Source organism: Poecile atricapillus, chromosome 2 (genome assembly GCF_030490865.1).
Source record: "Poecile atricapillus isolate bPoeAtr1 chromosome 2, bPoeAtr1.hap1, whole genome shotgun sequence".
In the NCBI taxonomy this organism is placed as follows: domain Eukaryota; kingdom Metazoa; phylum Chordata; class Aves; order Passeriformes; family Paridae; genus Poecile; species Poecile atricapillus.
The window spans coordinates 66700345-66772433 of record NC_081250.1 but is presented as its reverse complement, the minus strand read 5'-3'; the positions used below and the strand labels follow the sequence as shown (position 1 = coordinate 66772433).

The following is a 72089-nucleotide window of genomic DNA, read 5'->3' as shown; positions in this document are numbered from 1 at the left end:
TGTGCATGGGGTGAGGGGTGTCAGCCTGCAAAGCTGTGGAAAATTGATCATGGTATGGAGAGTCTTGAGGAAGTTTTGTTTCTGAAAGGGGTACAAAGATGCTTGGGAGTCTTTCTGGTGCCTTACAGAGGCAGTACGGATTGTGTAAAACACTTGCTCAAACTCTCGGAAAAAATCATGGAACCACAGGATAACAAGCACAAAAGAACCTTTGATGGTCATCTAGTCCCACTTCCAAAGATGAGATATCACAGTTTTTCTTAACTTCTTCCAGCGTTTGGCCATGCTACCTGTGAAAATTTTCTTCCTTACATCCAACTGTAATTTCTCATGCTGCGATTTGTGCCTGTTGCCTGTTGTCCTTCCTCTGCTACACCGAAATCCAAACTATATTGGATGGTTCTCACAGTCCAAGCTTCCTGAAGAGATGGACAAGCAAAGACATCAGCTGGCAGAACATACAGTAACCATGTCTGGTGACAAAAGTGACTAATGGGTGACACAGAGAGGTGCAGCATCTACTTTTTAAGTAAAAAAGTGAAATCTGCTATATTTACTCTTTCATGCAAAGTCTGAACTTACTTAACTCATGGCTGAAGTACTGTAAAATCATAGTGTGAAATACTGGGAAATGTCAGCTATGCTGCTGAGAAAACCTTCCCTGAACCAAAATTTAGACATTGCCTTAAATAGAAGTTTCCATTGTAATTGCCCTCCCTTCACCAAGTTGCTCTAGAATGGCAAATCTTCTTTGTTCTCCTAGATCCTAATACAAGTTCATTAATTTGCTCTCCACTTTGGAAACTAACCAAGTGTTACTAAAAATGACCATTCAGGTACAATTTCTATCACTTGCATTTGTAGCAAGTCATGTTTTGCCCTATGACTATTCCTGTTTATTTCTGGGTTGACAGAAGTGGCAAATTCTGGCCCATAATAACTGTGTGCCTCAAAAATAGAGAATGGAAGAGAGACAGTGAGAAGAGATTAGAGTACCATGTATGCTCAGTAACCACCCACACATGCCTGCACCCCCACAGAAACAAAGTCTCCCTCTACAAAAAGTTATTAACTCTATTTTAAAGATCGACAGGTTAATTGAGCTGTTTTGGAAAAACTGACTACAGAATCAGTTTCATTCTGTCATTACATTTTGTCAAATCAAAAATCCAAGTATATTCTTTTAAAATCTACTAGGAAGCCTAATAAAGACTATGATGGAGTCTAGGACACCCTCACATTCTTTTCCACACTGCCTGCTTTCATTGCATATCATGAATATTGGCATTGAGCTCCCATACATCTAACTTCCAGACATTATCCTCTTTTTACAAGCTGGCTTTCACTAAGTACGTTGTATTGAAGGGTAGGAGCCTGAAAAAAACATGAAGAGATAAGTCAAGTTTAAAGAGAATAAAACACAAACAAAAAACCTTCCAAAACATACTCATAAAAAGTAGAAATGAAGCACAAAGGAGTTTAAAGGAGTCAAAAAGATTTATTTTCCCAGACATATTAGTGAAGTGCCTGGCAGAATGGTGATTAAAGTTTGCAGTCACAAAAAGTACATCCCACCTAACCCTATTTTTTCAGCAAATGCCTTCACTGTGTTTGGGCCCTTTTGAGGGGGAAGGAACCGAAGGACAACTATGACATTGTACCTAGGAGAACCAGACATCTCTGGGGGTTCTTCCAAAACATGCAATAATAGAAGGCATACTGTATATGTATACCTACACAGGCAGATATGAATAGCACAGTGGTGGGTTGTCCCTGCTCTACAGACTTCCAATCTCTACAGACTTCACAAAATCTTAAAAAGAAAAGATAAAAAAAATTAAAGCAAAAGTCCTACAGATCATTAAAATTAAAGCTAGTTCTAGGTAGTTTGGTGCTGTGGGCTAGTTTATATACCAAGAGTACATAGTACACAGACCTCTTTGAATAGACAGTGTCACCAGCAGAAAACTTGCTCTGTCTCAAAAATTTCCCACCTCTGTTCTGCACAGTGTATGGCAAGAGCTTCACACAAAGCAGAGCACTCAGGTTTGCAGGACCTGGCTGCTGGAGCACAGCATTGGGTGGCCTGTTGCATAGGCACTGTGCCAGGCAAGCTGCAATATTGACATATTAACATCAATATTGATATATTAAGATTGACAAGCTGACATGAAAGAGTGAAAAGATGAGGAGTCAATCTCATTTTTCACTCAGAGGAATTTTGGAGCTTGGTTCCAAACTACCAACTTTTCTCCTCTGCATATGTCAAGATGACCTCCTACTTCCCACACAGCTACCAAATTTTGTCTATTCACAACTTCTCTCCTTCACTCTAGCTCAGGAGCAGCAGGAAACTATCCAGCATTAAATAAAGAGCAGGAAGATTTTGCGGCCCATCCCTGGGGTCTGGGCACCAGAGAGCGGTTTCTGAGTGTAAAGGGACGGAGACAGCTTTCGGGTACACATGGCCTCCTTTCCCCCGCTGTATCTGACATGGTCACAACAACCTTTGTTCCTTCAGGCCCCAGAGTTCCCACCAACAGCACCAAAGGAAAGGGCTGAAGAAGCATGGATTAGTTACAGGGTCCTGTTGACTGGATTATTTTCTCACTAGTGAAACACAGTGCTCCACAACCCTGGTTATCAGTGTGAGACTCCAATCACCGTGAAAGCCACACTGTCCAGAAAATCCAGGAGTGCAATACTGTTTGACACTGGTGTAAGCACCACCATTACAGAGGACGCCTTCCCACTGGTTTTTCCTCAGTCAGCAGGTGAGGAGGGAGGCAGTGCCACTAGCACATCTGTATCATGCAGCTGGGACATTCTGCTGCCACTCCACCATCAACAGAGCAACATCTTCCCTCTCAGCTGCAGGGTAAACTACCTTTACAGACCTCATTGTCAGCCTTGGTACTCTATCCCAGACTCTCATTTTTTCAGTTGGTTCAGCAATGAAACACCTAATGATGCCGGTGCCTGAATCGTCATTGGTCTCTGAGACAAATAGCTGGGGTATCCCTCTGCAGAACGATTGCTCCAGTCTCTTTGCAGTCTCAAGCAGGCATTAACACGGGCATGTGTCCCCTGCACACTATGCCCTGCTTCCATTGGAATGTTTTGCAGCAAGATAAATTGGTCTCACCACCTCCTCTGCTGCAAGTGCCTGCTCTTAAGAGGGAATCTCTGATTCCAGCAGAGCCTCCCTCCCGGAGGTGTGGCACTGCGGGAAGGAAAGGAAGACTGGGTATTGCACTTACAGTGAATGGGATTAGATGGCTGCTCTTGCTATTTCATCAAAAGACCCCCTTCCCCAGGCAACACCGATTCCACAGATATTTAAGTAGAATCAAGGTGAGATAAAGAGTATTGTATTAATACATATATGTATTCCTCCTTCTTCCAAACGTCAGCAGTTAGCGTGCCTGATGAGAGATGCTGCAAAGAAATGATTTCAGGTTGAGTGCATCACGTACAGACTCACTGCCATGAAGCTCTACACCAACAGAATTCCTGGTGAACGACGATGAAATATTCATCAGTTCATATTTGTAAATGGCCCAGCAGCATACTGAGTAAATGACCTCCGACGAAGCGCCTCACATTAAAATGGAACAGCAACCAGCTGAAATGAGTGAACTACAAACTATGCATGTGTTTTGTCAGCACAAACAAGCAGCAAACACAAACAGAAAGAAATCTAGTTGGACTCATCATCCTGACAGCAAGAAACAAATGAGAAGCCAGCCTGTTTGCTTCAGCAAGACCCACTGGTGGTACTGCCTGTGGCAGGAGTGAGTAGGGCGACCTGGGCTAAGCATTACTTCCTGCCCTCTGTCACAAGCAGAAAGTGAACCAGGCAAGACAGGAGATTGAGCTGCTTGCTCTCCCCATGTGCTGGCCCAGATCGTTCATCACCTCAAGCACTGCTAGTCCTTAGGTGCAGGTCTTGGTCCCCAAAATGAAAAACACAAGCCTACACCCTCCAGAGGAACTGGGGAGCCTGCCCCCCCAAACAGATGGGCGGGAGCATCCCCACAGTTAGCATTTCTTGCCTTGCCTGTGTGCTTTGATGGAAGCCTCTGTCGAGAACAAGCCAGGTTTGCCAGGGGGGCAGGCTGTGGGAATGGGGATGCTACCCAGCACTGCTCTTTGTCTGAGGTGCTGGTCAGCAGTGCTGATTTAAGGAGCAGACGGGTGGATTTTCTGTCCTGCTTTCAGCAGTCATCATTATTCAGGATGCGTGTTTTCCAGGGAGGTTGCCAGAGCTGCACTGCACCGCTTGTGATGGTTAATCCTTGTACGGGAAAGCTCCACAATGGAAACTGTGAGGAGAATGCAAAATAAATTAGGAAAACCTAGCAAGCCATCATCAGTCTTTACAAAATGCAGAGACACCCAGGCCTGGCCTCCCCCAGACCTTTTCCAAGGTACTTTCTTGAAATTTAGTTTTAAAACCCATCTGTTGTTGCCCGAGGGAATCACAGAGAGGTGAGCTCCCACCGCCAGAGCCAAGTGGGCGATGTAGCCCTTTTTTTATCATTTATTTATTAATTAAACGCCCTGTGATAAGGCACATCTACATTCAGGTCCACACACAGCTCTGCAGGCTCGGAGGGGCCTCGGCGGCAGGGAACTTGAACAAACAGCACCATCAGGTGGTTCTTCGGGAAATAGATGTGTGGAAGCACCCAGGACATCTCCAGGCGGACCTGGCCATCCCTCTGCTCTCCTCTTCCAGCCCTCCCAGCAAGGAGGGCCCACAGCCCCTCCTGGCAAAATCCAAGTCCAAAATGGTTAGAGAAAGCTCCAATGGCAGCAAGAGATATCCAGAAGGTGTTAAGGGAAAACTTTCGATCTGCTTCCCTTCCCCCTGGCATGCAGGTCTTTTATGTCCTCTCCATTACTGTCAGCTGTGGGTATCCCAGCTCTAACTACATGGCTTAACTGACCCCTTAAGAGGCCACCAGGCATCTAGAGCACTCGTCTGAGCATAGTACAAGGCTTAATTCCCTCCCTTAGCCTCTTCAATTTTTGAGGGTGCTGGCAAATCTATGTTTTCATCTTGAAAATGATTCTTGGTGTTCAACCCCCCTTTGGAGCACTGCTGGCATCCATCTCCCCTCACCTGCATAGGGAAGGAGGAGGATGCCTCGTTCAGCCTCAGGCAGGCACCCTTTCACCAAAGACTGCCTTTGACATAACTTGGTGCCTTCTCCTGGTGCTCACATAATTGATCAGTGCAAAGTGGGAGCAGAATCTCTTTTCCACTAACTAACTAACCAGAGCAACTTCAATCCCCTGAGAGTCACAAAGCAGATATAACCCCAACACACATAAAGACAACAGATTCAGCTTCTAGAATCCAGACCTCAGCCATTTCACAAACTCTGCTCTCAGGCTCCTGCCTGTCACATTTACATGTCCCCCTAAAGGGAGGAGAGCACTGGATAAGACAATCTGAAGGAAAACAAAATGCTGTTGCAACCATGGTGCTGCAGTGATTGCAGCCATGCCCACTCTATTTCCATGATTAACAGAGGAGGGACCTATGACATCAGTCTCAGTTGTTTTTCTCATACCTGGATCTTAAAATATTTTTTTTCAGGTTGTTCTCCACCTCAGTGAATAACAAGATATTTCCAGTTGTCTCCTAGCAGAACTAAGGTAATTAAAATATAAATGCATATAAAGAATATGTTTAGTTGTCTGCATATTTATTTGCTTATACATACATGTCTTCTGTAAGTAAATATATGTATGCCTTACATTTATATAAGACGCAGAAAGCAATAGACACATCAACACATACACATTCCCAGTCATATTCACAAACCTAAAGGAAAATTATTCAAAAGTGTAGTTACTCAGTTCCTCAGTTCACAGTTAGTTTCACAGTTAGCCTTGAGTGCCCAGTTAGAGCTTACAGCAACAGCTCTGAAAATCAGGACCTCCCATTGTTATTTTTGTGCTTATGCATACAGAAGGACTGATTTACATATCTAATTTCAGGCTTCCAATTTTCAAAAATTTGTGGCCTGAAGAGACAATCCAGTGTTTCCAGTTATACTGCCCCCAGGGGCACTTCTGTGCAAAGCACATCATTCAGTCACCTTGAAGGGATGTCAAAGCATTGCAAGTTGTTGACAGCCCATCTCAAAAACCTCTGCCTTCTGTAATAAAGAGACTTCCCAATTCCCAAATATGCTCAATGCAATAAAATTTTTGAACATCCCATCTAAAGTTGATAATAGAGCACCTATCACAAAAGACAAAAAAAGAAGAGGAAATGAGATTATATTTCCCATCATGGCATCTGCATTAAGCTCAATAGCTGCTTATTTCTACTATAATTGTGCCAAAGTCATTTTGAATTTCATTTTCTTTATGCACCTTGCTCTGAAGCTGAGATATTTTGGGAAAAACAATGCACAAGACAGTACTTAAATGCAACAGCAACATCTCACCAGTTGCTACTAATGATGTCAGAGGAGGTCAGGTGGGCACAGAAGTATGAATTGTCCCTACATTTGTACACTTTTTGAGTAGCTAAATTGCACCCAGGAGAATGGAGGTCTTTCTAGGACAGCAGGAACATAGAACACTAAGACAAAGGAATGTCTTTTTTCCTGCCACCTTAATTCTCTTTGCTTTCAAGCTCTTCCTCAGCCCTTGCCTTTAATTTTTCTGTAAAAGGAGAGCGCAGTGCTAGGGAAAGTCAGCTTTCAGCAGCATTGGATCATGGGAGAGCCTGCACAAGCCACCTCCAGGCACTTCTATAAGTACCTCTTTTCTACACTGGGCTGTCAGTTGTGCTGCTCTATTCTTGTAGAGCCATGGAGCAAGATGCTTGGGGTGGATTTGTTGGCAGATCAGTAGGGAATCATAATATTCCTGCCAAATTCATTTTCTCATGTGACCTGAGCTTGACTTAGAACATGGATTTCCTACAGAGAAAAGTTTGAGCAGTGCCAGGAATTTGAAAGCCAGGTGGTCTGCAAAGCTTCTCCCCAGGCTCTGAGATCCTATTTCCTCGCGTCATTCTTTCCAGACAGCATGGAGTGCGGGCTGGGATGCTCACAGCAAACTGAGTCCTCAAAACCAATGCAATTGCTCCTTCCCACCACCATAATCCTCTGGAAGAGACTGTGACAGAAGTGGGAGGAAAGATGAGCACGTTTTCTGCTCAGAAACAGATTCAGACAGCCTTTGACCAAGAATGCTAGTGAAACTTTTCTCTGCCAGAGGAAACTCTAAAAAAAAATCTCCACTTTTTCATTTCGGCAGCATCCGAATCTGGCTTAGCTAGTCCAAACTGTCACGTCCTTGCTAACTCAGAAAGCCTATATTTGCCTAATTTGAAGAGAAAGCTATCACGCAAAGGCACATAGATTTTTCCAAAGAAAGCTATCCATAAGTTCACTGATCTCTTAGGACAAGAAGGTCCATATATTAATTTTAGATGTCTGGCAATCTGCATACTAGAAATACCATATGGCTCTGATCCATACTGACTTCTATTAAGGAAACAAAAGCTAGAATGAGCTGGAAAATCTCCCAGATGATGATCTCTGAAAACCCATTGAGAAAAAGCAGCCTACCCTAATATACTACTTGCTCCATCCCTAAGAAACTGTCATTAAAGAAAATACATTTGGCTCCCTGGACAGGCACAATATCAGTGTTAGCATTATAATGGGACATCAGACCAGGACCTGGACCAAATATCACAGTCACAGAATGGTCAAGGCTGGAAGGCACCACTGGAGGTCATCTAGTCCAACCTGCCTGGTCAAGCACAACTCCATACAGCACATTACTCAGGATTCTGTCCAGATAGCTTTTGAGTATCTACAGAGAAAGAGACTCCTCAGCTTCTCTGGCCAATCTGTTCTAGTGCCCAGTCACTCAAAAAGAAAAGAAGTTCTTACTCATGTTCAGGTGAAACTTCCTGTACATCAGTTTCTGCCCATTGCCTCTGTCCTACTGCTTGGCACCACAGAGAGAAGCTGCTTTTCTCACTGTTTTGTCTCAGCAGGAACCAGGAGTAATGCACAGATTACAGCTGTCTACTTCTGCACTTCTTAATCTTCTTGTAAAGATACAGAAGAATCCCTGACACAGACCAGGGAGTTGCAGCCTCATCCTAAAATGGCTCCTCTCATTCTCTCCAGAAACATGACAGAAGTGGCAGTGGTCCACCACACATATAATCCCATATCTATAATTGCTGCCTTGTTGGCAAATTCCCGTCACAGATTGCACTCAGTTCTATCCCACCCTCACATCAGATGCAATCCACACCAACCTGTGCCTGCTGGAGCGCCTGGCTGAGGTAGCAGGATGGAGAACAGCTCACTGCACTGGCACTCTTGGGAGACAGAGAACTGACTTCGGCAGGTCTGAACCATGCACCTCAAATTAAGCCACTCCTGTATCACCTCTGTTTCCTGAGGGCCAAGGAGAGGATGAATGTAGCATGTCCTTCTCCTCCACTCTCTCCCACTCCCCCACTCCTTTCCGTCCACCTTAGATGCAGTTGCAGCAGCCAAGCTCTCCACGCACAATTACAAAAATTCTCAGCATGGAGGGAGTGATGTCTTCCATGGAAGCAGCATTTGAAACAGCACAAGTCACTGAGAAAACAACCTCCCTGTTGGCATTGTGCTGATGGCTAGGGAACACTCAGAAAACCTGTTTCTAGTCAGAGAATAGTAGGATAAACTCAGGAATAGCTTTGCTGAGAGCAACTGCAAACTCCCTTAGCACACTTCTGGAAGAATGTAGCTGGGAGAGTGTCAGCAGCAGCTATGAAATTCATTTGCATCAGACTCGCAACTTTTTGGCAGTAGGCTGACCAGTCTGAAATTCACTCCTGAAATCCATGAGAATCCAGTTTAAACTTAGTCTTTCTTCAGCTGTAGTTCCTCTGCCTCCTTTTTTAGTGTAAATAGATCCAACATCCCCACCCATCAGTCAGAAAGGAAAGGAGAAACACAGGTTAGGGAACACTCAGGTACCAAAAGAGAACAAATGGCATAGTAGGTCAATGAAATCCCACAATATTGCCTAATTTAAACCCTGTTTTCTTGCCTGGAAGAGCTGAGCTGCTTGTTCACAATGCCTGTTCCTGGTAAAAGCATTCCACTTTCAATTGCTCTCTTTTATACAGTTCTCTCTCTGAACCAATGCTTCTTTACATACCTCCCAGCACATGATTATGAGACCATTTTTAAAGATTTCACATCAGGCCCCTGTGGAAATCAACTGGATCTTTTTAGGGAAGGAATATTATAAGTGCCAGGTGATCCAGAAGCACAAGGGCAGCTATTTTGGACATTTATCCCTGCTTGCAGATGACTGTTCAATCCAAAACCCTGCTGAGTTGCCAAGTTCCCCACATAATACTTGTGCAACTACAAAATTCTATACCATTGCACTGTGTGCATTGGCTGTAGATACTTGATACCCATAGATATCACTTCCTGCCCTGTTGAGTCACCTGCGAACGAAATTTGTCTGTAGAGCCAGGAACTCTGCTCCTTAGATCAAACATTAACTAGTCCTTGGCTGAGGTCCCATGGCATATTATGAAAGGAGTGTCTGAGCATTTCCTAGCAGGAAACTGATCTTATTATATGCAGTCACTTCCCCATGAACACAAAGGAAACTGCGTTAGCCAAGATAGAGAAACACTTCCACCAGGAACGGAGAAACATTTCCACCAGAGTTGCAAAAATGGACAGATACCACATGACTCAATGCAACTGTCCTGGTGTGCTGTTCCTTACTGCCCAATGTGCACTGATCTGCATTGATCCAAAATTACACTCCAGCACCTCAGTGTTGGCAAACAAATTCAGTCTGCCCAGGAGGGCCACTGGGTTTTGACAGAGGCCATTGATCCACTGTGATCCTGATTCAACACCAATTTAAACATATATTGCCTGGCTGAAGACCTGCTCACGAGCACTGTCATGAGGTAACACATGAGAGACTGACTTCTGACATAATGACACCTGCCAAATTTGTGCTAAACCAAAGGCTGTTTTCATACCTAATTGAAGGTGCCTCCCCAAAGCCATGCACTGAGAGGCAGTTCATGGAATGGAGAATACAGCAGTATGAAACACCTTTTCTCATTCCTTTGAAGTTGAGGTTTCAAAGCTTCTCCCATTCCCATTTCAAAGCTTCATCTGAACAGGATGCTACCTCCAAGCCAGGTCAGAGCTTTTAGCCCAGGAGAAGTCCCCATGTTTTGAGCTCCAGCTCTCAAGACCCTTAACCTATACAGGCTATTTTGGAAGTGGAGCTTTCTTCTCATTGCAGGGCCTGGTGCTGAGAAAATTCCTCTTCTGGTAAGGCACATTTCCACAACATTGTACCAGCATTTTCATAAGAAGCTTTTAATTCAGTGAAGTGGTATTTTCTAAGGAGAACAGTATCCACTAGAAAATTCCCACCCACCTCAAAACCTAACTGCCGCAGCAATAATTCTGCACAGCTACTGCGACTGGTTGGTGGAACTGAGGAGAGGAGAAAAGAGGCAGAAATAAATGAATACGCTTTTCTTTGCAGCAAAGCTGGTTTTGCCACATTTATCCTGATTATGATTTTGGAGCCCACATGACTCCAAGGCCAGAATTCCTTTTTGGCCTTAGACCACATACATTTGCATCATGAATATGCGATGTAAACCCCAAATACATGTATGCATGCATTATTGACTGCTCTGTGTTACTGAATCTGCTTTCCTCTTTCCCACTCCCTTATGTGAAGGTAGACACTGAGGACAAGTTGACAAACATGACAACACTAGCCCAAGAATAACATCCCAAACTCTTAGTCAATCTCACTTTTTGTGGACGTGTCACCTTAGGTGCATCACAAGCATGGCTGTCTTCTCCAGACAGTACCAGAACAAACTTCTCCTACATTTCCTCCTTGCATGCAAACAAATGGTAGAGGGATGGTATATCAGACTCACCTCCCTGCTCCAGGATCAGAGAAGGTTTGGGGAAAGTTTAAAGTCATCCAATCTAACCCCTTGCAATAACAGGTACATCTTCAACAGGATCAGGTTGCTCAGAGCCAGATCTAATCTGGCCTTGAATGTTTCCAGGCTCTTTGGGCAATCTGCTCCAGTGTTTCACCAACCTTATAATAAAAAACTTCTTCCTTATACTTAATCTAAATTTAGAGTTTCAAAGCAATAATTCTTATCTTATTCCTAGAGACATAATTAAAAACCCTGCCCCCATATTTCTTGTAAGCCCTCTTTCACTATTGAAAGGCTGCAATAAGATGTCCCTGGAACTTTTTCTTCTCCAGGCTGAACAATCCCAACTCTGTCAGCCTTTCCTTACAGGAGTTCTATCCCTCTGATCATTTCCGTGACCCCTCCCTCCTCTGAACACAAGGAACACAGCTGCTTCATGACAGCAGCCTAATTTCACCATTTTTCCCATGTCCCCCCACCAGTTTACTCCAGGAAAGACCAGTTTTTAACGAGGGGGAAAGGCTTTGCAGTGTACACATCTATTACAGATGCACAGCCTAAGGTGTGTATGTTGGTGCAAGCACACACCCTCTCCATTTGGCAGCAGATGAGCCAGGAAACTTTAGTCTGTCACACAGGCTGTAGACTCCAGATGGAGTCCTGAAAAGTTGTAACAACATACAAACTTAGTTTTCTGAACATTTAATATAAATGATAAAGAGAAGAAAGTCCTTTCCTTTTCTCCATACTACTCACTACTCCCTTTTCCTTAAAGCTTTAATTTTAAAATGAGCTGTTAAAATTAAAAAGGTAGTTAACAGAGTAGTCTGCTACTATATAAGGTGTCAAAGTGAAATTAAAACCTGACCCATATTAAACCATGTAGATTTATGCGATATATTCCAAACAGGACCAGTGTTCCATGAAGAGCAGACAGTTCTAAAAAGCAGTTCAGCCTCAAGCAGCCACTAAGGGCTTGTGCTGAGAGCATGCCAGGACTCAGCAAAGCTGTGCTTTACAGTGGTTACAAAAATCACAGAACATCAGCCCCATCTGCAAGTCCTGCTTGCATCAAATGTTGTCACTTTGCAACACTCTCCACCCCTTGGTTTGGTCTTGGAGCACTTGAAAAGAGAAGGGGTGATTGGAGTAGCTGGGTTCCCACCCCAGATGCTGGGTTGGCAGCTAAGGGCTGTGGATCCCAGAAACTTTCATTTTTGAATGGAAAATGGAATGGAAGGAAGAAGCCTCAGGCTCCACTGGTCTCTGCTCCTGGCAGGGCTTACAAGGTGCATGAGCCCCATCAGGCACACTGCTGAGGGCATAGCACCTCAAACATCCCTAGTGCTGGAAATGTCAGAAAACAAAACTCACCTTCTCTCAGGTACAGCTGGAAAGGGGGTAAGGGCGTGGCACATGAGCTTGTATTGCATTTCTGGGTCCTTTCTTTTTGAACTAGAATATTAAATACACTATTACAGGCACAGTAGGAAAAAATTACTTTTATGGAGAGAAAAGGTATCACCTTTGAAAAGTCTTGTCTGTTTGCTGAGAAATTTTCACTCATTGACTAGAAGAAGATCCATGCTGAGACACATGAGGCAGAAAGCTTTTGTTCGGAGTGAACTGCAAAAGAGAGGAAGATAAATCAGTGAAGCTTTTAATATAAAGTTTTCCCTTTGGCAACATTTCATTGTAAGATACAGGCATGTGAGGATGCCAAAGGCAGGAAAAAAGATTTGGGCTTGAAAGAAAGAACTTGGACTTTGGTTAGGACTCACCTGATACTGGACTTGCTCAATAGAGAAAAAAAAATCCTTAAATAAAACATGCATTTGAGAGGAAACCCCATTGCTTAGGTGAAGCACTATCCAGGTCTACATTTGATAAAGTTTTGCAAACACAAGTACTTGGCTGGGAGGACAGGAAATACAACACACCTATAAGTATCTTGGCAAAAGTCACAATGTAGGTGCAGCTGTATGAGTGCAAACAAGAGGCCCCTCTAGACCACCAAACCCCATGACTAGCTAAGCCTCTGTGGGGAACACAGAGAGTCATTAAACAATTCAAGGGCAAGGATGCTGTGTGAGCATAAACCATCCATCTGGAGGGGGGGGGGGGGGAGATTTGCTATATTACCGATCTTTTTTCAGACAACCCTTGTCTGAATCCCAATCCCAAGAAGTTACAGATGTTAATGTAATGTTATCTGCTTACCAGTGTACCTTGTATCTCTTTACTGTTCCCAATTACATTGCAGATAAAATCATCTTCTTGATAGGGAACAAGAGATTTTTTTTCACTCTTTAATATCTGATCAAGCTGAAGAGTCCTCTAGGTATATGAAGCCACTGCCCCTTTAGGTAAATAACTTTCTTTGCAGATATTTTTGAGCTGTTCATCTCCATGATCAAAACCTTCAGTCAGGCAGATAAATACACTTGTTGGCCAGATAAGCAATGTGCCAAAACAGAATTCCCTCTGCCAGAACTGATACCACTTCATTTCGATGTAGTTTCTCATCCCACAGGCTTCGGCTGTTTGAAGGGAAAGTAGTTCTCAGAACATATGGAGTTGGTAATAAAGCTCTTTCTAGGAGATACAAGGATTACACAGGGAATGAAATGGCGAAACAGTGTCTGCAGTACACGCTGTAAAACTTGAACCACTCCAAGTAAAATTCCCTTCCCACTGAGAAAGAACAACATGGTGGGACAAAGTGGAAGTGACAGCATGACTTTCCAAAACATTAGCTACATCATGGCTGTTTCCCCTCAGAACATTGGCTACCCAAAACCTGCTTGAGACACACATTCCAACCTCGCACTCATAAAAAAAAAAAAAATCTTGTGACTTGTCATTTTGAGTCAGTGTCAGGAACACTGCCAAAAAAAAAAAAAAAGGATGAAAGAGCTGTCTTAAAAGAGCAAGACAGAGTCTATGCACCAGACGGGGAAACAGTGCCTGTGTATATCAGAGCTCCCAAGCTGAGCTACAAAGTCATATTTGGTTTCTGCTAGATCTACCACTGGCATCCTACTTCCAGTGAAGCAGGAAGACTTGTATCCCACAAGTCCAGTGTTCCATGTTCCCAGGCTGTCTGCTTGTTCTTAGACCAAAATCTCTACAAGGCAAGGCAAACCTGACACTGAGACATCTGCAGAGAAGCTGCCTTCTGCCAAGAGGTCTGCTTGGAGTCAGACTTTGAAAGACACAACCAATGGCAACACTGTTCCAATAAGGTGGGGCAGGAAGAGGGAAAAGCTGGTAAAGAAAAGCCTATTGTCCAGAAAAACCATTCTAGTCCAGATCAAAGTTCTATATAACGCAGCAACTTGTTCCCAGTGGGGTGGACAAGCAGGCATGCAGAGAAGAGTAAAATCAAGCCAAGCAAGTTTGCTTTCTCCCATGTATTTTTGCAACTTCCAATGGTTTTCATCTCAGGAGAAGTCCTGATCCTGATTTGGTTTGTTTATTGAATGACCCCAGTGGGTCTCTCTTTGAAGCATTTATTGTATCTTTTCATTTCTTTGTTCATTGCTATTGAGCATTAGCCTAACATTTTAAGTGAAGGACCATGATGATGTCTTTCATAAAAAAAAAATATAAAAAAACCTGGAAGTCATGTTCTCAATGTCCTGATCTGAAGTGCTTTGTGTTTTGTAATATATTGCTATATACAATTTTCACTATCTTTGTAGAGCTTTGTGGGAAGAGACTTTTATTTTATGTGATTTTAGTTTAAATGTATTATAGTAGTCCTAGACATTATCCCTCCCTACTATTCCCTTTTCAATTGCTCTTGCTTCTGTCGACTATCTGCAGGGTACAACCCAAGTCCAGTCAAACCTGATCTGTAATTCAGATCTCATTATGTGACTCATATCTATTCCATGCCTAAGGACAGTTGCCTGGATTCTCACTTCTGGCCCTGGACATAAAATTTACCATTATGATAACATCCAAAAAACATGAACAAGCCCGAGCCTCATTATTTAAAGCAAGATCTCTTGGATTGCACTGAATTGACTTTTAAATTTAATACATTGTGGTTGAAATCTTGGCTGCCTCTTTAATCTGTGAGATTACTTTTACTACCTTCATTGAGGCCAAGATTTTGCCTGAAGAATAGCTCTACCATTTAGCATTATTTCATAATTGTCTTACTAGGTCCTTTCCTTTTTACTAAACAACATAAGTTTTCCCCTGTTCATCTTTACTCAGTGGCAGAGCAAATTATACTTGCAGCCTTCAGAGCAAGAAAGACTGAGATGGCCAAAGTGATCTTTTACCCAACTCTGTTATGCTACAGAGCCAATTTCTCCTTGCCTTGAGCTCAGAGAAGACTATTGCAGACATTTGCTCTGGGGTTGATTTCAGCTTGTAGCATTTTTCCAGTTGGTGCTCTGTCCAGAAAAAGACCTTTTTGGCAACTGCAGTTTGAAATTCTACTCCAGCCCTGGATCTTAAACTGAATCAGATAATTTTATTGGAGATGAATGAACACTCCTTCCTTCCCTTACTGATCAGTCCCTGCCATCTGCACCAGCAACTAATTTCTGCATAAAGCACAGCTTTAAAAGAGCTAGTACAAATAACAAATACACATTTTCACTAGAGGGCCATTAAGTAACCAGGAAGACAGGAGGAAAAAAATTAAATCTAGGTTTACCAGACTGGGTATACTGCTAAATTGCATATTCCAAAAAAAACCACTGTACAAAATCAATGTAAATGAAGGATTAAACATAGTCAAGCAGAAAGAATTCATTCCCAAAAGTTTCAAGACTTGCTTATGTGGTGTCAGCTTTATCAGATGCACCTCCTTTCCCTCCAGACGACAGATTTGTTACTAGGAAAAACATAGAGACCAAACTGTTCATCTTCCAAAATTTGGGCTGACTTTGTGTGATTAAGATGGGGCAATTTGGATTGCAACTTTTTTTCAGCCAGAAGGCTGCAAAATAAGCCTGTCTGAAGTCTTGTCCCAAATGCTTTGACTTCAAGAGCAGGAACTGGCAGCAACAGGAGAAATAAACACATTACTGCATTGTTCCAGCAGGCACCAAGGCAGGACTGTGCCGGGCAGTGAATAGTGTGATTAGCTCATTTGTCATTAGTTGAACACCAAGCAGAAAGCAGAAGTACAAGGAAATAGCACCCTCCAATTCTGATTAGCCTCTTGTTTATACCACATTGTGAGAAGCTGAGGCTGCACTGGCTCACTTACCCCTTTTGCAGGCACAAATGTTTTAAGTCCTGTGTCCCTTGGAGAAAGGAAGGAACACCTCCCTCCAGAGTGTTAGCAAGAGACAGAAGTGATCCTGCAAACTACCACCACCACCACCATGAAGACATCAAATGCTCTTCTTTTCATCTTAGTCCTGCTTTACATCAATGCCAGCACAGAATGGCCTACACACACAGTCTGCAAAGAGGACAACTTGGAAATACATTACAAAAGCTGTGGTGAGATTTTTTTACATTTCCATTTGCCTTGTACCTGCTCAACAGAGTTGTTCTTATGCAGTGAGTGATGCTTATAAGCCAGGCAGTGAAAGGAAGGGTTACACTCCCAAACCTGCACTGGGTTTCACATCTCAAATATTTTTCGCATTTCAAGTATAGCTGGTTTTGGTTCACACACACAAAAATCTAACTGTATTTAGAAGATAATAAAGAGGAAATAATATAACTAAATTCAGAATAATAAACCACTGTGAAAAAACCAGTTTAGCATGAAAGAGATGACTAAGATCTTGAAGTTATGATAAAAAAAAACAAATAGGAAGACTCTAGGTCTTTAACTGTTTTACCGCTGGGATGAAACAGGCTCTTCAATTCGCTGATCTGCTGCTTTCCTAATGTGCGATGAGGCTGTGGTGATGTGCTTTCTGTCCTCCCACTTGGAATGACAAGGGACCCAGTGTGACAGTGGGAAGGATTCGTGTTCTCTGCCATTGCCACTGTGCTTAGCGAGACTTCAGCAGCAGCCCTCACCAAAGGCATTTCCAAGGGATCACAGGGTACTGTTTGTTCTTTAAATCTGTAGAGAAGAAAAGGAGCAAGCGACACTGGAATTGACTGAAAATGAATTCACTGAATGGTGCCTGCTTTCCACCTCTTGCTTTGCTGGCCGTGTGCCTCGCCTATTGTGCTGATATGCTTTACAACTGGGACAAAGGGAATTAGATTCACAGACGCCTCATTCATTTTCCGCACGTGATTTGAAAAGAGATTCATGGCAAATGAGCACCCCAGAGTTTGTTTTTCCAATTCATCCAGTTACAAAGGGTTTTCCCGGGGGCTTTTCCTCGCCTGTAGCTTTCATGCGTTTTTGCACACCCATTAAAATAAAGCCAGTGAGGGACAAGAGAAGTAAATAAATATTTGTAATGCTATTCTTTACTGGCCTGCTCCCAGGGGACTAAAGTCAGGCTTCACATTCTATGAATGGGTATAACGCATTAAGAAAATATTTAATTAGATATTGAATACAGACTTTGGTATTGCCTTCATTCTTGTAAGATTTTATTGCATAAGTGAATTCTGTTCCCTTAACAGGTCTCAGTCAGCATGAGATGCCTTGACACAGAGGCACAGGCTACAGTCTGAGTGAATTCAAAATATGATGAATTTGTCTGCTGGCATGTGCCAGTTAAATGTTGCTTCTTACTGTGCACATCACTGGCCTAGCTAACAATATGCATTTGTTTAGAGTCATTTGTTTCTGTCACTTCCTTTGGTTGGCCATGAACAGAAAGTTAAGAGGTATATTCATTCAGGGAGAATTCACAGTTTGAGAAGCACGAGCCAGAGATCATAAAGGTCAGGTCCCACCACTTAGAGTGGTCTTCTGTTTTCTGAGGCACAGATATGGGAGATGAAAAGATTACACAGATGTGGAAACAATGAAAAAATTTAAAAAGATTCCTTGTTTGAAGTCAGGTTACTTTCTCCCTTATTGCTCTGTCAGATTAAAGTTGAGGCAACTCACAACTGCCATCACAATGTCCTGCCTTGCCTTTTTCCAGAGGCTACCATATGTGTAGCATCAGCCCAGGATACACCATCTGCATTGCTGCTGATGCAGTTCATAATCTGGCAGTTTGCTCAAAGGAGGAGAATAAAGAGCCCCAATATCCATAGGTCAGGAGGATCAATCCAAGTACACTAGTCCACATCTGCTTCAGAGAAGACACTGTCCTTACTGAACTCACTGGCAAGCTCACAGTGGTGCACAAGGTGCTGATCACCCTTTCAGGAGAAAGAGGAGCTTTGTCCCTACTGCATTTTACTGTAAACCACAACTAGATGGGCAGAACATGACTCCATTTTTCATCTGTGTCCTGCCAATTGTTCTCACCCAGGAGGACACAGACTTGTTAGCATTTGACAAGACCCTTTCCCAAAAAACCTTCTCATTACAAATTTATAATGGTAGCAAATGCAGAGTTTATACTAGGCAACTACCCATACCTTTCAGTTGTTTCAGAGGAATACTGCCCCATATATCCCTCCAGGCTGAGAAATCCCTTTGGTATTTTCTGCTCTACTGAAGATATGGGAGGATGTCCCATTTGGGTGACAACAGGAGCCACAGTGAGGTAACAAGTACAAAATCTTGGGTAAAGGATTGCCTGATGGTTTCAAGAGGGTGAGAATTTTACCTCTAATGTTATTACTATAGACTCTAGGATGTTACCAGTGAATTAGGATTGAATCAAGTAAAATATAAGGTTGTTAAAAGAATTTTAACCAAGTACTTCACAACTTGCTTCTGGAGCTTAATGTCTTCTCTCAACAAATTACTAGAATTCAGTTTGAGCATTTAAAGAGGAGCCAAGTACCCATTTTTGCTTTGCTGTTCATCAGATCATCTCCTATAATGCGGTAAAAATCTGACTAAAGTAAAAAATATGGGCTAATACAACTGTGATTATTGCAACAGTGAAATTTAGGTGGGTAACTGAGAAAGTGTAGCCGTCTCCTGTAACCAGGAGTAAGTTGCAATTCCTGGTCACAAGTAATTGTTCCAGCTGCATCCTGCACGTAAGATACAGGCATGCATCAGGCCCCCAGCCTCAGCCCATGCTCTGGATCCTATAAAAAGCATTTCCATTCCCACTTAGCCACATCAGACTAAATCTGTAACCAGGACTCCAAGTCATGCATCAAATGAAAGGGCTAGACAAGATCCTAGTGATCAGTATAATGTAACTGTAAAAAAGTAATCTAAAAGAAATCTGACAAAAATTCTCAGCAGCAAGTCCATGGTAAGAAAATGAAGCTGAGAGACAGGTGGCCTAAAAGTAGAGTAAATAGACACTGTGCTGCCTCCTCTATGTAACCGCAGGAGACATAACACGGAGACAGTCTATAAATAGCAAGACATTTCCTATTAGGGCCACTCTTTCTCCCAGAAACAAGTGACAAAAATGAAGGAAGATCTCAAATGACCACAAATCACTTTAGAAACCTGGGCAGAGATCCTGAGATAAAAGCAGCACAGGTTAATATCTCTGACTGAGAAAAGAGAACCGTAATTGGCAAGTCTATGCACAGACATGAAAAGAACCTGCTACGTAAATGGCCAGTTTCTACCCCTTTTAATTTCACTGTAATAATGCTTTTGATCTTTCCAGCTACATTTTAAAAGGTAATTGTCTGGGAAGGGAAGGGCAGGTAGGCAACGGTAACAAAGTGCCCTGGGCAGATTCCAGTGTTATTTGAGTAACAGGCATCCACTTGGAAGTGCAAAGTGCAATGCAGTCAGAGACTACAGAACAAAACGCCCAAACACATCTACCAGCACCTGCTTCTAGATCATTCATGTAAAGCCTAATTGTCTTAATTAGCCATGAGAACATTCTTATTATGTAGTGTTCAAATGGGACCCCCTTTGAAGGGGAAAGCAGCTGATTGCTCCTGCAGACACATGAAAAATATTTTCAAACTATTTTTACAGCTCTTTCTTGGAAAGTTAGGTGGGCCTGTATTAACACTTTAGTGCTTCAGAATGCCTGCTTTTGTTTCGACCAACAAATTTGGTGATTATTTAATTAAATTATTTAGATTAGGACATGGGAGATTTCAGAGCTGCCCACTGCCTTAAACTGTAAATTGCTTTACAGTGCAGAAACAACACTGATAAGGCAGAAGGTTCTAAAAAAAGGGGATGGACACCATCAGCCATTAAGGACTTAATTTTCTGTGCACAGGAGTAAATAATGGGGAATTTCAGGGAGATCTGCAGAAGAGTCAAAGTAGTAGTATTCAAAGATGACATCTTCAGAAATAATCCCAAGACTATATAAAACACTTCTTAGACCACATGAGATTTTTAAATATAGCCAAATATATTTTCCAAATTCATATCTGATTTTGGTTTTTTTCTTCTGTTTTTCATCTGAAGTAAGGTTAATAACCATTAAAGTTTCAGGAGAAGGAGCAAACAATCAGTATTCATTTCAGCCTTCTGAATTAAATATGAAATTGGCTGCACCCTTCTTAAGTTTTATGTCTGTATATCTACAAATTTTAAAATAATAAAACATATATAAAGATATGGGTAAACATTTGCTATAATTCATGTCTTCTGCTAGATGAAGAACCAGGGAAATCTGGCCATCTAGAAAATTATTTTTAGGTGACAATGCCTCTTCCAAAAGAGAGGAAAGTCATGCTGAACTTATGTCCAATGAGTTCCATGCTTGCTTGCGTAGTTCTATGTCACACTTGAAGCAGTGTCCTTTCTATAAACCTTTTTCCTGGCCTTCAGTGGCACAATGGGAGAGAGTAGCATGCCCACTTCAGTACACACTTGCATTAAATTGCATTCGTAGATAGAGAAACTCTCATTTGTATGGCTTTTCTTTAAATGTGTGAGCTCAGATTTGGATCTCTGTTAAAATGGCCCCTTGAACTCAACAGGGTGTAAAACCCACTCTGGTCAAATTGTGCACTCTAGACTCCTGTTAAACTCTGTATTGAGGGAACTCTAGTGCTTAACACAAGTGGAGACAGAGACCAATTAGATCACAATTTCCTGATGATTTGTCCGTCCTTTCTGAAGAGTTTCAGGCTTACTAGAGTCCCCATCACACACTCATTATACTTTCTCCTACATATTGATAGATGAAATATACTATTTTTCTTAAACTACATTTGTTCCTTTTTAAAAAATATACCTGTAACATGCAGCCCTGCTCAATCAGCAATACCAATTTCTAAACAGTACTGTTAAACTGGCATCACTGCAGCACTAATTTTACAACACTTCACCTTCTGTTCTCTATGTCAACCAATGTAACTAGTCCTTTTCCCTCCATGACCACACACTTATATTCTTCGCTTAAAGGATATAAGTAATGTGATAGCTTCAGCTGGGAAAGAAGGTCTGCAAAAAAGTTCTCACTCATGCCTCTTCAGGGCAAAAATTCTTCTCAACACTTGGTAAAAATAGGTTATTTTTCCATTATTCTTTTGGTTTTTGGCAGGCAGATTGAGCCAGATGCTTCTCCTGGACTTATTTATTTATTTCCCTCAAACAGTCTCCAGCAATTGCTTCTGCTTCTAAATTATTTAAAGCCACATGACACCAACTCCCCTCTGATCTTTTGTTGCATAGATTGCTAATGGGCAAACAATCAAAGAACTTAAGAATTCCACTTGAAAACTACTTTTTTTTGTTTGTTTACTCTGTTCAAGCCATCTTACTGTCATAGCTTTGCTGTTGTACTCATCTGGTATAACTTACTTATTCCAAGGGGAAGACCAGATGTGTACATGTATATTTCTGGCACCAGATCCTAACAAACTGAAACTATCATCAGAATCAAGGTACCATAGTTATGAGTGCACATGCAAATCTTCTTTTAAAATTTTGATCCCTCCATGAATTAAAACTATCCCATCTATTTTATTCTCCACATCTCATTAGAGGATTTGAATTTTCTTTTTTCTCTGTGAACTTTTGAGGTGATTCTGAACATCATTTTACCCTACTTTCTGCGGGGGGAGTACTTAGAAAGTTTTAAAATGTAAATGACATAGAGAAGCAGGAGACAATTTCATACCTCCAAGGTACTCTGGCAGAAACATTAGAATCAGTACCTAAACTTTAAATCTTTCAGTAAAATCAATATTAATGCTTTCAGTGAAATTAGTAGTGGAGAAAATTAACCTCAGCTGAACTTCCCCCACCAGGCTTTAAATTTTCCCCTCTAATTTAGTTCTCAGTGGTTTCCTCACAGAGCCAAATTCTTCTCCAAATCAATTAAGGTCCTGCATCATGGACTGCAAAAGAGGGTTGTTTATGTGTGACAGCCTCTCCTGCTTATCTCCAGCTGATAAATCTAAACTGTTTGGCATGTTTTTCACCTATTCACTTTTGCTACATCATTGGTTGCTGTAGCCACTGAGTCACTAAGGTAAATGTGAGGATGAGTGGTAACAGTTCATCTCATCTAGAGCTGCCATCAAGGCCTCAAAATATCTCTGGACCCTACTATGTTTACAGTTTAGCAAAGAAAGTAGAGGCAGGAGATCAGATGCTCACAGCAACTTAATATCCATCAGAAAAACATCCAAAGTATTCTAAGAAATATTAACACCTCAAAATGAAAAAACTACACCAGTATTATTGTGTGTTAGTGTCACTGAGCCAACTTTAAGGAGGCAACCTAAAACTAGGGAGAAACAGTGGCCATCAGGGACAAGATGTCTAAATGCCCCTTACAGATTCACCAGGTACCAAATCAAAACCCTTTGATCTACTCCAGATGCTGCTTTTAGACTCAGGAGAGCTTCTAGTTGCCAAAAGCTAGCATTTTGAAAACTACCACAAATTAATTCAATGCTTCAGTTTCCTCTTCACCTGAAGATGGATGGTTCCTGTCAAATGATCCAGCAGTGATCAGGCAGGTGGGAACCCAGCTGGTTTCCTCAGCAGAGGAACCATTCCAACTGTAGCTTACTGCCATGCTCCTGTAGTGGATCTAAACTCATCCTGGGAAAATGGGAACATTTAGCCCATTTATATGCCGCTGATTACTGTTCTGAATAATTAGTGGTATAGCTGCCATCCCAGAGCATGGCATGTGTCTGACAGCGGGGCAGTTTCCAGCAACATTTGATTCTATTTCTGACACAAGTGAAAGTGTCTTGTGAATCCCCAGTCATTCTGGTACACACCGATGTCCAGAGATCTCACTCAAGTAGAGCACTATGAAAAAATGATTAAAAAAAAACCCCAAACAACAACAACAACAAAAAACCCAAACACAAACCAAAAAAAAATAAAATAAATAAATAAATAAATAAATAATACACATTGAAGAGAGTAGAGACAGCTCTGATTAGGAATACAGGCAGATGCTGGAAGCACCTTATTCATCCAGTGCATGGTGTTTTCTTACCAACAGAAGAACAAAGACTTTCACTCTCTAATACAGTCCCTGCTGGGCCCAAATTAATGCAGTATTTTCTTGTTACACTGCTGTAGTTGAAGCCTGGGCTGTCTGCCCTTCTCTCTCAAGCTAACTGGGACAAATCAGGATTATCAAGTACAGATCTATATGCGCTGTGTCTCAAAGCCTGCTTCTTTCAGTCTAGTCCTCTTAAACAGGCTTGGATCAAGCTTTGTCATACCACACAAAGCACAGAAACCCCCCTTTTCAAAATACCACCTCTGGCAAAAGCAAGGAAAGACTCCAAGAGCCTTCAGATACTGAGCCTCCCTTCAAGCCTCAGCCAATAGCTCTAATAAGCCTGCTCTCAGAAAAGGTGGTTCAGGCAGGAAAAGGCAGGGAGACTCAGGGCATGTCTTTGACAAGGCTGCTTTATGCATGCTAGTGACACCCCCATCCCCAAATACAGCCCTGCAGCTGCAGAGAGCCCCTCACACCTTCTGTCTTCACAGGGGCTTCCCTCCCCCTCATCACATCAGCCTGGTGCCAGAAAATCTCTTCCTCTCTTCTCCACCTGACATTTGGAGAAGCCTTCTCTGCTACTGTTTCTTAATATTTGCACGTTTGGACATCCGTTATACTCTGCAATGAGTTTTATTTGAAATAGAAAGTGACAAAATCTTTGTCTTTTATTTAAACTAATTCTTTAAGACACTGAAATCACCTTGCCCCAAAACTAAGCACCAGCCAGTAATGCCTGTGCCTTAATCTAACCAAGAAATACATAACTGCTCTATGCATAACCAGTGTTCAGTATTCTTGGGAGAGGACTGGAAATTATTTAACTTGCATAAACCTTCTTTTTTGAAGTCACATTTTAAGTTTCTTTTGCTAGCATCCTGGGCTTTTTTAGTTTATAGATTACACTGAAACCAAACCTTCAGGCTTCTCTCTACAGCCATGTAAGTTTTATCAGAAAGGAAGCAGAGTTATTCACTCTATTGGGCATCTCCAAAAGCTTTGGAGGTTTGGGTTTAAGCAACCTCAGAGACCACAAGTTGATAGCACCATTTGCAGAGGGGAACTCCCACAGTCTGTAACCCCAGGGCATTAAGAATACATGAACTCTAATCTTCCCTATTCCTTCCCCTCTATGTTGCCTAAATAAGCCAGAAAAGTTCAGGTGATAAAACATGCAGTGACTTCTGCAAATGAGGCCAGAGCGACTGGACTGAACTGAACTAGGCCAGAGTTCCAGTCTGAATTAGGCAGAAGACTGGAGCTGGTCATGGCTAAGGCAAATGTCTTGGGATGAAGCATTCTCATGATAAAGTAGACACAGCCGGTGTCAGTCTCACAATTTATTCTGCTCTCCTCTGAGGAGAGGGTCACTCTGCCCCTCCCAGACACGTCTGGATGTGGCAGTGGCATGCAGTGAAGGCAGGCCCAAAGGGAACTTCATTAAACTGAAGGTGTTCAGGGAAATGCAGATGCATAACCAGAGAGCTGCTAATTCACCTGATGCTTCCTCCTCAGTAGCTTATAAGTAGATTCCAGTGTCAAATATAACCTTGAGCATTCCGGTTAATTTATTTAAATAGACATTAAAGGGAAATTGTTGAATGAATACATAAAGTCTGAAATCCCAAACAGTTCCTCATTCTTTGCCTCTCCTTTCATCACCTTGACTGTTGTAAAGACTAATGATTTAATTTTATTAAGAGCTTTGAAGGTGAGGAGTATTGGGTAATTGCTAAATGTTTCTTCCTTGTGCTAATTTCCATCTCCTCTAGCACCAGCTTGTCCTTATATGACCCTAGCCAAGTGCAGTTGTGCCATTTCATTCCATTCTGTGACTTAACTGCTTCGAAAAGTATTATTTTGAAACACCCAAAGCTTACCAGTTTGGAGGGTCTTCTTACCACTCCAGAGCTTACAGATGTGGACTTTTACTGGTGAAGCTCATCTGCTTGTTGCTGCTATTCATTCACACCATGGATTTTCATGCTCATATGGAAACAATGAGATTTTAGAGCGGATTCAGAAGAGAGGGAAGCCAGTACAGGGTAGTTAAAAATGGGGGGGTGTGAGGGAGAGGGAAAAATGAAAGACAGAGGCTGTTGTATACCAGCACAGCAAAATTCCTAGAACAGGTGCTTCCCATCTGTCCATGCAGTTTCTGTAATGCCCAGTTAGTCATCTATCAGCTCAGGCTCTGAGGGACATTGCCACAGTGGGTTAGCACATTATCATTCCCAGCTGTCCACTTCATCCTGTGCCCTGGAGATCCTCTCCCAGGAGGCTGTAAAGGCAGCCCCAGCTCACAGCCCTGTGCCTTTGTGCACACCCATGTTCAGCAGGGGCAGGAGCCACTGGCCCCACAACTGCAGCAACCAGGGCACAAAAGGGAGTTCCCATCTGTTATCCTTGTCACTGAGGTTACACTGCTGTAAGTATGTCTGAGCTAATTTACCTACAACCTTCTGCCAAGAACAAAAGCAGGGGAAAAAAAAACTCTAGAAAAGAAAGTTCAGGAACTCATCTGAGCTTCTAGGCTGTACTACACACACCTGTTCCGTCTTCTAAGAAGAACCCAGCCAAACCCATCACTGTGAGCACCTCAAAATAGTAAGTCAGGCTGAAATCTTGCACTGTGGTGCCAGTGCACAAGGAAAACCACATCCCAAGTCAATATAGGAACAATCTCCACCAAGAGTACTTGGTCATCTCCACCAAGGGTATTTGGGTAAGGGCAAAATGGGCAGTGGGATGCATGGGCTCAGCTGACACTAAGCCATGGTAAGGGGTGATCGGTAGCAAGATGTCAGGTACATCCCAAACTCACTTCTCACAAAGCAGGACTGTACTACAGAAGCCAGTCTTCAGCAAAAGCTGGACATTCTGTACTAAATACAATTGAGAGCTCAGCATCAGCTACAGCATCAGGTTCAAATAACAGGCTTGAAAGATCTTGGAGTGCATTGATTGTTTACAATCAATGTAAAGATAATTGTAAATACAATGTAAAGATAATGTAAATACAAAGACTTTACCATTTCCCAGAGCAGTTGCCCAAAATTTAGTACTGCCTAGAGAGAAACTTGAGTCAAAATTCTGCTTTCAGACACCTTTCCTGCTAGCTGTAAATATGTCGCAGCCCAAGTCCTTCTCACTAGATACACAAAAAATGCCCTTTTCCCCCTCAATAAGCAGATTTTCGCTGATAAACCTCAATGTGTTTGCAAAATTTCCAACAACATTATGAGTGTTATATGGTGATATATCAAATCTGAACTGGAAAAGCAAAATTCTGCAACCAGTTAAAGAGTTTCTAGCCTTAATTATGGGAGAAGGAGCAGATTGAAGGGAGTAGGTGGAGGGAAGTCTGGGAACATAGAGTACTGTGCACCATGAAATGTTGCAGGGAAGTGGAAGGCTGAAGGGCAGCCCCACATATTTTAGAGATCTAACAGTAAATGTTATTGCTCTGCACATGTGAAAGACATAACATGTATTTTTTTTTTCAGTCTAACCAGCTCACTTCAGATTGAGGCAAACAAGGAAGAATAAGTATTAAACCTCCATAGGAGACACACAGTGACTCACAGTTGTACATCTGAGATGGAAAACAAAAACGGCAATTGCCTCGAATTGCCTCAGCCACAGAAGGGTCTCCTCACTAAGTCAAAAGGGGTATGGCACAATCCCTTAGTGCATAAAGCCCAGCTGAATTTACAGACTCCTTCACTAATCATGTGGCTAAACCCCACCAGTTTCATTAATTTCATTAGAGTAGCAATGTTTCTCCCTACATGTTTGGGAATCCAGACTCCCTGGCACCACAGCTTTAACACAGCCATTCTTTCAATTTATTTCAGCAAGAGGCCTCATATATGCCGCAGTATCTAAGACTGCAAAGTTGGATTGCTAAATCTGAACAGGAATTTCCACAGGGAGGGTCAGAAAACTATTTGGGGTGCTTTTGGCAATGGAAAATTTTACATATTTCAGCAAGAGAATAACAACACAAAATCCAAGTGTTCCAATTCACATTTTCTGGAATTTCTCATGTGAGTGCTTCCACACTCTCTTCTCCTCTGAGACCAGATAACACCTCCTGGATATATCAGCAGCGTATGCTGCATCACTAGCAGTGCAGTAAAAGACATCCATGGCTACAATCCACTATGAAATGTGTCATCTGTCAAAGGAGCTCAACCCATAGAAATAAACAGACATCCAAACTAAAAGAACTAACCCTGAGATCAGGGTCACTGTAAGAAGCCCAAGCTTTCAAAAAAATCTTGGTTTAATTAACATACCCTTTCCAGGCAGTTACTGATGAAAATTTTAAAGTAAAAGTTCTAATCAGCCCTAACACCACAATTTAATTTGTTCATTAAAGTACAGCCTAGTCTCTTTGAAAAGAGAAGAGCTTCATGTATGTTCTACTGCCATGTTTGAGCATAACTCCCACTTGAAATTGCAGAACCAACAATTTTACTAACTTGACAACCAGCACTATTTGTAGGCATCAATGCCCAAATTGCTCTGAATCTGAGCAGCTGTTTCCTGAACCTTATCATCACACCACACACAAAACAGAAGCAAGAGGGGCTCTAGCAGAAGCCCAGAGGAAAGCGGAAACCAAGGCCTGAGAGATGGTAGAAACCAGAGGGGAAGCAGGAGCAACAGTCCTGGAGAAAAGAGAAGTTTGACATGCTTTCCAGCTGGAGCAGGAAACTGCTCTCCTAACCGATTCCAACAGCTTCTGAAGCTGCAAAAACAAAGCTGGAACTGACAGGAATAAGAAAAAAGAGGAAAGACAACCCTCTGACGGTGGTCACATTTGATAAACAACTCCAGGCACTAACTTCTTGTCCCAAGCAGATTATGCAACTGCAGACTGCTTCAGTGGTGTGGAGGACAAAATCCAGCACAGGGACACAGAGGTTTGAAAATACCACTGCTTTTTATCTCCCTCCTTTAAACAGTTATTTAAATTTACCAGAATTTAGGGCTTGGAAACTCCTGTTAGACCACACTGATAATCTGTGGGCTCACAAAGCCAGGCTTAGTTAAAGCCCTCCAGGTCTTCTTAACACTTTCATTCATTCTGTGACCTCCTCTAAGCAATCACGTTTTGGTCACACAGGCTTGATGATTGCCAGCTGCTGCAGCTGTGGGGCACTGCTACAAAAATAGGGTGAGACTATGCGGATGCTGGCTCAGCCTCACAGAGGACACTCATGACTCAAATTTCACCACAGCATCAAAGGAAAATTCTCCCAACCTGTTATTTTCAACTCAGTGAGAATATTAGCTCAAGCAACAATAACTTAGAAACAGAACTCAGTTCCCAATTCTATATTTGTCACTACCAGATTTGTGTAAACCAAGGAGCCTATGGCTGCTTCTGCACATGCCACAGTTGCCTGTCTTCTTCCCACAGAGAATGATGTTGGATGTACAGGCTGGCTGGAAAGCTGTAATGAGGGACAAAACTATGCCTAAAGCAAGTTTGAGGCTCAAGGTATTTTTCCAAATTGGCCAAATCTTTCCCCTCCTGCCGCAGCTTTGGAAAACAATTGCACATTCTATTGGTTGTGGCAGCTGAGCTGTTAGTGGTTGCCGCTGCCTGTCACCAGAGAGTGACATGTCAGCAAGCCTTCAGGCACAGCATTAAGTCTCATGGAGATTAGCAAGGAAGAAGGTGGAAATGGTAGGAAAACAATTACGTTTTTACAAGAGTTTTAGAGCTCTTTGAAGAGAAAGGGATACTTCAGGAACTGGAAATAATCACGTTCATGACAATTATCATTCAAAGGGCTCCCTTTGGCCCCACAGCTCTGCTAAAGTCTCCCAGAAAAAGAGAAATGTAGAATATTTTCTGGCTTAGAAATATCACTGGATGATGGACCCAGAAAAAAGTGCTACAGTATCTCAGTTAATACAATTTTATTTTCAGTTTTGGACTTTCCATCCCACTCCAGAATTCAGTTTCCTAATCAGCTTCACCAAGCCATCTTGTGATACAAATTAATTAATAAACATCTTCATAATCAATTGCTTATCAGTGCTGTGGAAGGAATGGCAATATGCAGAGTCTGGGAAGATTAGTTCTTCTGAAGTGCTGAGACTCCACCTTGAATAAGTATTGGCTACCCACCATTGTGGGGAACTTGCTTTCTTTGAACTTGGTTAATTTTCCTACACAGTAGATTCTAGCCTCACACAGGTTTTCACCTGAGTGTGCTTCAGACCAAAGGGGCAGGAAGGACAGAAGTAGTTATTGAATGCAGGGTATGGGAGCTCTGAGCACTTCTTGGAGAACTTCTAAGGAATATGCATTTTTTTTTTTTTTATAACACTTCTATATTTTATTTTCTCCTATGTGGTCGGTATCTCATTAAAGATACAACTTGTAACCCATTGCTTTGTGTCTTCAAACAGATCCCCAGCAAGATTTTGCTCTCAGCATTGACCATTGTGCTGATATTGCAACCCACACCTTTAACATCAGAGCTGCAATGGTCCTAAGTAAGTGAATTGCTGTTTTCTCACACCATACACAGGTAATTCATGTGTGAGTGCTGGTATTAAGCAAGGATAACAATCTCCTATAAAATATGAATGGGCTTTGTTTCTTAGAAATTTGAAATAACCTGTGCAGGCTTACAAAAATGTCAGTTTTGTTATCAACTCGGCTTCAGACTACCTGTGTCACCCCACACAGCTCGTATCAGCCTTCAGCCCCAATTCTGCTCCTACTCTTAATTTGTACACATGGAGAGTCAAGGGGGGGGCTGCTCTAGAGATCATTATCTTCATAGCTAAGTCTTCTGGGGAGAGTCTTGTTGAATGAGTCAGCTACAGCACCCACACCCTTGTGTCAGTACCTCACCAAATTTCCAAAGCTGTGACCATTGCTGGTAGGGGAACTGAATGGGGACAAAGCAACATGGGGACATCCCTCTGTCCCTCCTGGGCATACAGAGAAGTGTCCTGGGAAAGTGTTGGCCTGAGGCAACAGTCACGCCACCAGTATGCCACCTGTACTAGCTGAAATTTTATCCTTCAGCACTTGACTGATCAGCAATAAAAGGTTAAAACTGGATGCACAGTTTAATTTTAGGCATAGCTTGCTTCATGATTCTTTCACAAGAAAGCCACCTCTTGCAAACCTCAGCCCCAAGCTCATCTAGATCCTGTACTACCAGAGCATAAATATGAAAGTGCTGCTGTAATGCTCTTGGTGCTGAAAATAAATTTGTGTGCCAAGTGTCTTTTAGCACCTGGAAATGCTACCTTGCATGCAAAAGGTCTCCCTTCCTGTGAGACACACAGCCTATTTGTCCAGGAAGCATCGGTTTTCAGGTGCCTGCAAAGGTAAACAAGCCTGAAAAAAAATCACACTACAGACATTTGCAAATACTTTTCCCCCATGTCAGAGTACAGGACCGCTGTCTAAATCCAGCAGCCTCATTGGCTCTGCCTGTGTCAGCAAGCCAAGCATAAGCAGGCAATTTCCTAGCACTGCCAAGCTGCCATGCTGGTCCTGGGCACATGTTTGGCTGAGGCCAGTTACTGTTTTCCCAGGCAGCAGTTACAGGTCACAGGTTGCTCCCAGGGGCCCATTGGGTATGATCCCTCTGCTAAGAACACAAGAGAAGTCTAGATGTAAGGACATGAGATTTGCTATGCCATTTGACCTCAGAGTCAGAAAACAGTCATGGGCACAGTTTATTTAACATCAAGATAACTGCTATTATGTCCCCTGTCATATGCCTTGAAGGGCCTGGAGACCTGCTCCTGAAGCACAGATTTCTATGTAGCAGGAGTCCTTGGTGAAGCGAAAACCTCTGATGGCTCAAACAGCAGGGAGGAAAAAAGAGAATCTTCTTTAAAATAAAGTAATAAACCTGTTTACCCTTGCACTTTCTCTGAGCTCTCTTTCTGCTTTGTGTGTAGGACACAGCATCAAGGAACTCTATGTCAAGCTGGACATGATCATAAATGGAAAGACTGTCTTAACCTATTCGGAGACGCTTTGTGGGCCGGGTCATGCTAAGCTTATTTTCTGTGGAATGAAGAAAGGAGGTAATTTAGGTAGCACTCTAAGTGTTTGATGGCTACTGAATACTCCAAGCAGGATGCACCCGCTGTGCTGTTGACTGCACCAATACATTGTAATGTTCTGTTTACTTCACCAGCATGTTAATGGGTGACAGGAACACAGTAGGACAGAGACATTTTAATTTAAGGGCCTGCTTTCCCCCCCAACCTGTTTGTTTGCTTTACTTTTAATCACAGAACATTGCACTCACATGGGATTTCAAGTCCATTAAAAATAACTGTGGTTATGTGACCCCCATCCACCAGCAGAGAGGTTCATAAGCCCTGTTTAGAGGCATGTCTTGTCACATGGCAAGAAGTATGACAAAAATAAAGGCCAGTTCTGTAAAGAAATGGCTGAGCAAACAAACAGCCGCTCAGAACATGCTCTTCACTATTAAGCAAGTCACACCTCCTGTCCTTAAAGGCAATTCTTTAATCACTTTATGAGGAAATATGCTTGAATAAGGATATTTTGAACGAGATACTATTTGCTACCATCTATGGTCTGCATCTTGTTTCTGTTCAATATGTGCCTATGCAGCAATCAGATGATTTCAGCTCATGCCAACCACACTACCAGCTGGTGAAGACATGCTTTAGTTGGTTTAGAGCTCTATCACTTACCCCCAGAAAACAGGCATCTTTGGGCCCAGGTGAGCCTGGGCACCCCAAAGCCCCTGCTGCCACAGCCCAGGCCAGGTAATGCCAAGTTAGCTGTGCCATGTCTGGAAGAGCTATGGTCATGTTTCTGGACTGCAGTAGCCATGTATCCAGTAATTTTTAAATCCCTCTTACATCATGATAATCTATTTAGGCTGATTTTATTAAAAAATAGGTAGATCCACAGAGAAGTTTGAGTTGTCAGAGCACCAGTTAGTTACAGAAGCTCTGCTTTCCTTCCATTCACTTGCATCTTCAAGCTGATAACACTGCAATAACTCATGTGCAAGGGCCATGAGTTTAAAGACCATGCACAGCACTACTGCTAAGACAGTCACTGGAAAATTACTAAGGCATTTCACACTGCACAAAACTATCACAAAGAATAATAGAGAAATTCTGCATGAGCAACCAATTATGTAAATCCTGTAAGCCAGATAGACAAAAAAATTAAATTCAGAAGTTTCTTCAATTGTGTATTGAATTACAAGAGAAGAAAACCCACCCACAGACCTACTGAAAAACTATCTTATTCTGATGAAGTGCTTAATAACATCCTTTAGTGAATACATTAAGGAGAAGCAGAGTCAGTCCTGAGCTGGGCACAAACTGCTATTCACACACTAAGCTACAAAGCCAAAACCTCCTGAGGCTTCCAAGTCTCTAAATCTTAAATTGTCAGGCGATTGTTTCTGCTAATTGAAGTACATTACGACATAAACACATAGTTGGTTGTTTAAATAATACTATATATCTTCATTTAGAAGTATCCCTATTTTAGTGCAAAGACGTCTGCCATGTACTTTTTAATACACACCCTCTCATTCAGTAGCTGTTTTTATTTAGTAATTAAGTCACAGTGGGAAAGAAGTGAACTTTCTCATACAGGTTCAAACTGAAAATGGGGTATTTCTTAATTAGTTGACAGTTGAATCTACCTCATGTTTTAGGACGGAGAATGGAGCTGAAGACCAATTTAAGGCATTCAGGCATAATTTACCATATTAGCACAGGTGTAAATCTGACCTAATGCCTGTGCATGAAGGACAACTTGTGAATGGCCAAGTATGCAGACTACTAAGACCCAGGAGGGCAGAGAGCCCTTTCAACTGAAGCTTTTCATGGAGAGCCTCTTTTTCCCTGTTGTATGGGCAACATTTCCAACATCTGGCCAGACCTGACCTGAGTTTAAATATAGTTTCACACAGAATTTGCTTGCCTTTCAGAAGGAAGCCAAAAATTGCCTGCCCCTCCCTCTCCCAAAATTAGACAGAACATTATCCTTCTATGGGTTTTGTTGATCCACTTACTTGTGGGGAAAAGCAGGGCAGAAGTTACAAGAAAAAGAGACTTTTAAGAGCTGGATGTGGCAAAGTCTTAGTTATTTGAGGGAAGTTTTATTTTTTTCTTTATATTTGCTCTCCTATAATGCTGCATGTTTTTCATGACTGGAAATACTCTCTGTGCTGGAAAGACTTAATATAGCTGGAGATTTCATGTTCATCATAATCATATAGTATTTACTGTTTTAGTTAACCAAAGGTCACGTCTAGCACTGCTCACTTGGACTCATAAACAGGATTCCAAGATCTTTTTATTTGAGCTATATGTCTCTTGTGAAGTTTAGCTCAAAGTTTGCAAGGAAATTTGCCAATGTGTATTTAGGAACAATAGCAAAAAATTTGCTAAATTCTTTGTGGTATAACATGAAGTCAGGCCTTCCTCTTTTTTAGTAGAAAGTGCTGGTTATTCCCCATTTCCTCCAAATAAAACAGTTACATAAGATTTAACAGATTTCCCGATGCAATCACTAAAATCAGAGTGGAAGATCTACCAGGGTAATATTAAGCAATGTGCCAACCACAGCTTGCAGACTTAAGCAAAGCTACCTGACAAAAAAATAGCTGCATCCTCTGCAAGTTTTTTTTTGGGTTCAACTGACAGAGGAACCATCAGAGCACTTGCACAATTCCTTCTGCACCCTCCCCAAACCATAGAGAAACCGCCACCTTGCATCAGAGCTCCATTCTTTTACATTATTGCCCCTTTCAGTAGGTGTTACAATGAGCAAGTTTCTAAAATAATATTTGTGAATAAAAGTAGAGAACATACCATGAATTAAAAGACTGGCTATCACATTGAGAATATAGGTAGCTGTTTCTGAGAAAGCAGCTATACCACAAAGCTAGGTCTTTGGGCTGACACACAATGCCATCTTGCTTAGCCCCTTCATCTCACCTTTTCCTCATCAGTAAAAAGAGCAATTCTTTCTCACCTGGTCATGTATTTACATAAGTTTTTTTCCCACTCAACTATACATCTATAGCTGGCAGTTATTCACATTGTTCCTACATCCATAGCACCCACAGAAGCTGTATGTCAGTTGTATGGGTGCAAGATTGTGTCCTAGAAGAACTCCAACATGGAGCACTGAAGTTCTAAAAATATTTAAAACATAGAAAAAGGAAGAGGTGGGTGCAGATGTACAGGGCCTTTATATAGTACAAGAGTGTGAGAACACATAAAGATTTTCAGTGAAAGGAAGATTTGAGAAAGAGGAGTGAGAATTTCATTATAGGTGTTTAGTCAGGAAGGAGAGGCATCTTCATGACAAATGATAACTAGTAATTTGAAGTAATCCTCAGGAAGTTCTTACTAACACATTTGAAAGCTTTGCCTCAGACTCAGAAAAGCTACTAAAGGCATGCTCACTAGCAATGAAAAAGACTAAGTCACTTTTGGTAGAAACAACAGTGAATAGCTGCTACAAAAATACAGTAGTATCACCTTGATTCAGTGGTACCTTAGAAATATTTTCTAGGCAGCTCTACCAAAATCCCTTTTGTTTATCTTTATAGATAAATCTATAAGGAAAAGGGCTGAAAGCACATCACTGATGACAGGATGCTTGACAGGTACCATAAATTACCAGCAGACCAAAAAAGAAATAGGGGAATATTTCATTGGGAAAATGAATATGAGCATGGTTTATGCTCTTCCAAATGTGTGAGCATTTTCTGCAACCACATTTGGGCTTTTCTCTAGGAAGACCACAGAATTCTTTGAATGAGATTGGCTCAGTGTTTGTGACAGTTACACTTACTGCAGCAGATGTGTTCATCCTCTTTCAATGGAGGAATGTAAAAATGTATGAATATGTGGAGAAAAAAATCCATATTTAAAAATCCATAAGGATGCTGTGATAAACTGCAGTCCTTCAAGCTTTGGAGGATGTTTACACTTCTGGAATTATAGCAGAAATCCCCATGCAACTGGAACACTGAATGGTCTTTGAAAAGCCTGATCCACTGAGGAGGTTTCCATGGTCCAAAGTGAATAAGAATGATAAAATTCAGCAGATTTATGAATCCATAGTATTTCCTGACGGGTCTCAACAGGCTGAAAATGAAGGCTGCCCCTGCTTTCCTATAGGGACATGCTTTCAAAGCAGCATAGTTTCCCCCTCCCCATTGAAGCAAGGAAGGTCACAGGAGTTTTCTGAAGGACTGGTTACAGAACCACAGAATTGTTGAGGTTGGAAAGGGCATTTGAAGGTCCTTTAATCCAGTTCCACCTACTTCAAACAGGGACATCTGACAGCCAGTTGCCCAGGACCGTGTCCAGGGCAGGGTTTTTAGATATATCCAAGGATGGATGCTCTACAACCTCTCTGGGCAACCTCTGCCAGTGCTCAGTCACCCTCACAGTAAAAAAAAAAAAAATCTTTCCTGATGTTTCCTATGTTTTAGTTTGTGCCCACTGCCTCTTTGCCCTGCCACTAGGCAGCAGTAGAGAGAGCCTGGCTCCATCCTCTTTTACAACCCCACTTCAGGAATTTGTACATTTTGATGTGCTGTCCCCTAATGTTTTTGTTCTCTAGGCTGAACAGTCCCAGCTCCTTCAGTCTCCTCCTTGGAGAGATGTTCTAGTCCCTTAATTATATCAGTGGCCTTTCACTGGACTCTCTCCAGTAGCTCTATATGATTCAGCTGTGAACCACTGCAAGACTCCTGGTTATAAAGAGCGAAATATGGGTAAAGCTGAAGCATAAAGCAGTAAATGTGGACCTCAAACTGGACAAGTAGTGCCTGCTGCTCTGCATTTGAAGGCTCCCTAAAGGATAATATAGCCCATGAAAGTGATTTATTTGATAACTGAGCAAAGGCATAGCTACAACACATCAGAGCAATCAAGGAAAACTTCTCAGAGTGGGCTGAGGCAGAGCCCTGAGACTGCATTCATCTAGTTACTTTATCACAGTGAAGTGTGTGGGGAAAAATAGCTTCTACCTACACTAGATGAGAGATTAGCATTGCCATCATTTCAGAAGCAAATTTATGGCCTGATGACACCTACTTCATTTTAAAATACAGGCTTTGCAGAGTCTGAATGCTGCATCTATGTTTTTAGATTCTGGATGGCTTTCTGAGAGCCTAGATGAGATCCTAACAAGCCACATGATCCAAGAGAAGCTTCTGTGTCCCTGTGCAAAAGGACTTTGGGTGATAGTTCACAGCCCAGTTTCCTCTCCACTCTTCTCTGCTATCATCCAAGATTGGCTAGGCTGTGAGTTGACTGAAGAAAAGATAGTCCTACAAGGCTCTCCACCAAACAAAAGGACGTACAAAGCATGAGCCCCATACACTGCATGGCTCACACCACCCTGAGGGGCAGCTCCCAATGTGCCTTAGATCACATCGACACACACAGCTCAAGTCCCAGGGGAGTCACCCATCACCTAAGTTATGCAGTCTTCAGTGCCTTTAATTCCCATTTAGAGTCTATTAAAGCTGTGAACTGAGAGGTGGGCTGCACTGTATTTTTAAAATGTTTGAGTCACCACTCTCTGCAGTGGAGATGTGTCAGACTCCTGGGCTTTTGCTTCATGCACAGAAGCGAGCAGTGATGGTGACTGCTCTCGGAAAACAACAAGACTTCTTGCTGTCCACATGAATTAGCCAGGGATGCAGACAGGAATGAGTACAGTACAATTGCTGTAGCATAGTTGATCAGTTTGAGATTGACAAGCCAAGACATACTTATTCTGTTCTCTGTTTTGGGATTAGGTTTTCCAGAGCAACACTGAGTTGTTTTGCATCTTCTCTACCTCCCAGGATCATCAGGGCATTACATTAAACAAATTTCTCATTAATGCAAAGGTGTAGAACATTTGCGATATCTGAGGTTTCTCCTTTTCCTAGTTTATCTTATTGCCATAATTCTTTCATATAATTTTATTACAAGACTAACATTTCATATCATGTGTGGGAAGAACTTTTGTGGACTGTTTTCCAAGTCCATGCATGGTGAGATGGACCATACAATCTAAAGAGGTTACAAAGCTTTTATCCAACCTTTCACAAGAAACAGTTTAAACCAACAGTGAGACTAGACTAAAACAACTCTTTAGAAGTGACAAGCATCAAAATGCCAGCGCATACCCATATAAACATGATGAAACACTTACTCCTCTGTCACTGTCAAAGTAAGGAATATTTCATGACACCTACAAAAAAGAATCCTTAAACACTTCTTAGACTTTTCCATGACTTTTGTGGGGCAAGTTGTGCAAGAAATTCTGAAATACTGAAACATCTACAAGTTTTATTTTCAGTCAAGTCTGCACAGTTTGGCCCAGTAAGCTATGAAAAAGTAGGAGGAACTGCAGAACAGCTTGCTAATTCTCTCCATTAATGCCAAAGTTGCCCTTTCTTCAACAGCCAAGAGCAGGCATGCCTCGTACGGTTAGGGAGATGAGGATTGGAAGGTGGAACTCCCAGGCTCTATTCCAGTCACCAACACACTTGTGATGACTTTAATTCCTCATGTAACTTCTTGACAAATGCTCCCTCAGCAGAGAGACAGACATGTACTTATTATTTTAAAGTCATTTTCAGCAAGCAGTCAGAAGTCCACACCTACACAAACACTCAGCTCAGATTGGTTTTTCTAAAAGTTACCAAAACAGTACAGTTCAACTACTGCAGCTGCAGGTGTTTAATAGTTCATACTAAAGGACTTGAGTCTGGCAGTCTCCCCCTTCCCTTTCATTTTCAGGATGTGTGATGACATAGGAAAGCCCACCTGGCTGTGCAAAGATGTGCCCCCCTTTTCCATTCACATGGGCTGCACATGCTCCTTGAGCCCAAGCTCTGCCTTGCTTTCCCCATAAGGCGGCATGCATCCTGATATTTCCCTCAAGAGGGCTGCTGCAGGACAGTGTATGGAACACTTTGCAGTTCCATAATACCTGTCACTGGAGGCTATGAAATGCCATCACAAAAAAAGCATCTATGATCAGCTTTTTCCTTCATGTGCTGCATGTCTAACCATCCATCACCGTTGTTGCTTTCCAGAACATCTCTATTATGAGGGACCAGTCACACTGGGAATCAAAGAAATCCCTCAGGTAAGTTGGTCACAGCTGTGTTCCCAAGCAGAATGGCTTTCCGGATGAGGCATGGTCAGAGAACTAACAGCAATCACACCAGCACATTCCATGCTTCCCCAGCTGGCACACTGGATCTGACAGTGTTTTATATGACTAATCCTTTTCAATATGAAATTAAGTTGCTTTGATTATAGTTACAGAGGCACTTCTATCCAAATTTGTTTTAAGGATAGCAGATCTCCGTACCAGTATTAAGTCAGACAGCCACAGAGTTCTTTAACAGGCTCCCCCTCTCTTACTCTTAAAATAGCAAGAAAAGAAGCAGTTCCAGGGGACTCCCAGGAGACCAAGGCTGCAATTTTGCTCAGTCCTTAGTGAACTGAACAATTTGGAGAAGCTCATTCATCCTCTCTGGCTATAAAGGCAATTTAGATAGCTATTGCAATTGAACGTGTTCCATTGTACATACATGGTGTCAGGCAAAAAGACCAAGGTCTTCTAGGTGGCAACTGAAGGTAAAAGTTATTAGTCCAAGAACACTTTCTCTGGATTTATGGAGCCTTAAAATAAGAAAATAATCTCTTAGGAAGGTAAGAAAACAGGCAATACTCTAGGCACTGCTCTGAATTTCCTGGTCATCCATTACAGATGCTTTTTACTGGCTGCAGACAGCTAAGTCTCCTTCTAGAAGTTCAACCGAATCACACTGCAAAAAAATATAGATCTCAAATGCTGAATGCAGCTGTCTCTTAACCAGGCACAGCATGAAGATATATTTGATCAGTACATAACAAAGGATTTTTTAGAGACATACAAAAAAGAGATAGGGTTGAAGGGAAGAAGGCAAAGTCTTTAACTATCAAGGCATCATCTTGTTGACAATGTGGCAAAGAAAGGATCACAGTCACCACTGCAAAAGCATAGAGTTCAGATGGTCAGTCAAATACTCCTTAGATTTACTTGGAGAGGCACAGCATGAGCTCTCAGTTCATCAGCAGAAGACATAAAACATATGTCAGAGGCTCAAGGATGAGGTCTGGAATTTGCTCAGCACTGGATTGCTCCAGGCAGGAAAAGAAAACAGGATGAGAACAGGGATACAGAACAAAGACATGAATCCCAAAGAACTGTGCTTGCCAAGACCTGCAGAGGTGATAACACGGATAGCTAGCTTCTGGGAGGATTGAGCCTCTGTAAGTGCTACCATCTCATATGTCTCAATCTTCCTTTGGTGATAGCAGCAACCAGGACCCTCATTTTCCAAGGGTCTCACACAGGGAGCTGGATCCCCTTTATGCAGGCTGTTATCCCACCCAAAGCAGCCTGCTTCCCTAAAGAGGCTGTGTTGAGCATTGCCTTTTGATGTCTCACACAGTAGTGCCTGAGCTCACATCAATCTGCATCCTGCTCCAGGAGCAGTTTTACTAACATGCTTACATAGTAAAGCCTCAGGACAAACTGAAGAATAGGTTTTTAAAACAAGAAGAAACCATAGAAACATGCACACAGACCAGTAAACTGGGGACCAATGACCGGTTCTGGGGCAAATTAGCTGAATTTTCAGCTAGTTTCTGGAGCTAGAAACTCCAAGACTGATCACAAGCCTCTTTCAATAACGTTTTTCACCACAAGCAAAAAATTATCCTGAAGGAGAAAAACTAAATCTAATCTCTAATAAGCAATGGAAATTAGTTATTAAGAAGTTGCTTTTAGAGAGTTAACATGCTTGTGAGAAAAGGAATAAGAAGCCTCTTTTGTTAATTAATCAATCAGGCAAATAACACCATCCTCCCATGCTGACAAAAAGGAATGATTCCATAGAGTGATCATCTTCTGCTCATTGCAAAGAACAGCCTCATCTGAGAAGCCTGAGGGATGTTTGCACACTCCTCACAGGAATTACAACCAGGCTATATTCTCAAGAGCATGTTGCCATTGGCCCTCTCTCTAAATTTAGATTTTACTCTTAACTTGAACTTCTCTGTGAGGACACAGGCCAGATAGTGCTTTAAAAATCCCATTACAAAAGGCAAATGCCAAAAAGCCCGACTCATTCTAGCCATGTCTCCTACTCCACAATCATAAGGGCTCTAAGCAGGGCAAGAGCATTCTGTGGTTCAAAGCAAGGAGGTCACTGCTGCCAACCTCTCCTATGCCACATTTTTCTCCCCTCTGTGCTCCAGCAAAAAAACCCAGAAATAATTACTGCAGTGCCAGCAATACACAGTGAATAAAATCTAGTTCACCTCTTCCAAAGCTGTTGAAGCTGCCTTGGTCGCTTCCCTGTATAGTGCTTTTCCAAGTGTCTGAAGAGAGCCATTTTGACCAATACAAGACAGCCATGGCTTCTTTAAGGTTCAAATCTTTTTTGCACTGTAATGATATAAGTTCTCCCCAAAGCCTGAAATCATAATTTCAATTACACAATCGGAAATTAGACTACTTCTTGTTTTATTATATAGGAACTCATTATAGATTGAGTCATCTATACACACACTTCCCCCAACATGCTCTGTTACAAAAATTCATATCAGTAACAGTGAACAACAAGATCCATGTAAGAGAAGTGCCAGAGAACTGAATGCCTCCTTTTCCAGTTACTAAACAGCACAGGCCACATTGTGCTTGCTTATAACAATCATGAGATAAAATCAAGGGATTTTATTTATGCAACAAAGCATTTAAGCTCCCTTGCACTGTTTAATTTTCAATTTGTGCTGTCAGCATTGATATGCCTTATGAGAGTTTTTTGGCAGAAAATATGGGCATGTCCTTTACCACCTCTGAAATATGTGGACCAGGAAGGTTTTGGAGGAACTTGATGGGAAAAGCATTATTCTGTTTCTAGAAAGAGGAGTCAGAAACTTAAGCAGTTATATAGTACTGATGGGCTAATCTCTTGCTTTGCATTTGTCTCATACAGGGAGATTACACTCTTTCAGCAAAGCTGACTAATCAAGATCACGTCACTGTCGCTTGTGCCGATTTTACTGTGAAAAATTATTTAGACTATTATTAGCAACAAACCATTTTCATGAAAGCTACAGACTACCAAAACTATTCAAGTCAAGTAGGCTGCTTGCATGCTACAATGATTCTGAAGAAAATAATCCTCACATGGTGATTCTGAAGCTGTTCCTCTTTAGAATTCGCTATTTTCAAGAAGTTGCTAGATCCTCTAGTGGTAATTTTATCTCTAAACGCACACAGTAGCCTACTTTTTTCTTCTAATATATACAGCTGTAAGAAGAAAGTATCCAATACCAACACTCTCATCTTAGGATGAAAATAGCATGAGGCAGAACAGGCGAGAGCCTAAACACTTTTTTGCAGTTAGTTATGGAGGTATCAATTTCTAACACAGGCTAGAAGATGACTTTCACATATATCACATATTATGCAGTTACAGAACTCAACATCTTAAATCTTCTCTGGAGCCTGTCTGGAGATTCCACTAGCACAGCTTTTGTTATAACCACAGAACAAAAGCAAATAGGATGAACATGCCTTTTTTCCAGTGATCGATGCCCTGTCACTGGATTCATATCATTCTAGTCTTCTGGACACTACCTGGAATTCTTTGTTCTGTAATGTCTTTTAAGTGATGTGTGAATCATTCTGTACCTAGGCTATGTGCTCTTCTTGCTTCTCAATAAATTCATAATGAAAGACTGTTTTTTTCTCATTTTTTGTCATGATTCTAGGACCTCTCCAAAGTTTAAGGGGGGAAGGGGAGGGAGATGATGAGGGAAACAAGTTCAAAGAGCACATTTTAAATACGAAGTATCAGTCATGTTTACACATATTTTATATTCGCAGAGGACAAACTGTTCCTTGCTTTGAAGCCCCAGGAGAAGTAACACAAATTATATTCCAAGTGCAGCACATCCCCATACCATCTCGTTCCAAGAGCCTTTGTAGCTGGCATAACTGATGGGTAGATAGAAAACCAAGCTTAGGGCAGCACATGGGATTAGGATCTTGGGTTGGAGAGTGTTTGGGATCCTGCCCTGGAGTAGGGTTGAGCTATGATTTGAAAAGGTATGGGCAGGAATCAAAGACACAAGAGGCTCTTGGAGCTGAACACAAGTTTACAAAGGCTGGTCACAGGCATTGGGCTGCGTGCCTCTTGTTGGAGAGGTTCAGCATGTACAGCTAGGACAGCTGTGGCTCACATCTGGCCACCCAGGAGCTCTGACATATGACTTGCATCCTACACACCCACATTCTGCAGCTCAAACGAATTCCTGAGCAGCCAAAGAATCCAGGGTGCACAGATGACCAACACCTCAGAGCGGCCAAGAGCTAGCAGCAAGGGAGAGTCTCTTGTTTTCTTCCTGTGCAGCAAAACTCTCACCTGCTATCCCAGCAACGGAGAGCAAGTCTGAGACCTGCTCATACAGGGTGGCTTACCGCAGCTGAATATGAACCAGCAAGCACACAAGATGGTATAGAGCACATTAAATACATTGCACTTTCAGGCCATTTCTATTACATCCTGGTTTGGAGAGGGGAAAAAAAGGAGAAAAGAGAAAAGGGAGAAAATGTGCATCACAGCTTTGACCACCACTCCCCAAATTAGGTTTCAAATTATGCTGATTTGGAAACAATTAACCCAAGACACCATCATCACTACATTTTAGGTCCACATAAACAATTAAATAGTATCACTGTACAGACACAAGAACTTTTTTTTCCTCTTCACGTCAGCAGCTCTTCAAATTCATCTGATCCCCATGATTCCCATGAGATATCAGAAGAGCTATGCCTTGAGGAGCAGCTAACAAAACTCCATTCAGCAGCAGCATTCAAGAAAGAATCCACTTGCCCGGCTCTGTTTCACTGCAATCACACAACAAAAACATGACTAAAACCCCAATTCCTGCCATCAAGCTTCTTGGTCTGTTATCTGATGAAAGACTCAGCAGATTAAAAACAGACACAGTACTAGTTCAAGCACTTGTATTTGAAGCTGATCCCATAATAGCCAAGATCCTCTTAGCCAAATTCACCAGGCTCCTTGTAGCCTTGGGCACATCTGAAGGGGCCCCCAGGCCCACCACAGCAAACAAGCTTTTGCCTCCACATAGTACAGAGGCTCCCACAGAGCATCTGTAGCAGAATCTGCTGTAAGAGGTCTCAGCTGGCCAAAAAAATAGGATTCCAATCTCTAAGGCATCAGACTTCTGGTCCTTGAGATCTTCTGATCCTTCATTGTCCACCTCACACACAAACACTGCAGAGCCTCGCTCCCAGCACCAGCTGTACAGCATTTGGCTTCCTATCACAAAAACTGCTTGCCCTTTTTCCATGAGAATTAAACTGAAAAAACCACTACATCTTAAATCCACATTCTACCACTTAACCTGGAGCTTTCTCCCTAGCAGCAGAAAGGCATGTTTGTCATACGACAGAGACAGGGAGATTTGTTGCCTAAAGATCATTCAGGGGTTGACAGCTCAAGATCTCTGCTGTCCTCTAAATTATAAAGGGCTTTACACCTTCAGCCTAAGAATTGCCTTGTCTTCTTCCTTGAATTCCTGTTTCTAATCAGATACCATTTTGGCATGGTCAAGCAACAAAAACAGAGTTCATCTTCACTGATCCCAGCACAGAAAAAGAATCCCTTGCTGTCCCAGAAGATCTGTGGTACATTGACCCTGTAACACCTGAATTCTAGTACATCTGGCAGCTACTGCAGTTATCCTCCTGAAGGAGCCTCAAAAGGCTTAGTAAGGGCTCTGTAGAAACAACCAGGCTCTGAACACAGCTCAGCTGTGCACAGGAGAGAGCAATATCCCCCAGGTTTGTGCAGCCTGAGCAAGAAGGTGGTGGGGGTTTTGCTAAAACAAAGATCTGCACATTTCCACACAGATCTTGAAGTGAGGGGTATGAGGCACAAGTGAACCCCATAGTCAGATTCTGGGCCAGATTCTCAGCCCTTTCTGGCAAGATTGCCTGAATTGGAACTGTCTTTATGCCATTACTTCTGTTATATTGAAAGATGCTGTTCCTTCCATAAATATCCATTGCTTAAATTTCTCATATATCATCTCCTATGCTCTCCAGAGCGGCCCTAAAATAATTCCAGTGTGGCTGCCTTTGTTATTTTGATGGTGTTCTGCAGCATGAGAAAAGAGAGTAGCGGGAGCAGGAACATCTAAATGGTGTTATTCCAACTGAAATCAAGTTTTTGTCCCAAGAGACACAGGGGAAGTAAAGTATGAACTTATCTTTACCCTCAGTTCTCATGTAACGGACCACGATGAAGAATCCACCTACAGCACAAACTCCAATCTCTTTCATGGATCATTCTGAAGTAACCTTCCCAGGACTGACAAATGCTTCAACGAGACAAATGGGATGGGAGTCTGCTCCCTAGGAGCTCCCACAGGGCTCAGGCAAACACGGTGATCAGTGTGCTACAAATACACTCACTGATCAACTAAAGCTGAGGTAAAACAGCTACTACAATGTTTCTACCAAGTCGTGCACACCTCAGTCACAGGGACTTCTGTGTCCCAGCAGGCAAAGTCCCAGACTGCCAGACACAAACAGATCTCCCACCACTCCTTCATACCAGCACTTCACGGTGAAGGTCCACCCACAGATCCAGCTCTCCCTCAGTCTCCTTACAGGGCTGTTAACTGCTGAGAGCCTCCTTTCTGTGCAGCAGTAGGATGGGGCATATGCTACAGGGATCAACCAGCTGAGAACAAGAAAACCTTCCCAGACCTCACATATGGATGCAGGACCTTCCTCATGCAGTGGAAAAATGCTGACTGTGGCAGATATGAGGGCAGAAAGTCACACATTTTACCCTGGAAGAGCAAGGGGGAAGTCTTGCTTGAATTGCTCTGTCAGCCTTACAGATTGCTTCTGTTTCCCCTCAACACCCAAACCTCCAGGAGGCCTCAAAAACAAGTACTCTGGCCTAGCATTGGCTGGATTATGTGGAGTTCTTTAAAAATAAGAACTGTAAAAAAATATATTACGAAGCAATCCTTTGCAGTCCAACGCCCACAGGGTTAACTTCCTGCTGCCTGCTCTCTTCCCTTGCTGCTCAGCCCAGTCTCCACTTGGAGGCAGGGACTCTCTCTGGTGCTTCAGTGCTGGCCTGACCCAGGAAGGAGAGCTGTTAAAATCATGAGAGCTACATTCAAGCCCAGCTTCACTCTTGCCTCTCTAGTGCCTCTCTAATGCAAACACATTATGAGTTTGCCTTAAAATGAATCTGAACTCAAGCATGCAGGTTTCTACAACAATCTCCCCAACAGAGTACAAAATAAATAAAAGAAATACAGAATGGACAAAACAGATAAGGAGGGAAAAAAAAAAAAAAACCAACCATGTAAAGCAAGTCAGAAGAAAAGTTGCCTTTGTTCTGCCCTTAACACAAAGTAAGATGCAAGATGTTTGCATAGAAAGATCTCATTCCTGAAGACTTAAAAACCTTCTCCTCCCTCTGTTTCTCTTGTGAGACTACTCTGTTTCTCACCCATGTAACTCCTTCCAGAAGCTCTTTATGTATTTCCCCAGCCAGTGAGACTGAACAAGAACACTACATTCACCAAGTGAGCCCCCCCTCTTTAGACATCAACCATGGAGCCTGAAAGGATCAGAGAGGAGATGTTTGTTTCAGCCAAGAGACTCATTGCCAAAAGGGATTCAAGCAGCTCTTGTTGGAGGAGAAAGGGGAAACCCTGAACAAAGAAATCAGTCAGAGAAGAGGCTCCAGAAGGGAAGAGCCTGGGGCTCAAGGTGATTTCTGCCAGCGGGCTATTTTGTTGATAAGGATTACACAGCTACTCAGTGTGCCAGACATGAGCCTGCAAATGGTAAAGCATTCCCTGTTGGCCCTGTGATAATGCCTATACCATCTAGTTATACAATAAGCCTAAGGTTGTTTTCCTAAACCAGGCAGTTGCTAGCAAAGCTAAAATAAGCTACTGTTGTCTCACACTGCAATAAAGCAGCCTCACACAATTTCCCTCTCCCTCCTGATACTCTCCATCCACACAGCTGCACAGACGATACTGATGCCATCAATGCAAGATCAGGGCACTCCCAGTCCAAGCAGGGAACAACTTAAAAGAGGTTCAAACTCCAACTGCTTTGATCAGGGGAGTGGCTCCACCAGAGCCAAAATAAATGTTTGCTGATAATCCTGTGCCCTCTGTTTGCTTGTGTGGCTCCCATTTTATTAGCCTTCCTATGGTAAATTTTACAGCTGGAGTTAGAAGAGTGATAAAATGCACAGATTATATTCTTCACTGTTGCTGGTCTGCTTCTCCCCAGTTTAATGCAGCTTTACCTCGAAAAATAAACACTTTGATCCAGGATGCTCTCTTGCCCCTTGCAAACCTTCACCTCTTTCTACTACTTGATTGTCATCAGTTCAGAGAACAACAGCCTGATCCAGGGTGGGAGGACAGCAAGTCACAATCAGATTTCCCTACTGAATGCTTGAGATGCTCTTTACAAGAGCACTCAAATCAGAGATCCTCCTCAATCAGTGCACCACTGACAATGATTTACCCCTCCCTCCCTGCAGTGCTCTGCCTGGGCTCCAACAGGACCCCTCAGATGCTGAAATACAAATAAATGCAGGATCCAGACCACAGAAACCTATTGGCATCCTATGATTTGATTTCTCACACCAACATCACTGAAGCAGAAACTTCAGTGTCTACACAGTAAGTTTTGATTCAGCCCCAAACCCAATACTATAACTTTCATCTCCTCCTTCTTGAAGTATTCAAGTTATGCCCCAGTTATTTCTCATTCTGAAAGTCAAGAGAGAAGCCAGCAGAAGAAAGGTACTTGCTTTGCCTTTATTTTTCCAAGTTCAAACTCCTCAGATTGAAAACTACATGAATCTGCATCACTTAGCTGGAGACACCCTTGTTCTATCTACATAAAAATCAAAGATAAACCAATTTATTAACTGTGTCACAGCAAAAGCTGAAGAAGCTGTCAGTAGCGCTCTAGCCCCAACACAAAATTCCTATTGCTTGGCAGCAGGCTAAGAAATTACTGTTCAGTCTTTAATGTTGAATTTTATGAATGGAAACCAGTTTTGCCTCAGAGCTTGTATTTATTATTCACAGCTTAGTCTGTTCCCTAAAAACAGGAAAGCAACATCAAATTCAAGGCCTCCCTGGATTCCTAGGGAACTACAGACCCAGATCAGGAACACACAATATTTTTCCATTCCTAACTCTTTTGTCAGCATCTCCAAGGGTAAACACATAAGAAGAAGAATAAGAGTTCAGAAAAACATCAGTACCTTGTGGATGATGAGTACAAACAAACAGGCCTAGAGCCACTACTACAGTGTGCTTTGGTACTGCAATTGCAGAAGGTGGGAAGCAAATAACACTGCAGGATTCTTTCACCTCCAAGTCACTACTGCTTGCTCACACAATCCTCTTCTATAGTGTTGTCTACAATAGCAAACTGCTCCCACTGGCCAACAAAAAAAGGCAATATGAACGAAAACCCCAAGTACAGCCAAGCTAAGAAAAAGACTCAAGCAGAGTCTTGGGTATCTCCAGATTTAACCATATCAGATTATTCTGTAGGGGGGAAAGAAATTTTAAAAATATCAATCTCAGCCAAACTGTGGTAACAATTCAGGGAAATTTTTCTACGTTGGCTTGACTGAAATAAACTCTCTGTGCAGACCTCCATATAACTGATATCAGCCTCAGTATTGGAGAGGTATTTTCTCTGTTAATTTTCTGGGGTTTACCTTCCCTTTAGGATGAAACCCTAAAACACAGGTGAGACTGACCTAACAGACAATATTAAATTTTGAAGACTTTCTGCTTGAAGTCAGGGGATGCAGCCAGATCAAGCAAAGCACTTTTGTCTGGAAAGAGCAGTGGCTAAAGAATGTATTAAATGGAGGAACCCTTCAGACACAGACAGGGACCACACAGCAGAGAGGACTAGTAAGACAAATACTCACCACGAGCTATTTGAAAGAAAGTCCAAAACTATAAAGTTGTACCTTGACAATATGGGGACTTCAGCAAAATTGGCTGAAGGAATTCCTGGTTCTGTCAAGACACTGGACTTGCGCTGTAGTTTTATTTACTTATTTTAGGCTCAGAAAATTCTCTGGCCAGCCTCATACCCCAAAACCTTCAGCTGGGCTGAAGGATTGAGGCCCCAGGGTGCAGCATTGCTCACATCAAAATCACTACTAAGGTTTCTTCATTGCCCCACGAGGCACTACCAAACTACCAGGTTTTTCCACCACAGTGATTTTAAGATGTTTCTGCCTCCTCTCCTTCCTCAATAGTAACTACACCCACAGGAAACACCGTAGAATAAGATGAAAGAGAGGAGGATGGGGAACACCATGAAATAGATATAAATCCAAAGAACTTGCCAAAGTAGTACATCAGAGGGAAGATTAGAAAGCCAGTCTGCTGTATTGCGTAAGTGATTACATTTTGTACCATCTAGAGAAAATAAAACTCAACACCCATGCTGTTACTGGAACATCTGCAAAGACTAATTGTTTCCTTAGAGAGGGAAATGCTGCCTGTACTTATAGGGTCCTGCACACCTCCAAGTGCTCTTGAGACCATGTTGAAGCAGCTGATGTGCCTCAGGAAGCACACCCTGCTTATGAAGGCCTGCCCCAGCTGAACTGGGAGCTGCATTGGAGCCATCACAAACACAGCAGAGCACCGAGGCCCCTGGAGCTGTACTCATGCCTGTGCCACCTCAGCTGTGCACTACTCTCTTCCCTCCCTTGCACCCACACAAGGTTCATTCTGCTCTGCTGCACACAAACCACACCAGCAGAAAGCTGCTCGCCTCTGCCTTGGGCTTTCTTCTTGGACTGGCTCTGCAAGGGTCGTAGAAGTTCTGTAGGCATGAGTGGGGAAACAAGGTGGGAGGTTAAGAGATGCTTAAGTTGCTGCAGGACTGGTGCTCACTTGCAGGGCAGTCCTGAGTCCTGCTCAGCTTCATGGAAACTCCAGCGCAACACAGCAAAAATAATTTTGTGAACTCAGTCCTCCAGGGAAACCAAGGTGGCCTCCAAAGCTGGGACACTGTTCTACTGGCATCCCTAAGGACACCTTTTTCCGCAGTACCCCGAGCTACAGCTCCTCAGTCCCAGGCAAGTCCTAGCTCTCCAGCTGATCCCCTCCCCATCTCGAGGAGGAGCCGAGCCATTCCATTCCCCATGTCATCCTGGCTGAGGAGGTATTTGCAGCAGTCCCAGCAGAGCTGTCTGCCTACATCCACGCTGCCTTGTGTGGCAGCCCAGGTCCTGTGCTAATTGGCGCTAATAGATCAGATGCCAAGAGGATGGGACATGGCTACCTCCTTAAATCAGGAAAATCCGGCCTGTTCTAAGGAGAAATCTTTACAAGAGTGCCATAGACAAGGTGATTTCATTTCAAAGTACCTTCTTACATTTTCTGCCTTTTAAATATTCAAGTATTAGTATTTGGACAATTAATCAGACCTTACCAAAAAGGACCTGTCCTGTCATCCCCACCCCACTATGAATCAAAACATTTTATGTTCTGAGCTCTCCATCCCTGCAGAAGGAGAGATCAGGGCTTCTTTTCACCCGATGCAATAAAAAAAACCAAACCAAAAAAAAAAAAAAAAAAAAAAAACAACAACAACAAATTGAGGTGCTTGCATGAAGTGGAAAAAATCCTGTTTGGGCCGGCCTTTGTACACCAAAGGCCGTTCCCGGCTGCTGCACTGACCAGGCCTAAAGCTGCAGCTGATTTTCCCCTTTGCAGCCCCGCAGCGTCCATCGCTCGGCAAGAAATCCGTGTGCGGGACTCCAGGGCTGCTGCTGCTGGTGACGAGGAGTGGGACACGTCAGCGGGAAGCTGGGACACGCTTCCCTGCCAGGGCCAGCCAGGAGGTGGCACTCTTAAACTGCTGAGCCTTCCCACTACGCTGGATTTTTGTCGGGTTTGGGGTTTTTTTCCGTTCCTACCTCCCCCCAGTAATCTTTTTTCCTGCCTTGAGGATGGCGATACACTATAGCAAAAACTGGCCTGAAAAAAAAAAAAAACCCACAAAAAAAACAAAAAACAAAAAAAAAACAAAAAAAAAAAACCAAAAAACCTCGTTGAACAGGCGATGGCTTTGTGATCTCACGATTGTTTCCCTCTCGCATAAAGGGCTGGCCGGCTGAGAGGAAGAAGTACCTACTCGGCGTAGGTGATGTTTTACAACTTTCTCCCTCTAGCAAGTGCCGGAACTGTTCTGGTTTAACCCTCTGACACCTTGACCCAGCCCATTCAAAGTCCCTTTTAAAATTTCTTTTAAGCGGCCTACACCCTCAACGCACAGCAATGCAGAACACCTAGCGAGCCCTGACCCAGCAGGCAAACAACAAAAGCGCTTTATCTCGAGGGACGCCTTATCGCCCGGCTCCCGCTCCCTGAGCAAACAGCAGCGCTGGCCGGGACAGCCAGGCCCCTCTGCCCAGCAGCGCCCGGGCTGCCGGACACCGAAACAGCACTGACCTGCCCCTCTCAGCAGTTTGTACCACCACTCGCTGAGCTGGGGGGTCAGGCTTCCTCAGAGGACTCAACAAGTCCCTAATCCCCAGGGAGGAGGCAGCGATGCCGCAAGGTTTTCCAGAATGCGTGTCGGCACTTTCATGTCCCAGCAAGGCCCCACGAGAGCACGGCTTGTTCACTGAAGGGAGGTGACTGAACAAGCTGCTGCAGTTCACAGCAGTGCTTTGACTCTCTGTGAATCTGTAATAAAGTTCCAAGTGGGAAAAACATTGTCAGAACATCCTGAAATTATCTCCACTCACACTTTGATAAGGCAGACACCAGCTTTCTTCATAGACACCCCCTCCCCATCAGCAACACTCACTACAGAGCAAAGCCCCACCATCTAGGAATTATTGATATTCCTGCAACTGTTTCATCATCTGTTTTTAAGAGAAAGATGACATATATGTCATATATTTAAAAGAAAGAGAACACATATGCTGAATTTTTACTTCTCAAACTTGTTTAGCAGCAGCGGAGGCAACAGGTGGGAAGTAACCAGCCAGCCGTGACCTGCTAGCTCTCCCTAAGCTGCATCTGGCTGCATGGTTGAGGGAAATCAGTGGTCAGAGGCTCAGCATGGGAACTGCTCACCTACACCATTTCTACTTTCAGGGCTTCAGAGAGTTCACAAATGAGTGCTGCTCCCTTGAGTAAGGAGGTCCTCAACTGCTCAGCCTGCCTTTTTCAAGTAACAGCCCAGATGAGTCATAGCAAAGATTGCAGTGTCTGTGTCTTTTTTTAGTGAGTTAAAAGTTCTCATGGCCACGTTTTTCCTCCCTGAAACTTGGCCCTTCTCTACCACAACTGCAGAGACTACCAGCAAATTGGGCTTTGTGAGCCAGGTACTCCGGGACAGCAGTGCCCCAATTGCTGGCTAGACAGGCCGCAGGTTCTTCTTGCCACATGAGTACCACACACCTCACCTTTCCTGAACATCACACATCACACAGATGGAAGAGCCAACCTGTGTACGTGCAGACAGCTCAACACTTCTCAGAAACACTGCCTTTGTTGTAAGCACTCAGACAAGCCTGTGCCCACTCTGCTTTCCACTAAGGCCATCAGAAGGATGATGCTGAGCTGGTGGTACCAAAGAAAATAATTTTCCAAGAGCTCCCGGGATTCATTATAGAAACTGCCCACAAGCGCTGATTTTTTTCTGGAAACCAAGCCAATTGCCAGCTGTCCTTAGGGCCTGGCAGCCTCTCCTCTCCCACTGAGAGAACTCACACCTGGCCTCCTGATACAGAAAAGACCATCATGAAACACAGATGGGGCTACAATGCCTCAGCTACAAGTGCACTGCCAGGACCAGCATTTAAGAGTAGCCCACTGCCTACTTTGAAGGGCTCGCTAAACAGGTGACAAGGACCAAACCAGAAGCCTTAGAAATTGACCAGAAACTGGGATCTTACTTGTCAGAGCAAATCTATACATACAGCAACACAGTCCAAATGTCTTGAAAATAGAAAGTTTCCAGTTAGACAATCATCTTGATTTTTATCAAAGCCACTTTTCTAGGACTTTACCACACGAGGAGATATTTATCACTGATGTGTTAATGGCTTAAGTATCATCTGTGACCATAGTAAGATTATTTCAGTCTACATTGACAAGACAAAGTTTCCTCCTCAGAACTACAGCAACACTAACCCCAGCACAGTACTACTGTTACCCCTTCTGACCTCTGCAGCCAGCCAAAAATGTAGGGAGTGGTAAGTTTCCATTACAAGCAGATTTGGTAGCTGAATGGGGTGTTCCCTCCATTCCTTTGAAAGAATGCACAAATTCCTTTTGTCTTCCCCCCCAACGATGAACACAGGAGGGATCAAACAAGCAATGTATTTGCTCACATTCTCATGTCACCTTTTGAAATTCATTTGAACTCTGTTTAAAAGCCTCTTCAAACTTTGACAGTGGCCCTGGCTATTCCTGCTGCAGGACTCAAGGACACTGCCAATTGTAGGCCACTGACCCTTTCTGTGCCAGAAATTGCTGCCCTGCAGACTGGACAGCTGAGCACAGCATATATTGCTCCCAAGCCACCTCCAGTAACAGGCTGGTGTGCTAGCAAACCTGACAATACCAGGCATTAATACATCTGCTCAGTTCCTGCAGCAGATACACAACCCCTTCATTAACAGATTCAGCTGCCAACACAAGTCAGCAGATTTTCTTTTCCTGAGAATCGCCCTCAGATCACTGGCTCTCACACCCTCACAACCTCTGTCTGCAGCTGAGCTTCTCCCTCAGGCCAGCACAACCATCCCTGCCATCCCACAGCAAGCTGATGCTACTGGGAAAAAAAAAAAAAAAAAAAAAAAAAAAAAAAAAAAAAAGAGAGAAAAAGAAGGGAAAGACATAAACAGTCGAAAGGGTGAAAAGGGGGAGGGGGGAAGGAAAAAAAAGAAAAATGGAGGAGGGGGGAAAGGGGTCACTGTCAGGGAGATGAAGGATACTGTGTTTGTGCCTCCTTAGGCAGCTCATTTTCAGAGCCAGGAAGGAGGAGCGGAGGAAAGGGGAGACGTGGAAAGTGTGTTCAGTAGCAGCTAGCCATTAGGACAGACTTCCCTGATCATTACAAGAACACTATCATTTTTCCTTCCTCAATCCTTTCACACTCACAAAGTCAATAGCCAGCTGAAGCCCCTGCTGCTCATCCTTTGTGAGGGAGGGGTTCCAGTATTTCCACCTTTGGGTAGCATTAGGGGTCTTAACTCTTTTCTACTTCTGCTGCTAAAGGGAAGCAGTGTGTGCAGATTCTCCCTCCACCACCAGTTTCAGTGAGGTTTAGTCTGTTTGCAGTTTGACCTCAGTGTATCTGTGTCTGCACCAGCCCTTGCTGAAATCAATAGAAAAGATCCCCAATTAAGGTGGGAATTAAATTCCTTCTCTTTCCAAGCAGCCTTGAAGTATTCCTTTCTGCTCTTTAACACTGCTGCATCCTTCATGCAAGAAGAGGGCTGAAATGGCCCCTTCCACTCACTTTCACCAAAGCAAAAATAGGGGAGGATGAGCCTAATCTGAAAATTGTACTCCAATCTGTGTTGTCCCAAATAAGGCCAAGAGATGTTTTCAAGAGGCTTAATTCTTTCTTCTTTTCTTGGGATTTTAAGGCTGCTCACTTATGTCTCATTATTAAATGGTTTAAATGGTATTAAAGGTTTCTGGTTTCTTACAGGGTAGCTGCTTGTGGTTTTAGAAATATTTGATTTTTTCCCATGAAGGGGAAAAATTAGGTGTGCTTCCTTCAGGTCAGGTATGGGATGGGATTCCCTCCCCACCCCAGCTCTAGGAATACAAAATAAACATGGCCTTATCTGGTTTTGCAGAGATCAAGATGTTTCCAAGGCTGAGTACCATATGCTCTCATGACTTTTGTGAAAAAGAAGAGTACTCAATGCTTAGGAAAGCAATGCTTCTAAATACTCTTAAACACTTGGGCACTAAAAGTGCTTACTGCATTAGTTTCTTCATTATCATGATGCCTTTAAGGCTGGTCAAAACCTCTGTGTTAAGATATAATAATAATGACTTGTTTAGTACTTCTAACAAAAAAGAGAACTGCCTCTTCTTTTTTTCCTACACTGTAGTACTTCTTCAAAATATCTTAATCATGCTTGCTCTCACACTACACTAACAGCTGACTCAGAAGACCTTGAACTATTCTGCCTGTTGATGGGCTCAGTAAAGGAAAAAGCAAACAGCTTTTGACTCTTTTATGAAGGTCTGCTAGATACCCAGATTATTGTCATTTTAAGTGCCAGCATTGCTAATAAAACCACAAAAGTGATAGGCCCATGAATACTCCCTTAAGTAATGTTCAATATTCCAGAGCCTGAAATCTATGACAGAGTAATTATTATCTCTGTTTTGTTTCCCAGGGAAGCTGAGGCCAGTAGCACAGCTGGGAATCTCCTACACTTCCAAATTGCCAGCCCAGCATCCCCCCTAGAAACTAACTGTCCCTTTCCTGTCTCTGACATGCCTCTGGATGAGGATCCAAGCGAGAGGCTGCCCCAAGAGGAAGCAAGGAGCCAGCCCATGAGTCACCTGCTCCCAGACTAGTTTCAGCCATCTCTCTCCTCCAGGAGGGAGGGAGAGGGGCTGTGCCAGCTCCCCACCCGCACAGGCTGGGGCAGTGTGAGACCTCAAAGCTTTGTGAGTGCACAGGGCTGGTTTGGCTGCAGCTGGGGTCAGCCACAGGCACGGTGTCAGGGGGCTGTGCCAGCACACACCAGTGCCTTTCCCAACCCCTGCTGAAGCGGACAGCACCAGGTGTGCTGCTGAGCGAGACCGGGTGCGGCTCTCACCCATTACAGCCGGTCTCCAGGATCCTTCACCTTGAGTCAGCTGCTGGCAGGGCTCCCAGAGAGGCAGTCTGCTTTGCATCTTCCATCCCAGGGCGGCCCTGGCAGTTGGGAGAAGATGGGCACACAGTGCTACACCTCTGTTCTAGGACAGCATTACAAATCCTTTTGGCTAATGTACACTTCTATAGGAGAGAATAAACAGCGTCTGGAAGCCACTGAATCAAAACAAGGTTTAAACTGCTGGGATAAATGTGCACCAACCCATACAAGCAAACTGCTATGAGCTGACAACCAGTTTTTATCTGGTCAGCACTGCACTCATCAATTAATTACAGACCAGCATGTCCACACCATGGTTTCTCTGTGATTTAGTTAAGTCAATTTTCCAAAACACTTTTAACTAACCCAGTTAGTTTTAACAACCGAATATATAGAAACATATGTCAGGATCAGGGACATAGGAATACAGTCAGGACTCTCAGGCACACAGCACACATAAATGTAACCCTTCCAAAAGCATTACAGAAACTCACTGGGACTGCTTACACTACCCATGCCCACCCCAACCCTCTTGCAGGGGTTGCTGCACTCCCCAGTGATGCTGGCAGGAAGACCCATGCCTGGGTCTTATTTGCCTCATGTTAGAAAGGGTAACATTAAGTCTAAACTGCTGAGGAAGGTTTGTGTTCAGCCCCCAGCCTGCAAAAGGAAGGTAACAAACAGCTGAGGAGCAGTAGCATCTTAAACAGCTGCAGCTGTTTCCAGTGAACGTGATTCAGAGCCACAGTGTTCAAGAGCTGAAGCTCTTGAACATAGCAACGATTCTTGCAAAATATTTTGCTTCTTGTCTTTTTTTTTTTCTTCTCCCCCACACAGTTTTTTAACCTCTTGGTGCCTATGCTGAGTTCCTCCCAAAAATAGGTTTCAGGGTGGAACATACTTGCCACTTGATCCATGGCTTGCTAAATTTAGCCAAACACAGACTGCCTGTATAAGATGGGTCTCTTGAAATGTCAGTAGCCACAAGTAAAGTTGCCAATGTCATCCAGGAAGTGGGAGACCACGGCAGTTATATATTTTACTTAAAATAATAATAAAAAGAAACTTTCATACTCTGTGGAAATGTAACCATAAATTTGATTCTAAAAAGTAGAGAGAGTAAAGAAAAGACAAACTTAACAAAGCAGCACTTGAGCCAGAAGAAAACCTTTGTTTTAACATATGTAGAAAAGATTAACTCTTTTTATTTGACTAGAATCACTAAAAGTTGGAAAAGAGAACAACCCATCTCAACTGGTTTTTGGCATTACAAAGTTAAAGTAGAAAACACACTGATAGTCTAGAGGAAGGAAGGACTTGGAAGGAAAAGAATACACCAACATAACACACAATTCCACCTTCTTAAGTGTTTGATGTCAACCTCTAACTTTGTAAATACGTGACTTCTGAAAAAATATCAAATACCAAACTAGTCCTTCATTCAACAAGGCACTGTGATCCACAAAAACTGTTTTCCCAGGAGAAAAATGAGAAACTTGGAAAGGGTGATACCACAGGCTGCTAAAGAGCCTTTCTTTTGCTGTCCCTAGGCAGTTTTAATCCCTATGCTCTTTGCAGCATCCCAAAGAGCCAAGTTCTGATACTCAGCATCAGCCTAGCTGTAAGTATTCCTAAAGTAGCTTTAAATATATATATATGCATATATATATGTATAAAAGGACAGTTACCTATGAACTTAAGCCCATGTTTAAAGAATGAAAAACAAACAATATACTTCTTTAAAAATTATCTAGCAACAGTACCAGAGAAGTTCCTGTACATGGAATATCAGATCAATTTATCTCACTATGAAGGAGAAGGTAGGAACCTGAACTAGGAATAATGCTTCCAGCCTCCTCTTCTCCCACTTCCATCCTTCCTAAAGGAAGAGCTGCTAATGAGGCCAAGTCAGTCAGGGTCAGACCTTAAGGCAAGTTCTGAATGAACTCCCTTAGCTCCATTTGCAAATTCCCCCCTGCATTCACAGCCCTGCCTAGGCTCTGTTAGGTCTTACATATTAGAAATTACCCAAGTTGTAAATATCCCCTCTGTATCAGCATTTAAGACTGGTCACCTGCTACACATTCAGGAACGTGAACCACTTGCTGCAGCTCAGCTCAGGACAAATCTAAACATGGGTGCAATTAAGGAGTTGTTAGCATGAAAAATCATCATGGTTTGCACCCAAAGTATATAGAAAAGCTAAGCAAAAGCAGAGCTTAGCTGGCCCAGGGCTGCTGAGGTTCCCATCCCAGGATGTACAAACAAATGAGGGCCTAAAACATGGAGAAGGTTAGGAAGCACATCTGAATGTGGGGCTCTAAGATGAGGCTGGGGTATGGGAACACCTGGGCTCAAGAAGTGTCTTGTTGTGTTGGCAGAAGTGATGTATCATATGTCAGCCAGTAAAATGTGATATTGCACTCTCCTGGCAAACAGACCCAGCCTTTAAGATGCCTTTGGGGAATAACCTGTTGCATCTTAAATTTAGTTAACTGTCTGGGCAACACAGAACTATTTTCAAGATGAAGATGCAGGCATCTTATCTTCCCAGAGACTGAGGCAAAGGAATGAGAGATTAACTGTGAAAAATGTATGCATATGAAGAAGTGGAGCTGTTATTCAATATCATGCAACATTTTCCCATTTGAAGAGCTGACTCTTCAGATAGGTAAGCTTCTGGCTGTGATGGGATGGTTGTGGGAAGGGATAATGCAGGGTTTCAGACAGCTGTGGGACTGTCAGAAAGAAGGAAGTGTTCACTATACAACCAGTGGTAGAGATGCTGCAGTGTTTTGTCATCAGTATTTTGCAGAACTCTCCATAAACTGTTGACCTACTTGCCCAAAGTCACAGGTGATTATCTTCATATCCAATATAAATTTGTAAGATGTGGGTGTCACTGATACTGAGACAGTGTAACTATCATCCTTTCTGGCATTCACTGATCAGTAAAATAATCCTAACTATGTGCAGAGAATAATTATGGCAGGAAAAAGAGGAAGATGCATGATTAAAACTGATGGGTGGAGCCAACAGCATCAAAATTGAGTTGATTCATCTTCCCCATATTTTATATTTTAAACTTAAGCTCTTTTTCTCCCTCCACTAAATATCTCTAGGGTCAGCTAAAGAGCCAGCAGGTATATAGTTTCACAGTCCCCAAGGCAGCAACATAAAACATTCACCTTTTTTTTCAGCTTGCTTAGAACTTTAGGAGTCCTGATGACTGTGGCACAAATCTGAAAACTCAACAGAGTTCCTTGGAGATGTTCACCAGCATAAAATCTGCAAGCTAAAAGGGAAACAGGGCCTTTATTATTAAATAATTCTTATTTAATTCTAATATCTAGCAATCAGTTGGATGAAAATCTCTCTTTGTTTAACATTCAACAGCTGCTGTTCTATTAATGCCTCCATAAGCTACTAATCTGGGCTCCCCAAGGAGGACCTCCAGCAAGAAAACTCTGAAAGAAATATCAGATCTTAAAAACTGGGTCTTTTTTTTTTTTTAAGAGGTGGGAGGGAGGAATGGAGCAGAGGGTTCAGAAGCACTTTCCAGAATTTTCAGAAGCTTTGCACACTTGCACACTCTCTTTAGTTTCAGAGTTCCTAGCTGTCAGCTTCCACTTTTCACAGCCAACTGTAGCTACAAGCTCTGCAGGTGCATAAACCCCACAACCAGCATGAGGAGGGCAAGCCCAGCAGGGAAATGCAGGGCACAGTCTGAGCAGATACTGTCAGATTTGTCCACCTGCAAACTTCCAATCACAAGAAACAGACCTGAAGCATCACACTGGGCCAGAGCTCCTCTGGGTGCTAATAGTTTCAGAACCTGAGGCAAAGACTTTGACTGCAAAAGCTCTTCCTGTTTGTGGTGTAAAGGTCACTGTCTGTTAAGAAGAAAGAGAACTGCCCAAGCTATGGCAGCATCACTCAGGTTACACTACTGTCTTGGCCAGCAGTAGGATAAAACAACCATCATTTAGTCCAGTGCAAATGTTATTCTCATTAAGCTTGTGCCAAGTGATTTGCTAGTTCAGCTAATCTGAATTGGCTGTGGGTACCCAAATGCCAAATAAGCACTTTCCCCTCTTTAATTATAGTCTTCATGTTTCATGATTTAGGTTGCTCCTGTCATTGTTTGCAAGGAGGATGGGGTTGCATAACAGTGTGTAACACGATACAGCTGCAGACGGGGCTGCTCAACCAGCACAAGCCCAAATAGAGAACAGCTTCTCCTATTAACCAGTAGCTAAACAACAGCAGGGAAATCTCACCCATCCCTTTTCCACTGGTAGGGGAAAGGGATAGGCCTGTGGGCTGTCCCTTTAGTCTGTTTATGTCCAGCTCATTACAGCCACCAGCATGTCAGTGAAATTCAACAAAATTCTCTCTGATGAGTTCTGCCTAGAAGAAGAACCCAAACTGCTTCTGTGTGGAGGGTTGCTTTTGGTGAGAGTTTTAACATATTTATTTGAAGAAAATGGGAAAGCCACCCCAACAATTTCACTTTTCACTCACCAAGTGTCAAAGCTAGTAGGTTTCCCTCAGGCAGAAATCCAACCTGTGTCAGCAGGACTGTTGGGTTTTGTTTTGTTTGGTTTCATTTTTGTACAATGCCCGTAGGATCCAGTCCAGCAACTCCTCAGCCATCATGTTTGGGTCCAGGATTAGTCTTAACTTGATCATATCTTTGTACTTCTGAGGGAAATTCTGTGGGAAGAAGGGACAGTATTAATTTACACTTTTCTGTGGCCTACAGGAGCATCTGAGATCAGAACCTGGGTCCAAATTTTTACCTTGCATTCTTCAACATAGTCCCTCTGAAGTCACTGTGACCAGATAAGCTATGGAGCATAGCACAGCCTTATGTGGACGCTTGGACGGAGAGACTTATTTTTAGCCCAAAGCTCTACCTTAAGGGTTGTCTGTTTTAACAATCCAGAATAGCCCTTGCTGGTACATGAGAAAAAAATTGACTTTAAAATCATACAACCACTTTAAAGCATTGCAGATGGATGTGGATGTTCATGTTAGTTTGTAAGGCATCTTGCATCCCAGTGTTTTAACAAAGTAAGCTGCACAGATGTTGCCATTTTTAAAATCAGTGCAATTTCTGAGGTAAAAACTACACTGCAACTTAGTGGTTTCACTGTTCTACCCAAAATAGAAATTTTAAGTATGTTCATTGTGATTCTGGAACATGAGGTGTAGGATCTGTTAAATGAAATGAACAGCTGCACATGCTCTTTGCTGTACAGACACAGACTGAGGAATTTAGAAGCTGATGAGTGCTACTAGATATAGAAAGACCACCTGAAAACCCCATGGGTGCAAATGTTCAGCAACAGAGATGTGACCTAGAAATCCTTTTCACACATGGTTCCTAGTTCAGTGTGTTGCACTGACCTATAATGGCAGCTTAGAAAAAGCAACCTGTGTAACAGAGCAATTTTTTAACTTGGTGCGTGCCCAAACCTGATCCAAGCACATCCCATAGCACTTTGGCTACCGAGTGCAGATTGCTATTAAACAGACTGCTGCCTACATTAGTCAGGAACATTGCTTACTAAGTATGTTCAGACTTCTGGTTGTCTTGCACCAGCCTATTATCTGATCTTAAAAAGCTACCCGGCATTCCCCTGCTGGTGAAGGCTTTGCAGATGGCTACGTGTCAGAACTGCAGCCATCTGCAGATCAGGTTGGTCTGCAGCTCATCATTCGCAGTTCAGGCAGTGAGAGAGGAGATGGAGAGCACAACAAAAGCATCCAAAACACGGCCAGCTAAACATGACTTCTATGCCAGTTCAATTTCCTTGGGACTTTCCCAGCATTCTTACCCCAACTGTTCACAGCAGTGTTAAGATTCAAGATTTCTTTTTCTGGCCCAGGCATCCTAAGTGTTCTTCAGCCTGGCTGCAAAACTATATAAACAAGGATGAAATTCTGGCCCATGTAAATCGTGGCAAAACTCCCACTGATTTGAATGAAGCCAGGCTTTCTCCCCACCACCCCCCTCCACATTTCAAAATGTATGAACAAAAATTTTAAATGTATTTTATAAACAGAGCACTAAAACTGTACTTTTCAGGCTGAATAGAAGAGGGAATATCAGAGACTGTAGCCTTGCTGTTTTCATTAAACTTTCACTGAGGCCAGTTAACTGTGGTGGAACAACAGTTGTGATCCTGTGTTCTCACCGAGATTGTTATCAAAATTAGCAAAAGTAGTAAAGTTAAAAGAGAGAATGCTGCGAACAAAGCCAGGCCCCAGCTCCTGGAATTTTCTTCCAAGTGTTTTCAGAGTGCCTGTTTGTGTGCTTAACTGCAATTCATCTTTCATTCTCCCCTGTTGCTTATGGACTCCAGTCCTCAGTAGGATGCTAGATTCCTTGGCAAAGAGATGCAGGCTCTGTCGGTACCATTCTTCAAACTTCACTGATCATTAACTCATCTGCAAAATTCCTTCCAGATATCTTACTGCTTCCCCAGTGCTGCTCCAATACATCAGTGTACCTCCAGACTGTCTTAAAGATTTTGGTTCTGGGGAAAAAAACAGGACTCCACAGCACTCACTGAGCACCAGGCTTTTCAGGGAGCCTGTGTTGATTCAGGGAATGCTCCCAAGGAAACAACATGCTGTACCTTGCCCACTGATAAGCAGGAGCAAGCCATTCAGCAGGGAACTGCATGGTCCCACTTCCCAAGAAATGTAATCCCTCTAAGTCAACAAGGCAGGCAGGGCACCGATAATTTTCTCAGAACAGAGCAGACATTATTACAGGTCTGGTAGTGAGCAAGCAGAAGTTGACACTTTGTGTCTTCATTACTACAGAAAAATTTTCACAAACAGAGCTGTCTGAACTCTCTCCAACTGTTTGGGCAAGTCCAGAGGAGTGTCTTTCTGATCAGGTCTCCTGTAGTCTGCAGAAAGATGATGGAGTTCAAGGGCTGTGCTGTTGCAATTCTTTGTCCACCGTCTAAATCACATCTAAAGCCTTGCCTTAGGACAGGCAAGTACTTCCCTAACAGGAATCAAAGCAGGATGTGATGCAGCAAAAGCAAGGAGCAAATGATGGGGTTTGCACCGAGTACAGGGAAGAGACACACTAAACCATGAAGAGTAATGAAGAGATCTCGCCATACTTTCTCTCCAGAGATTTTTCCCATGCTACAAAAACACTGGGTAAAGTCCTGAGCTAAGCAGATTTCTTTCACTGAATGCACAAAACCCGTGCTGTCCCAAGACTCGCAGAGACCGACATCCATTAGAGGGCAGCAGGTATCTAACACATGCATTGATGGATCCCTTTCCGATACAAGATGTCCCAGCCTGCAGAACTCACTAGGCAAAACAAGACAAAAAGTATTTACTTTTTAAAAAATCTCCTTAAAGAAGCACTGTCAGCCAAGCACCTTGCCACAGGCAGTACAGCCACATGCCATCCTATGCCAGGAATAAAAGTGTTGTAATGTCTCATCCTGAATGAGCCATCCACCATCCTACCCAGCTATTATCCTGGAGATATAAGAAAGAATTGCATTTCTGGCAAACATCCTGACTTAACAGCTGAATGGAAGTCTGGAGAGAAATATTCATCCCATGAGCTGCCCTCAGCTTCCAGCAATGAAAACAGAAAGGGGTGGAGGGGGAAAGCCCCGAAATGAAAGCCCCAAAATAGCTGAGCTGGGATACTTGTGACTTGAGCTGGGATATTTGTGACTCTGACATTATTTATTTAGCAAGGAGCAATAAAAGCTGACCCTGCCACATAGATACTATCCCCATTGCTTTATGTCACCTGGTCCTCAGGTGAGTGGCCTGGCCACTGAAGTCGGTCTGTGCTCAGAAGACTCTACAAGCAGAGCATCCCGAGAGCAAGCAGCATCATCTGCCTGGGGAGGAGAGGCAGGGCTCTGCCCCTTGCTGAGCGCTCTTCAGCAGGAGGCACAGTTTCACTGGCAGCTCCTCTCCATCTCACTGATCCAAAGGTGAAGCCTCTCAGCAAGCAGACGACGTAGAGTGGAAATAAAACTGGCCTGGCAAGCCACAGCCACTCAACTCCCATCACTGAGAGCAACTCGCTCATCTGCTCACATTGCCAGCACCGAGGCAGCAAGGTCTAAAGCCCAAGTCAGAGACTTGAAGCACAACATGATGCCAGTGATTTCAAGTGACAGACACACCCAGAGAACTCTTTGGCTGTGAACTAACTCCAGCAGCCAGCCGCACAGGCACAAAATGTCTGCAGGCCCCTGGGGAGGCCCCGAGCTCCTGCAGCACCGCCCTGGGGAGCCGACCGCACTCCTGTGCCCCAGCCCCACAGCCAGCAGCCAGCCAGGAACTGCTCCTTACATACCCCGGGATTACCCTGGGTGTAACAGGAGAAACTTCTCCCCTGGCCACGAAACAAAATGGGTGCCCGGTCTCCGTGGTGTTCCTTGCTTTCCAGGCAGGCACACTGAGACTGCTGTGGCTGCTGTAAGCCGCGGGCTGGTGAGAGCCCTGCGGAGAGATCAGGACAGCCCTGCCAGAAGGGCTAGCGAGGCTCATGAGGGACGGCCCACAACAGCTGCGCCAGCCCCAGGCTTCTCCCGGCAGGCAGGCAGGGCAGGGCTGTGGGGAGATGGAGATGGGCCCTGCTGCCACGTTGTTTGGGCCAGAGCTGATGGCTCTGGGGGCTGACGTGGGGTCCCGGCTGTGAGGGAGCCCTGGTCAGCCAGGCAGGAGCTCAGGGCTGGCGCTGCCCTCAGCGTCCGAGTGGAGCTTTGGAGCTGCTGGGCCTCCTGCCCAGCACGGCACGGAACAGGCTTGGGCAGACATCTCCTGCGGGACCTGGCAAGCCCATGGCTGCTGTGCCCAGTCTGCTTGCACAGGCAGTGACAGCCATGCACCCTTCCCACGAGCTGCCCGAGGCCGCTGCCCTCAGCCTGCCAGCAGCAATGCCTGACATCGACCTCACTTCCCATCTCAGTTTCTGCGTGCCAGGTTTATGATGGCCATTTGCTTTTGTGTCAGCATTGTCCTTTAACTGAAATAACTCCTCTTCCTCCTTAGCATTAACCTCCAGGATGTATTTATAGAGAGCGATCATATCCCTCTCTCAGCCTTTGTGGTGCAGGACTAAATAAGCCAAGCTTTTTCAGTCTACTTTTATAACCTCAGCTCTCCAACACCCTAATCCTCCCACTGCCTTTCTTTGCACCTGTTCCAGCATGAATCAATCTTTTTGAACATGAATGACCATAACTGCCCCTCATTGTGCACATGGCATGTCACATTGCTTTCTACAACAGAATTAGTATTTCCCTCTCTTGAGCACCAGAGCTCTGCATCAGGCAGCTGGAGACTTTGCCTGCTTTCCTTTCTCATGGATGCAGAGTCGTCCTGAATAACAGACTAAATTCTGAGAATACCACAATATGCTGGGGCAAAATACCACTGGGTAACAATGGTACAGAAAAGCATATAATATAAACCCAGGAGCATCATATTTTAACAACTAGAAAAAAAGTATTTTGGAGGAATGCTGTGGACAAGAGTTTTTATAAGTTCAGGAGGTGGAAAAATCCAAAACTCTTTTTCTGTGACAATCTCACACTTGAAAAACCTATCAAGATTAATATGGAACAAAACATTGTGAAAGGGCTGTGTGGAACAGGACTGTCATAAAAACCATTCACAGGTGGTAAAATTATCCTTATCCTTACTTGGTTAGAAGAACTAACCAAGTAAAATGTGTCCAATATAGAGCAAGTGATGGCCTCTGTCCCACATGTTTTTTGCAGCATCTCTGACTGTCTGTATTACTGTTCCTGTGTGGCTGCTGTGCTCCTTTATCTTCCAGCATCCCCTTTGACACCCATGTCAATCAATCCCAGTATTTCTGTCTTTAATCCTTCTACACTCTGACTGGTGAGAGGAGACATTTTGATCTCTATGTATGGATTCTGAAAATTCATTACTTAGAGCAACTCCAGGGCTTTTCTGTACTCCAGTCTCCTATTGTGACTAGCTAGGGATCCCAGTCAAAGCCCAGATACAACATACTGGAACCCCTATCACATCTGACCACTCAGCTCTGTTCCTTTCTAAGCCTCCCAAACACCAGATGCCTGTACTGATAAAGGAGGATGACCGTTCCATGTGCTTTCAGCTGCTGTCTTTATGCCATCCATCAGGATGTTTTCAAAGTCATGCAACACATGGACTCTGTTCTCCAGCAGTGCTGGGGAGGAAATAGGGCAAGGGAACTTCTGCCCAGCCTTCTGGACACCTCCCCACACCAGGAAATGGTCTTTAGTGCCATCAAAAGCATTTAAAGGTAAAGCGAAAAGCCACAAATCTTCAGGCTCTTCAATTGAGTAATCAACCCTTGTGTTTCACTTCTCCTATTGGTTTTCTGTGCTAGATGGGCCTCCTCCGTTTACAGAAGGTGACCCCAGGGAGAGGGCACTGACCTCCCGAGGGGAAGCTGGTGTCCTGCCGTGTGGCCATCCGTACCCAACGCTCTGCTGCTGGGCACTAGGGGCCACTCTCCGAGCTGCTGAGCACAGCCAGCAGCTGTGTCTTGTCACTGTCCTCCCCTCCCACCCCTGCCTTCTGCCCTGCTCACTGGAGCTTAGCTGGGAATTGGAGGGGAGAGCTAAGAAGGGAGGCAGAAGCAACTGGCAGACGTGAGGAGCCGGACTGGTACTGGCTGGGAGCGATGGGAGGGAGGAAAGGAGGTGATATGAGCCTGGGAGAGGAATAAGAAAAACATGCTGCTGCAAGTCCTTCCCCCATGGAGTCTGAAGAGAAGAAAGCTGATTGCTGACAGAGAAGATTGGGAAGCCCTCCCTTGCTCGTGCCAGCCCATCCCTACAAAAAGCTGCCACTTGGGTCCTGCCCTGAGACTTGGTGTCAGAGCACACTTGGACCAGAGCGTGGGAATAGAGGGACCTCCAGCTTGCTTGAAACAGATGGGGCATAAGCTTCATGCACCAAGGATTCCTCTTCCCCCAGATTCCAGCTGGAGGTAGCATCCCTTGGGCCTTGCATTGACCCACAGCTTCTTCAGTGAGGGGGGGGGACCTGTAAGGCAGATAAGGGCAGAAGAAGAGGAGGTGCTGGGGGAGGCAGAGAGCAAGTGAGGCCAAGATGGACCCTTGCCTCTGGAGAATCCCAGCAGACAGTTCTGAGATGCTCTCCCCTTAATATAGCACCATCTGCCCAGCTATTTTCTCCTCTGGCTCGCTCACAGGGATCTCCACATTGCAATCAGTGTGTCTGGCATACTTGAGCTAGCTGCAGCCCAGCGAGGTCAGGCAGAGAGCAATCGCAGCAGGGGCACAGCAGCCAGCCCTTCAGCCTTCTCACAAAGGCAGCCAGTTCTCCAGGTCCCTGAACTGGTTTTTGCTGAAGGCCATGCTGCTCCCTCTCCCCTGCTTTGACCTGTACTGACTAGATCAGCCAGCATGTGCTGCCTTGCAACGATTTCAGAGCAGCCTGGTCCCTGGGGAGCATGGCTGCATGCAGCAGGGGCTGGTATGCTGGATGAAGAATGAGAAGAGGTACATTTGGGCACTGGTCTGAGAAACAGTTTGGCAGGTATCATGATTTTGTCATAAGTCACGTTATTCCATATTTTTTGATCACACCTCAGAAACAAGAGCTTCATTCTTCAACACAAACCTGACTTTGCATAAGCAGCCAGTAGGAATACCACTTTTGTACTTGCTGCTTATTTGCTTCTCTGAGCCTTGCAATTAGGAAGGTAAATTCATTTTTCTCTGGTTCAGGATGGTGGTAGAAAGAATTTTAAGAGACAAGACATTTGTTCTCAAAGGATGTTCTTGCCTACATGTTTTTTCATCTTTTTTGTGTTTTTTATCTATACAGGCTTTGTGGTTTTTGATGCAGAACCAGGGCTTCAGGTGATTCCATTTTTCACAAAGTTTGGGTTGCCATGAAAATAATAATTACAATCATTTATATGGCCAAGCAAAAGCCTTATTTTTTCTTTTCCCTGAAAAGGGTGTGACACAGGGACAGACTGGGCAAAGTTTGCAAAACATTTTATACTGTATGCTGATTGCTCCATCTTTTAAACCAAGTTCAGGCTCCAGAGAAGAGAGGGAATTTGCTGGGGAAGATCCAACAAGGACCAGTGACTCGCCCGGCACAGTAGACTCCTGTGCTTTCCCTGCAAAGATAGCACGATGTCCATCTACATACTCTGAAACCAAAGCCAATGATAAATTTCCTCCCCTATGAAGCAATACTACAGCACAAATCAAGATTAATTGACATCCTCGTGCCTTCCACAGCTGCACAAATGGTTGGTACAGCACAAGTGGGGCCTGTTCGCTAATCGTGAAGTATCTAAGTGCAGACCTTGGATTACTGTGGTCTATAGTAATATATCACTTTCCATAAAAAGAAAAGAACATTGTGCTCTCTTTCCCAACACTCTTTCACCCCAGCTCATCAGTTGCCCAGCAATCACTCTCCTCTCCCAACACTTGCATAGCAGACAGCGTGGCTTTTAATCCTGGAGAAGTTCTGTTGTGCTAAACTAAAGCAAAAGGAGCAGGGAGAAGCAGCTGGGTGCAGGGGGAGGAGTTTTTTTTGACAAGAGCAAAAAGAATGCAGTACTAGGGGAGTTTCCAGGTTAACAGAAGTCTAAAGGCCACTCTGTCTTTCCTAATGGCTCCAAAGTGCTTAACTGCCACAGGGAGAGAGAGAATATCTGATGGAGGGAGCAGGCTCCTCTCTCTTCAGACAAGCTCCATCTCACTGCACACTCAAAGTTGCTGTTGAGTTGTGCTCTGTTTCAGTTGCAGGAGCCTTCTAAGGCACATATGTTATGTTCTCTGTTGTGAAACCTGTCATTTCGCAAACTGGCTGAAGTTTTCAGTCATTTTGCAGAATGCCAGGAGATGGTAGGTATGCACATGAAATCCTCACCCTCTGGCTACTACTAACTCCCTAACTCAAAGAGAGATGCAAAACTATTCTTATGTTCATTTCTACAACCAGGCAATCTTTTGTAATTACTTTTAAAGCAAGTCAGCAACACCCATCCCCTGACAAAGCTAACTAGTGTTTTCACAACTGAGCATTGTAACATCAGCATTATATTTCAGTCTTGCCAGTAACATTTGCCTCTGATTCCCAGTGCTCTGGGCCACCACAACTCCATCACCCAAGCCCACCACAACTCCATCACCCTCAACCGAATATTGATCAACTATCTGAGTTCAATAATAAGTTTCTTTGCATCAACCAAAGGAAGATAAAGAAATGGTCACAGGTAGAATTTTAAGTGGCCCAGCACTATATGCTATGGGAAATATATCAGTTCCCAGATCCAAAATGGTGACACCACTGTCTCAGTACACATTCTGCAGAGGAAGATCAGGGTCATATGCAAAAAGTCAGTCAACAATGAACACCATTAGGAAAAACAACATGCTGGATGTATAAATGGGAGAAAAACCCTTGGGACGAGTGAAGTAATCCATCCATCCATCCATCCAGGACTATTCAGGCTGGATCTGGACTGCTCTCTGGTTTTGGGAGACAATTCTTCAACACCAGCCAACTGGAAAAAGTCCAGAAGAGAGGTGTGAGATAGACAAGAAGCCTAGAAAGCATGATCAGTGACAAAGGACCAGAAGAACTGTGTCTGTCTGAGAGCATCCCAGTCAATACAAATTGCATGCAAGCACAGCTGCCCACAGACTAACCTGTTTCTGATAGCTGTAATAACTGTAGTGCACCAGGGTGCCCAGGATGCCAATTTTAGCAAAGCACTGCAACAGCAGTGCCAGGCAGCTTGCAAATGACTCCAACTTTCAATCACTTGGCATGTTGATGGAGAAGTGAAATAAGGCAGTGAGGTAAAATGTCTGCAATTCCTATTCCAAAAAGACTAAACTTTTAGTCATCTTGTGAATAAAACATGTTGCAAAATAAAAAAAACCTGAAGTCATTCCATGAAATTATTTTGCAGGATGAGTAACTCACATATGAAAATATTTTTTAAAATTATTCTAACCAATTGGGCCACACTGTCATAATACCTGAACAGCGTGTAGTCTCAAGGCCCTACACAGACTACCAAGGGCTGCTCACTTCTTTTGAAAAAGGGCAGAAGGCTCCAAAAATGGTTTACATTATTTGACCACAGAAACCACAGGAGTCTTTGGCTGAATCAGGATCCAAATCAAGATCTTAGAAGTCCAAGGCCATAGCCCTGTCTGTGCATTCCCCATTTTTCATGCTGTTTTTGTTCTTGGTCACCCATTAGTACAATTAGAGCTATAATTATATATCGCCTAGCACAGCAAACTACCTGAATCCTATGGTAAGTAACACAGCTTATTCACCCAAACCTAGTTTTGATATTGCAGGGAAAATCAGTTTCAGAATCCAGGCGTGTGGCTGAAATCACCTCCTAACCTAGGCCCTGTAAGGCTGAAGTCACCCCCCACCCCATACACTCTGCATCAGATCAGGGAAAGCCTTTCTCTTCTGTTAACAGATAGGCAGAAACTGAGCATGGAAATATCAATATCAATAAAAAATACCAGTTATCACAATCCTTGTTGTACAGGACAGAGAAGGTCTGGCTGCTTTCTGTTAAAATCCTTGTTTGGCTGAAGGCCTGTGTGTACACAACTTTCATTTCCTCTCCTCCATCTTTGTGTTCACCCAAACTCACAGTTCCCTGGAAGAGGGCTGCCTGGCACTCCTTGTAGTTGATTTATGATTACCACAAGCAGCTTTTCCTATACAAAAAGGATAGGACTGGAGTCAGACTTTTCCTAGCAGCTCTCCTCTGGTGCCAGCTGGACCCTCTGACCAGAACTGCTTCTCCATGGCTGCTGGCACTGCACTGCAGTGCAGTGGTACCCAGGTGTGGTGCATAAGGTGTCAGGGAGGTGTAGTGGCACAGTGCAGTGCCAGCAGCCATGGAGCTGCAGTGGCACAGTGCAGCAAGAGCTGCAAAACCTTGCAGAAAACTGGAAAGTCAGGTGACTGCCCTGGCAGCAAGTCCTCACCCCAGTGCTGTGCAGCCCTGGCTGTGCTGGCAGGTGAGCCTGTTCTGGGGAGGATGAAGTTAACTCCGCTCCCTCAGCACAGCCTGCGGCATAGATTAATTGCAGTGCAAACGCATCCCAAATTTCTAAGCCTGCTGGTCAGCCTCAGGACTCGGCACTGATGCATCCCCAGAGAAATCTGAAAAAATAACTGATTCCATAAAAGTAGCCTATCAGTGTTGACTTCTCAAAGGCTTTTTCCTCCAGTTTCCTCCATTTGCTGACAAATACGAGGACTCTTCCCCCTCAGCTATTGCAATGGTCTTGTGCAGTCAGGATGTTCGGCTGCTGAGGCAGAGGTGTGGATTTATAGCACTGGCTTTTGCATAGTATAACGCTGAGCCTCAGGGATCAAGGGTTATGACATTTTTATGGCTTTTCTTCTCCTCCCTCATATGAATATGAAGCAACTGTAAGGAAAAACATCTGGTTTCACTTTTCTTTTCTCCACCACTGTTCCCATCTGACAAAACCTTAAAAACTTGCCAGTGTTCTAGCAAGCTGTGTGTGCCAGCAGCCTGCAAGGAGCCAAGGATTTTTTGGTGTCATCACAAGCAAGAGTACATTGGTCTGGAAGTACTGGCTCCATCATTGCTAGAAGGCAAGACTACCCAGATATTGTCCCACTGGCAGATGCACTGGCAGCCCTCCTCCTTTGCTAGAGCAGGCTGAAGGGTTGCTAAAAGACTGTCCCTCCATCTTGATCTCATTACAGGCAGCATCTCCAGGGAGAAATGTGGGCCACTGTGGAGAACACTGTGAGAGGAGCCAACCCCTGCTGAGGGCAGGGAAAATGAGATGCAAGACGTTCTGCCTCACCTCAGAGTCTTCAGAGGGATTCTTCTGGGGTAGAAAAACAGTCTTGCTCTGTTTCTGAGCAGTGGCATGCTGAGAAAGGCTTGTGCCTGGCTCTGTGCTCAGGGCTAGTCTGCACCAGAAAAGAAAGATGAGCCCAAAAATCCCAGAAGCTCCTAGGTCCAGGTGGGACCCACACTGTCAGTCAGGAGGATAAGAACAAAATACTACAAACTCTGAGGCCAGTCTGGCAAAGGTGGTCAATATCTAGCCAATAGCCTGTTTCCACAGCTGGACATTAAGAAATAAAATCAGTTCCCTCATGTTATCTTATTTATCCAAAGAAAGAAAAAATTAAACTGTTTCCAGGAATCTGAAAGCATTTCTTCTTTATCTACAGGAAAGGAAGGCATCTCTGCAATAGGCAGTGTTGTAGCTCTGGGGAACCTCCAGAAATAATCTCTTCTCAGGATGTGCCATCTTCGAACCCCCAGAGGAAACCAAGTGGACTGTTTGGACACATTTTACAAAAGAGGGGCGACTGCTGAGTGCTGGCCCCAGGGACATGATGCTGAGCACTACTGCCTTGGAGGCCATGAGATGTGAAGGTGCTTCACAGGGATGAAGTCGCAGGACTCTGTGGCAAATAGGGTCATATGTTAGGCATCCTAAGAGTGAAGCACCCAAATAAACAATACTGGCCTCCAAGAAA

At 43.5% G+C, this 72089-nt stretch overlaps 1 protein-coding gene across 1 annotated transcript; it reads left to right on the top strand.

Annotated features, from left to right (window-relative positions):
• The first annotated feature begins 16140 nt into the window (after positions 1-16140).
• On the top strand, positions 16141-42253 carry LY86 (lymphocyte antigen 86). The gene is made up of 5 exons (XM_058833557.1): positions 16141-16471; positions 29866-29952; positions 31384-31512; positions 38547-38599; positions 41505-42253. The coding sequence occupies exons 1-5, from the start codon at positions 16351-16353 to the stop codon at positions 41598-41600; spliced, it is 486 nt and encodes a 161-aa protein (XP_058689540.1). The 5' UTR covers positions 16141-16350; the 3' UTR covers positions 41601-42253.
• Positions 42254-72089: the final 29836 nt, after the last annotated feature.

What these genes read in the sequence shown, in the direction of transcription:
- LY86 (XM_058833557.1), top strand. Translation starts at nt 16,351, where the DNA reads ATGAAGACATCAAATGCTCTTCTTTTCATCTTAGTCCTGCTTTACATC. An exon ending in AATACATTACAAAAGCTGTG is followed by an intron (nt 16,472 to 29,865) that starts GTGAGATTTTTT and finishes GTCTTCAAACAG; the next exon opens with ATCCCCAGCAAGATTTTGCT. An exon ending in CTGTGGAATGAAGAAAGGAG is followed by an intron (nt 31,513 to 38,546) that starts GTAATTTAGGTA and finishes GTTGCTTTCCAG; the next exon opens with AACATCTCTATTATGAGGGA.